The sequence below is a fragment of the Ctenopharyngodon idella genome, chromosome 5 (genome assembly GCF_019924925.1).
Source record: "Ctenopharyngodon idella isolate HZGC_01 chromosome 5, HZGC01, whole genome shotgun sequence".
Classification (NCBI taxonomy): Eukaryota; Metazoa; Chordata; class Actinopteri; order Cypriniformes; family Xenocyprididae; genus Ctenopharyngodon; species Ctenopharyngodon idella.
Window position 1 is genome coordinate 36915829 of NC_067224.1, and position 72089 is coordinate 36987917.

General features: G+C 36.5%; 1 protein-coding gene across 3 annotated transcripts; it reads right to left on the reverse strand.

The window, feature by feature from the left end:
- Positions 1 to 18470: 18470 nt before the first annotated feature.
- On the reverse strand, positions 18471 to 43732 carry ckap2l (cytoskeleton associated protein 2-like). 3 transcript variants are annotated; one of them, XM_051894807.1, is made up of 9 exons: positions 43505 to 43732; positions 42262 to 42328; positions 39660 to 39723; positions 38426 to 39570; positions 32926 to 33124; positions 29570 to 29725; positions 27906 to 27963; positions 21406 to 21568; positions 18471 to 19086 (listed from the first exon to the last, which is right to left on the reverse strand). In XM_051894807.1, the coding sequence occupies exons 1-9, from the start codon at positions 43548 to 43550 to the stop codon at positions 18789 to 18791; spliced, it is 2196 nt and encodes a 731-aa protein (XP_051750767.1). In that variant the 5' UTR covers positions 43551 to 43732; the 3' UTR covers positions 18471 to 18788. The 3 variants fall into 3 exon arrangements, with proteins under 3 accessions (XP_051750767.1, XP_051750766.1, XP_051750769.1); XM_051894806.1 differs by having other exon boundaries at positions 38426 to 39579; positions 43505 to 43729; XM_051894809.1 differs by lacking the exon at positions 43505 to 43732 and adding an exon at positions 41821 to 41938 and having other exon boundaries at positions 42262 to 42285.
- Positions 43733 to 72089: the final 28357 nt, after the last annotated feature.

A 72089-nucleotide genomic window follows, 5' to 3' on the forward strand; every position in this document is an offset into this window, starting at 1 on the left:
GTGTGTGTGTTGTAATTAGCAGAGCTATGCAACTCTGCTGATTACATGGCTCCGCCCCACAATGTGCACAACGCGAATGACAACAGCCAATGGTGAGTTTCCCCAATATAAGCTGAATTTAACTAACATATTTTTAAACTCTGTTACATACACCCCCCTTAAATTCTGCTAAATTGGGCTAGAACCAGCATATGCAACAAATAGAATACACAGTAAAGACTGCAGGAAAAAAAATAAAACATGTGAGTTCAAGAGCTTTACAATACAGTATGTCAGAAAATCATTCTCTTCCTAGGAAGTGCGTAAGAATGGAATGGTACCAGATCCCATACTTAACACAGACTATAGGAGGTGCAGTCTACACACTCCAAGAGGCTACAATTGTATCTCTGCTCTTCGATTTTCAGTGCAACAAAGCAAGAAACTTTTCAGGAAAACTCACTTCAAAGTCAAACTCTTAACATTACAATTGACTCTTAGATATGAATCATCATTCACAGACATATTAAACAAAAATGTTCCTTATCAACTCAACAACAAAGCTAGTTCCTTGAAAAATAACTTGTGCATCACTGTGTGAATCACTTCTGACAATTTGTTGATTATCAATTTCACAAATAAGTCTATTAGGGGGCCTAACTGATCTCCCTAATCGTGTAGTGATGTGGCTTGTTATTGTGCTTGTGGGCTGTTCGCAAATGACAGAAACAGGTCTGTTATCAGGTTCAGGCACACAGCTGGAGGACTCATTTGGCTTAGCTACAGGTAAACTCTCTGTACTTCCAACAGGTTCAGGAATGTGCTCAGGTTCTAGACTGTGTTAATCATAGTTCAAACACTCTGAAGGAGTCAGAGCGTCAAACCCTGAGGTAGACAATTGTACTCATGGAGACTGAAAGGAGAGGAAAAAGTGGTGTACTTCTTATGCTCTTCAAACAAGGGAACATTATAAAAGCCAGAAGTTAAGTCCATGGTTGAAAAGAAAACGTTGCCTCCCAGGGCTGCGAGTGCATCTGCTTGGTGTGGGATTGGGTGGGTGTCCTTTACTGTCTGCGCATTCAGCCATCTAAAATCTGTACAAATACGAAGGTCACCATTCTTTTTCCACACCAAAACTAATGGAGATGCATATTCACTCGGAGATTTCCTTATAATGCCTTTCATTTCCATCTCATTCAAGACAGTGCGCAGCTTATCATAGTGACGGGGGCTACACGTCAATAAGGGAGTCGAAATGAAATGAGTCGGCGGCTTCCCCACAGTCCGTTTTTCCACGAGAAAAGGTTGACTCATACTTCTCAATGAGATTCAGAAGTCTATCCTTCCATTCATCTGACACTTCACAAGCATTCAAATCCAGATCCTGCAGTCCTAACTTATCCAGCACATTTGCCCTCTCATTACTGGTCCGCACATGACTCGCTGGACTCACAGCACACTGAACATTGTTTTTCAGGGACTCAGGTGTAGACAACTCTTCAATAGCTATAACAGTGAAAACATCCACGATTTTTGTGTTCTTCTTAAGAACGATTACTTTGTCTGTAGGGTTCATTATTTTGAAAGGCACCCATCTACTGCCCCACATAGATGTGATGACTCTCCCTATAATCACATTTCTTGGACGGCATTTACACAGGGTCGGCTCAACAATGACTGTGCTCCCCACAGAAACAGCTGTTGACTCAGGAAGCTGAGCCCAAGCAAGATGCTCATGGTGTTGTTCTAGAGTTATATTTTCTCCTTAGATTTAACTTAGCTGTGCCCACCTTGTCAGGCATGTCTTCTCCCTTCCATCGTTCCACATTTGAAAGAAGAGACAGGAATTGGTGACATTCAATATCATCAGAGTTAGCTGGGCTTGACACAAGTCTCCAGTTTCCGTCGCTTTCCTTCATTTTTGAATCAGCCACTTGATAGCGTTGCTACCCAGAATCAAATCATCGGTCTGACCTGGAACGACTAAAACTGGAACAACCATCTTACAGGCATAAACTGAGAGTTCAAGTTCATACATCACTTTTGGGGTAACACGTTGTCCACCACAGCCAATTATGACAACATCGTTGGCAGGGAGCTTTTGTAAATCGGGCTTGTGCTGCAATAAGCGACGTTCAGCAGCTTAACTTAACGTGTGCATGTTCTGAAAAGACAGTTTTTCCTGCAGGCTCAACAGAATTAGAAAGACTATAAACTGAGGTAGGATCATTCATACAACACTGGTTGGGAGGAATATTCTCATGATCTACACTGTCCTCCCTTGAGTATAGATCTTCTAGTTTCCCAGCCCTTGAGAAGACGGAGATTTCACTCTCTCAGGACAAACAAAACGTGAGTGGTCAGGAGAGTGACACTGGAAGCACAACTTTTTGTCACGACAATGCGTGAGGCCAGAATGAACAGGGCTTGAACAGAACAGTGCATGGCAGGTCATTGGCTCCTTTTATTTGAGGTAGACTTACATTGGGCTTTGAGCGTCGACTTGGCTCCTTGCTGGTGGACTCCTTTAATTGGACTTTTTCCAACAGACTCATGACTCGCTCTAATGCAGAAGTTTCCAAAGACTTTGACTGCTGGACATCAGAAGCAGACGAAAGTGCTGCTGTCGATAGTTCCACTTCAGTTCTGTTCACAGGAATTTTTGTGGGCGCTGCATGTCTCACTACAGATACAAGACTGGTCTCTGAGTGATATTCATTCAAAATATCTTGAACTTCCCGCACAGACCATGCATCAATTGTTTTAGATCGAAAAGTGATGGCAAGCTCTTTACAAGGGCAGTGTCTGATGAACATGCGGGTTACCTCTGTACCTGGACAATCCAACACTTTACCCTGTTCTTTCAAGCGCTCTGCAGCGACGTCAACTGCACGGTTTAGCCTGAGCCAGTACTCGTAGGCATCCTCATCTGGTCTGGGTAAGGTGGTATAGAAGTCAGCCAGCAGGAGAGGAGAGCAGGGAGCAGCCTCAAAGTGTTTCCTGAGAATACTAAAGATAGCATCCGGGTCACGGCACCAATGTGACTGTGTGTGTGTGTTGGATGGAATAATTCAGGCTGAGATTAGGTGGATGATCACTCAAAGTTGCTTTACTGGGCCTGAGACAAGACTGGGACAAACAGCACCAAAAGGCTGATCAGAATACAGTGCATTGATGTTGCATGAGAAGTCAGCAGGACGAGCTATGTGACTCTGCTGATTACATTCTCAAAGTGATCGTGAACATATAGTGGACAAAATTCTAAAAGCATACATTAAAGAATAATAATAAAACACTAATACAGAGAAACTATAAACTTAAGTAACCATTTTGTATAAATGAAATGTAGAAAGAGAAGAACGCAGTCCTAAAATGGCGCAGTTACACAGGACAGCACGTGCGAGCATACAGCATGTGTGCTAATAGCTAACACTTAAATTTGGTTAATATCATTTTAACACAGAACATGACAATACCGAATAAAACACATACCTGGGACAAACAGCACCAAAAGGCTGATCAGCATACAGTGCATCGATGTTGCATGAGAAGTCTTAAATGAAATAAACAGAAGTTCGGAGTTCACAAGCAGGCCAATTAACACACTCACCTTATCGTCACAAATAACACATATTTGACTCGACTAACACAACTAGGAGCTGACAGACAAAATAAGTAAACTTTTGTGTAGTTTACAGTTCAGACTTGGGCTTGAAAACAATCCAAGTGTAGTTATTAAGACAGAGCAATCATTGATGCGACTTACCAGCAGGACGAGCTATGCAAATCTGCTGATTACATAATATTTATCCTCCCGCAATATGTGCACAACGCGAGTGACACAACAGCCAATGGTGAGTTTCCCCAATTTAAGCTGAATTTAACTAACATCTTTTTAAACTCCGTTACACATAGATATTATAGTCAATGCAAAGATACTGTAAAGCAACGAAACGAACATAAAACACACACACCTGGCCCAGAATAATACTTCAGTGGCTAATGCTAATTAGCGCATTTCTAGCGGCAAATTACGACGATCAAATTTTTAGAACTCACCAAAGTAAACAATAAGCATCACCAATATATACCAGATGAATATAGACACATATGTGGACTTACATCGATACATAAACGCATTCTGTCTTCCTGTGTACAACGCTGAAATGAGAACGTATGGAAAACAACTTTGGTTCCTATGACAGTCTTTCCGACAACAGAGAATAACTTACCTGTATAATGAACTGTTTAAATGTGCATTCCCCCTAACAATATTCAGTATTTAGGTGGTATAAACAATCCTTGTTTTTGTAAAGCACTTGAAGCATGTATTCATTTATCATTTTAACCGATGTAAAAGAAGAGAATGCACATGAAAGATTTATCCTGTGGCCCCCTCTATTGGACATCATTAGTATTACAGCCAATGTCAGTCTATGGGATTTATAAACATTGACAACATATAATTTGAAATGTTATTTTAATGATTTTGCATTGCCTACATATGAATTTAAAAGCAAAACTATTGCCCAGTGTCACGTAATATGTCACATGTGCTTACTTGAAGGTCTGAGTATTTCTTGAGTAGTTATTAGCTATACACAAACACACACACACACACACGTGTTTTACATCTAAATATTTTAAATAAATTATTGGTAACAATTTTTATTTCTAGTCTCCTAGTCATTTTCACACACATTTTGTTGTGTGTATATATATATATATTATATATATATATATATATATGATGGGTGACAAAATGTTTACTGCATAATATTCATCCTTCAGGTTTCACATTCCCCAATGTCATAATGTGACACAATTGTCAATACTAATACTTCAATAGATATTAAGTGATGAATTTTGACAAAATGAGCTTGTAAATGTTATAATAGTGATTTTATAATGTCTAAATATGAATTACAGAACAATATTAGTGAGTAGTACAACAAAATGACTATTTTGACGAGTAATTTTTGTGAAAATATCTCATTTTATTTTGAAGTTATAGACAAATATATATGAGAGCATAAAAAATGACTCATGAGAGACTTTGATTGTATTTTTTTTGCCACTTCCTATCAAAATTTTGACATTTGGGCTTTAACATTTAGTAAACCAGCTTAGGTTCCGTGTTTCCTACGCTGGTTTCATTGCGATCGGATTAACGGTTTCGAAGATATTCGCAAAAGTTTTTTAAGCGCTAAATCACAACGTAGCACAACCATAAGCCGAAACCTGGCATGTCTGGTATTGTTGGACTCAGCAAGGTTTCAGGAGTCTAAGGACATTACTCCCGTGAAAATAAGTCAATCACACCCAAAGTTATACACATTTTCATCCAAAACCATTAAAAACATGTTTTTTAAAGGTTTTTAACAGTTATAGCGCCACCTATGGTCTGATCTCCATAAAAATTGGCATGCTTCTTTAGAGTCATATGCTGCATGTGCTCACCTTTTTTTGTGAAGTTCTGAGTTTTCATTTAGGCTTTATAGGCTTTTGGGTATATTTAGCCATGCCCATTTTCTAAATAACCTCTGTTATAGCGACCCAAAGGGTAAGGAGGAGATCTATCAAATGATATGCATATTGTGTGGATCTGTGAAACACCATGTGATTACTGAGGTGTAAAACTCGTTAGTGCCAAATAGTAGCCGATTTCTTTCAAAATTCACATTTCAATTCAATTCAATTCAATTCACATTTATTTGTACAGTGCTTTTCACAATACATATCGTTTCAAAGCAGCTTTACAGAGAATGCATGTCAACATTACAATTTGGAGAATGCAGTTAGCTAATAATGTAATAATTTAGGCAATTAATATACAATCACTGTTAGCAATTTAATTGAAGGTAGAAGCAAAGAGCTCCTGGAAAAATGAATTACATATTAACAATAATTAGGATATATAGAAATTTGCGAATGTGCGCGTTGATCCAGATGTTGCATCTTCTGAAGTCCTCGCAGGAGTTGGCGCCGTCTCTTCCAAAGTTTTAGTCATCTGAGGTCTTCTTAAGAGGCTGGATCCAAACTGAAACTGAAACTGAAACTGAAATTCTTACAGACCTCTAGGACCATGAGTTGAACATGCCCACCGAGTTTCGTTCCGATCGGCCTCCGTTAACCTTGTCTAATAGGTGCTCAAAATTCATTGGCCGATGGCGGCCATGTTTTTTGAGATACGCCAATGTCCTCATAGACTATCATGCCCCCTTGGACCAAGACACTGCATGCCAAATTTCAAGTCGATCCGACTAACGGTTGCGTAGTTACAGCTGTTTTTATGTGAACCAAAATTGTTTTGATAATTATTGATATACAGACTCCAGAGAACATTTCTGCACTGGTTTGGTTCCGATCGGGTCAAAAACCTAGGACTGGTTCGCAAAAGTAGGTTTTTCAAAAAACCCAAAAATTTTGCCAAGGTGACGAGCGAATCCCAGACATGCACCTTGTCTGCCTTGAGCCAAGGATTCCAACGGTATAAGACACTTGAGTCTGGGCCTAGTGGTTCAGGAGTTATGAGCCATTTCGTACTTTTGACTGCTGTAGCGCCCCCATCAGGCCGATTGGGGCAAACCTTGGTGACGTTGTAGGCAGTATGAGTACTACCAGCCCTCAAAGTTTCAAGTGAATGAATATGGCTTTTTATAACATTTGAATGCGATAGCTTTTTCTACCTGACAAGCACAAACACGTAAATCTTTCCTCACCAAAATAATATTTGATACCCGTGGACAGCAACACATGCATCAGTAATTTAGAATTACAGCTTTGTAATTCTGTCAACTATCGCCATAGGCAGTTTTCAACTGCATTGATGCAATTGTCAGAAACAGAAATGTGCTCTTCCAACAGTAAAATAGTTCAGTTTAACTGAATTATTAAATAATATTTTAGTGTATTTTAACACAAACCATGTGTGTTAGTTCAGCAAACAGCACAAATCACAAACATTCTGTTCATTACCCAAATTTCTCCCAACTCACCCACGGTCAACAAAAACAGTAATATTCAACTAACAAAATGTATTTTTTTTCTTGTTCCAAGTGAACATCAGTGGAAAATACTGTTTCCATCACTTCTTTTTAATTGGAAAAATTTTCTGGATTTTTAAAGTGAAGGATAGGCACAAAATGAAGAAAGACTGTTGTGCAATATACAACAGGGATTTGCATTTAGTTTTTCTCTCCTGTAATAAACAGATCTTTATCAGTGTAGGTGTATCTTTGCTACAAACAGAATGGTTGGTCTAAGATTGCAACAGTTTATCTAAGCACAATATTTAATCTAACTGCACATAATAATGTCACAAACCCTTATACTTGGTGTAATATTCTGGGTTCAATACAAGTTAAGCTTAACAAACAGGACTTGTTGTGGCATAATGTTAATTTTGACAAAAATTAAAGGTGCACTGTAAAAAAAAAAAAAAAAAAAATCCTAATTTTATGGAAAATATTTTTTTACAGCAGTTTTCTGTTATTTTAAATTAAAACTATGTAAAATTACAAACAATATCTGTAAATTAACAACTTGACTATCATTTTAAGGATTATATCATTAATGACAAATTACAGTGTAGGGGAATTTTACAGTTAAAAACCCAAAAGACCCGGAGTCAGAGTTAATAAAAAAAAAAAATTGAAGAATTTTACTAAAGAATAGTTTGCAGTTTCATCAGCAGAAGCCAACTTCAAGTCTCACAAGGAGTATGTAGGCTGCTCTGCGTACATTCACATTTTCATAGCAATTATACTCTAACACAGTGGTTCTTAAACTAGAGGTTAGCATACCCCTAAGGGTACGTGAGGTGACAAGAGGGGGTACGCAAACAAAATGCTGAGTTTTGCCATTCATTTAATTCTACCCCACCTTAAAATACCATTAAAACCGAGCACATATTTCTAACAGGCGAAATGTTGTAAATACATGACATCCAATCTTTTTTGCGGTCAAAACTGACTGCATCTATAGCAGCGTGCAAATATGTTGCGTGCAGAGTATGCTGTCTTAGCAAATTGCGCTACATTACTGCCATTATCGACAATGTACCTTTGTAAAAGTGGGGATTTAGCGCTTACTAGCATGAAGAACAAATAGCCTATAAACACAGGCTATGCATAGAGATCGATTTAAGACTCAAACTCTCTTCGATACAAAAACCCTGTGAGTTCTTGTTTTTAATGTTGATAATATATTATATGAGCAAGAATGCAATTTTTTTCCCCAAAATATCCACACGATTGCAAATGTGACATTGATTTTATATAACAGTTCAACAAAAATTGCGTAATAATGAATCTCTGAACGAATCGTAAGAGTAAATGATTCAGTGACCCATACATAGGCCCTGTCCCAAATGGCACACTTCTATGCACTTTCGGTCTTGAGGACTTACAATGGCTGCCGTGTGCGCGTGTCCGTTAAGTCCACCAGACCGTAGGGTGTCCCATTTGTCAATGTTAGGCTTCAGAAGGGTGCTTGCGAGCGCCCCCTTTGCGGCCAATATGCGCCCTCGATGCGCACTTTTGCTGAGCTCGCACTGGTGCAAGCTCCGCAGCAGACTTTTTCCCGACAGTCAAAGCAACGTTATGTCACGAAAGTGCGGACTCATAGGAAGGCCGTAAGTGTTTAGGGTGCCATTTAGGACAGGGCCAAATGCAGCCACTCGCTTCATTACTGAATGAATGAATGATTCGATGACTCACTCACTAAGACAGTGACTTACTGCCACCTACTGGTGGTTTTAGTTTAATATTTAAAAGTATCACTTCGTTTTTACCATCATTGCATATTTCTCTATTGAACCTTTTTTATTTAAAACTTTATTTTAAAAAGGTATTTATAAAGGTAAAAAAAAATACACTGGAAAATCAATTTAAGGGGGCAATGGAATAAGTGTGTCTAAGTGGAAGAGAGGGGGTACGCAGAAAGATGTTAAATGCTTCAGGGGGTACTCCACTTTAAAAAGTTTGAGAACCACTGCTCTAACAGAGTCCACTAACTAAGTCATTACTTAGGTTAAAAGAAATATAGACAAAATTAGTAATCTTACACACATGGACAAATAGTCAGACGTGTATCTCCATCCATCATGATGCTGAAGCTGAAACCCTGGATTGAGGTACAGGATGTCCTTCTAGATCATGACAAGGCATCTGCAGGTCTCAAGCAGAGTACCAGTTGTCCACCAGTACCCATAAAGGACCTGCATAGAACACTAGCGCACATACAAAGATACACATGATTCACAGCTTCTTCGAGGTTGAAGTTGGCCCAGGCTTTAACTATGAACAGGAAAGACTCCCAAAACATACTGATAAGTTGTTCTTTACAGACAAAATTCATCATTATTCTCTAGTGTTAGAAAGAAAAATAAATGCTTAACATAAGATGAATAAGTCATTCAAATAATTTAATATTTAGAAAGATAACTGTTGATTAATAACTTAATTATAAATCACTCAAAAGATTATATATATATATATATATATATATATATATATGTATATATATATATGTATATATATATATATATATAATATTGAAGCGCCAGTGGATTCCAGAATCCAACCCTTCAACAGTAATTCTAATTTTTTAATATTAATAGTATTAAATATTATTATATATTAGTATTTAATATTATTTATACAGTATTTTTTTATACAGCACATACAAATTCATGTAAAATTACAGACAATATCTGTAAATTAACAACTTGACTATTATTTTAAGTGTTATATCATTAATGACAAATTACAGTAATTCTTTTTTTTGTACTGGAAAATTACTGTATTATTTTCATAGTATTTTTTCTGTTTTCTTAAATTACATACAAATTCATGTAAAATTACATGAATAATCATAATCTTTAATTAAACATGTAGCTCATTATATTAAAGGGTGATATCTGTCACGAATGTGGCTCCTTCGGCCCTTCCTCCGGACCACCGGAGGGAGCCATCACCGGAATACTGATCAGTTCTCATTCGGACTACGTTTCCCATGGGCCCTCATTCCTGGGACTGATTGCACACACACCTGCACCGCATCACACTCACACTATATAAGACACACTCACACACACACATCGCGAAGTCTTGATTTGCCGTGGTGATCATTTCTGAGCGTTTTTCTGTGGACTGTTTACCTGTTACCGATTGGACTGTTTATTCCCTGCGACCCTTTGCTGCCTACCCTGATCTTTGCCTGTTTCCTGGACTGTGATTGTTTGCTGCCTGCCCTGATCCTTGCCTGTACCCTGTTTCTGTTCGTCTGCCGCCTGCCTCGATCATTGCCTGTTACTGTTTATGCCTCTGCCTTTGCCCTGTCTACTCTAAGTCCTTTTAATAAACTAGCTGCAAATGGATCCACATTCTGTCGACCCATCATTACAATATCCAAAGTAACAATTTAACATTCTTCTTTGTAATTTTAGAGTAAATCTTACTGGTTTTGTATTTAGCTGTATTAAGACTCTATAATTCTGGATACAAAGCAAACTATGTATATCAAACAATGCATAGTTTGCTTTTTAAAGTGTACAATGCTCTGCTCTCCAGGTTTAAACTTTCAGGCTTCTGCCCACACACCAGCTGATCCAAATTGTGAATAGAGATGAGAAAAGCATGCATATTCTTTACAAGATCAAACTCCCCAAAAACCAAACCATCAACTTTCACAAACACACTCATGGCATACTGCCATTTTAAAGTATTGGTTAATACGTTATCTGATCAGAATATGCATTTGTTATTTGGAGTGTGTGAGAGAGTGTGTGAAAGCAGAACATGGAGAAAATTATCTGAAAGTACTGGAATGCATCCCAACATGCAATGTGTGGAAAACACACATTCAATGGAAAATTTATAACCCTCAATTTGTCAGATGTGCTCGTCTGTATTGTGGAAACACCTTGCTGTGAGGTGACAGTATTAACCACTGACTCATCATGCTGCAAGCACTACAGTGTTGAAATGAATGACAAAACGTTCATTATTGAAGTTCTCAGTTATTGTGGAATTAGTTAGACAGCATTTCAACATTTTCAGTTCACATGGTCCCACAAATATCACAGTGGAATAACCCTATACCAACAGGTTGTGTAGCACTGTGCAATGTAAAGGGGCAAATACAGAAAATGTCACAGCTGTGCACAGCTGCATTTAGGCATAAGAGTGGTTCTAAAGCAAGTATAGACAAACATGTATACACACTCTTCCCCTAACCCTAACTTCATAGGAAAATGATAGGTGAATAGTGAAAAACACAGAAGCACCTAACCCTAATTGTGAGCATATGTGAAAACACCATTTGACCAATAAATTAAATGTAACAGCCTACAAATAAAAAATAAATATACACATTTGCAATCTTTTTTTCTTTTCTTTCTTCTATATTGCAGCACAGTTTGCTGTCTCTCCGTGTTGTTTTGAGAGTGATTGGTTAATCTGAACGTCATCAAGGAATCTGGCCAATGACAACTGTGTGCGCCTTCTACCGATCAAGTTTGAATATACATCTGTTCCGTTGGAGTGTTAGTTAGTTTTAAGATCAAACTATAAAAAGTAAAGGAACCACTCTGGTTCAAACGTACCTTCTTGAGTTTAAAGGGTTAGTTCACCCAAAAATGAAAATTCTGTCATTAATTACTCACCCTCATCTTGTTCCAAACCCGTAAGATTTTCATTCATCTTCAGAACACAAATGAAGATCTTATTGATGAAACGCGAGAGCTTTCTGTCCCTCCATAGACAGCAAAGCAACTGACACTTTGACGCTTCAAAAAGTTCATAAAGAGATTGTAAAACTAATCCATATAAATTAACGGTGGAACAGTTCAGATTACTCACGGTTCGTTTTTTTAGGGTCACGGTTTCGGTACGGATCGGAGATTTGGAGGAGGAGCTCTTTATGTGTCTGTCACTTCTGGTGCAGAATCATGGACCTCTTGTTGTATGTTTTTGATTTTACTTATTACACTTGTATAGCTATATAATTCTGAATTAAAAGACAATGTAATGTTTGACCACATGTATTATCAGAGCTAAATGGAGGCCACAGGGGTCAGTCAAATATTGAGGAAAACAATATAAGACTGATTTGGAAAACACTAGCTAAAATACAAAGCTAACAGTAAACAGCACAATTTGTTCCTTTCTCCATCTGTTTTAAAAGTAAAATCATTATCTCAACATGATAGTTACGCTAACTTATAAGACAGAAATGCAATTTTTATTTTTTCAATTCCTCCTGGGGGCTCTAAAGAACTGTTTGTGAAGAATTTGTTTCTTATCTGAATAATGAAACTGTGTATCAATAGTGGTGTGAAACACTGACAATCTTGTAGATGTATCAGTTTTGTATGTCTTCAGTTGGAAGTTGAGAATATTTAATTAAACTTTTGATTAAACTGTTCTACTGTTAACTGATACAGCATTTTAAATGTTAAATGTATTTCATTTAAAATTTGTATTTCTTCAAAAACTGAATTATAAAATTTTCTGTTTTATACAGTATTTGTACAGTTGTATTTTGTCTTCCAAAATAAAACTGTTCATTTAGAATCTTGAGCATGCTTTAACACTTTATTTCAGTTTTTTTATTGTAATAATCTGTAAAATAACGGTGTTTCTCTGCAGAACTTTTAGTATGGTCACTCTATTGAAGGTGTTTGATCGTAATAATCTAGGAAAAAAATCAGTGAAATAACAGTTTTACACTGTAAAAAAAATCATTAAAAAAAAACGGTCAAATGACTGGCAGCAGCGGCTGCCAAACAAAAACCATAAAATTAAAGTGAAATATCTTAAACAGGGAAAAATCTAAAATAACATTGTTTTTCTCTAAAACTTTTAATGAAAATTTCTGTAAAATTGTTTTTGCATTTTATTTGAATTAAGATATTTTACTTTAATTTTGTGGTTTTTGTTTGGCAGCTGTACCTGCCAGTCATTTGACTGTTTTTTTTTTTTTTTTTTTACAGTGAGCTCTTTATGTGTCTGTCACTTCTGGTGCAGAATCATGGACCTTTTGTTGTATGTTTTTGATTTTACTTATTACACTTGTATAGCTATAGAATTCTGAATTAAAAGACAATGTAATTGGCATGTTTCTGGGTACAAAAATTGGTTTACCTTGCTATGATACATCTAGAAAAATGTATCCATTGTTGTGAATAGCTGCTAATATAGCCACAATATCAATGTCAATATAACTTGTCCCTCTAGCGGTTAAATAACAAAACTGCATGCATTTTGCAGAAGAGCATTGTTTTGGTTGTGCTTTGGTTTTTGGCTCTGCATGACTGTGCGGATGAATACTGTTATCCTACTGCTCATAAAACATTCACTACTAGGCTTAAAAGATACAACCAGTTTAGATGGAAAGGATCTCAAACTGACTAGCTGAAGATGTTACTGTAGCTTTACCCATTAAAAGACACAGTCCTTCCTTGAAAATAAATTCCAGCACGGCGCTACAACAACCCATAATGAAATGACCCTTCACAATAGATGATGCTTTACAATGAACTCTGTTAGAGAGCTATATGAGTTTTCTGTTCAATCAAATGCCTAACTCAATGGGTGATTGCATCTTTTTAACTCTGCTGCTCTGAACTGCAAATGTTCTTTATGTCATTCTTTATGTCTAATACTTTTATTTAGCATGGACACAAATTGAACAAAAGTGACAGTAGAGACATTTATGTTACAGAAAAAAATCTATTTAAAACGAACACTGTTCCGTTGAAATTTCTATTCATCAAAGGATCATAAAAAAAAAAAGTCAGCTTCCACAAAAATATTAAGCAGCACAACTGTTCTACATTGACAATAATAAGAAATTGAGCAGCAAATCAGCATTTTATTAGAATAATTTCTGAAGGATCATGTGACACTAAAGACTGGAGTAATGATGCTGAAAATTCATCTTTGCCATCACAGGAACAAATTACATTTTAAATATATTAAATTAGGAGACAGTTTACTTAAATTGTAATAATATTGCTGTTTTTATTGTATTTTGATCAAATAAATGCAGCCCTGGCGATCCTAAAAGACTTCATTCAAAAACATAAAAGAAAATTGTGTCATGTTTTGCACTGTGGCACCTGAAAATACTGTATTTCATCTTCTTGCGACAAGACGTTAAAGCTGAAATTTCCATCACAACACAAAAGCTGATGTTTTAAAGAATGTGTTAGCTGCTTTTGTCCATACAACGAAAGTCAACGGAGTCCAAAACAACACAGGACAAAAAAATAAGACCGACATTTGAGCCATTTTCCAAAATTTTTGTAACTTTTGTGATCTACAGAATAAATTCAAATATAGATGGACATGTGTGTGTGGCAGGGGGTAGTAAATAATGACAGATTTCGTTTTTTGGTTGAAATATCCCTTTTTGGTTGAAATATACCTTACAATTCTGCTACCGTCATGCGATTTGATTGACTGACCAATCTTAATGAGAACACCTATGGCTTCTTACTAATTAAGCCCTAGTCTCAGTGTGTTTGGATGTAAAAAGCCACCTCTCCTTGATTCAGACATGATCTGTGTGGAATTGTTGAGTTGACAATGTAAGGTCAAATATCTGCATACACACGAAACCACTGAAACAGACTCGAAACGATGTAGTATACATGCCAGACCAGTATGTGGTGCTGTAATTCTGCCACAGAGATACACTAAAAACGGAGAAGACTTGGAGCATGCACATAAACCTTGCGCGCTGACGTAGCGGTGTCTGACAAGGGTCGAGACGTGGGGTGATGACATCATCATTTCACAAAATATACGGATTGGCTGTACACACGAAAACGCAAGGGTGTTGTTTTCAGATTTATCCACTCTGAAAAAAATAGTGGTTTCAGGCTCCAAAAACGCCGTCACAATACAAAATTTTTACGTATACAGCTAAACGTGTCTCCAAGTTTCTTTTGCTTTTTTTTTTTTGCTTTTTTGATTTTAAGTATGATGTGATTGATATTTTGCATACATTGAATTCTAGTTATGTTTAGTTTTTCTTTGATCCTAAATATTTATTGGATTTAATAAAGTTGATTTCAGATGTATGGTTTAAGTCATGCTAATGTGTTTGTATTACATTAATTGTTTCTATTTGTTTTTGGTTTTATAAGAAACTAACAATTACAAGCACTTCATCATTGGGAAATATCTGCTCCTACATGTTGAAATAAACTGAGAAAGAGATTACTGAATGAGATTTAATGGACCATACCACCCTGATAGCAACAGCCAAATCAGCCTAAAATTCCATTTACAATCCGATTACTGGACCTTATCATACGCAATACTCACTTTAATAGCGACTGAGACATTCTACTTCAAATAAAGCTAATACTTGTATCGACTGACCTTTAACTGAACCAAAAAAAAACAAATATACATCAGCACATGAACTTTAAAGGGGACCTATTATGCAAAATTCACTTTTATAAGGTGTTTATACACAGATGTTTGTCCACAGTGTGTGTAAACAACCAGCCTATTATGGTAAAATCCACCCACTCTTTTTTTTTTTTTATAATCTCCTTAAATCCTAAACAATTCATTTCTCCGCTAGCATGTGTACACGCAGCTCTGCAACAGCTGGCTTATCAGATCACAGCCACAGAGCAACAACAAAAGGGCTGTTGTAAGCATTCTCAGACTTAAAGCAAATCTCTCCTGTGAACTGCCAAAATATATGTTATCCCAGCAGAGTGTTTTTTCGAGTTCACTCAAGGCCATAACCGTCTCGAACATTAGGGGGGGACCATGATTTTTTTTTTTTTTTTTTTTTTTTTATCTATATGCAAATAATTTTTTTTTTTTTTTTTTTTTTATATTTTCACTCTTATCTGTATGTCTAATATGTCAAAAACGCAAAGCATTTCTTGTCTTGTCACATTCAGTTATGAATTAAATTAATCATATCATATTAATCAAATAATAGCATGTTTTCAATTGAAAGCGGCAAAATTTCATAAAAATGTTGAGCATAGTTTGCATCACTGGATATTACTGTCAGCCACTGAATAATTTCAATCATAAAACAGTCATAAAACAAATATTAAGGCCCGGTTTCACAGACAGGGCTTAGCCTAAACCAGGATTAGGCCTTAGTTCAATTAGGGCATTAAAGTAGCTTTTATAAATGTTCACTAGAACAAAACATTACTGGTGTTCACTTGAGACAAAACAATGGCACTGACATATTTTAAAATATGTCAGTGCAAGTTGCTTTTAGTTAAAACAGCTCAAACATACATTTTAGTCTAGGACTAGCTTAAGCCTTGTCTGTGAAACCGGGGGTAAATGTTTAGCTATTTACTCACCACGTACTCTTTCACTGCTAAAACGAAAGCATTGCATTGGAATTTGCACTCGTCTTCTTTAATTTGATTGGCCAGCTCACTCATTCTGACAGTAATGATCGCTGTTAGACCGCTGAAGCAGACCAGCCTAAAAAAAAATTCTAAAACTTTTTTTGGCAATCTTAACAACAAACAGAGCTGACTACAGCAGAGCAGCATTAATAATATCAAATATTGTTTGTGGGGGACAATTTGGCCATTTCTAATTATTTTGGGTTACTTGTCCCCCTCACTGTCTATGGTGGTTATGGCCCTGAGCTCACTGATACTGTAACAGCATATAACAGTTTCTGTGAGGATATGTGCAATCCTACCAGGACTCATTTAACCTATAACAAAGACAAACCATGGTTCATACCAGGCCAAAGAAGATGCTTACTAGGGGTGCAACGGTTCAGATTACTCACGGTTCGGTTTGTATCACGGTTTTAGGGTCACGGTTTCGGTACGGTTCGGTATGTGCTATGTTCAGGGAAAATAGGACAACTGTCGAATAAAAATAAAGATAATAAAAACAAGTAATCTAACTACAAGCAACAGTACAAATAAATACAACAGAGCAAATATTTAAATAAAATAAACAGTGCTTTTCAGGTCTCTAACAGTAGTTTTCAGCTACAATAAAAATGAATAAAATAAAATATAAAATAACACTGCATATTATCTTCACTGTATAAATTAAATAAAGATTAATCATTATTGAAGTTACAAAAGATATTCAGTCAAGAGAAGTGAGTGATTTCTTAGTCATTTGTTGTTTAACATTAAAAACACAGACAGTAGTAATAGGCTTCTTTCTCTTTAAGACATAATGCACGATCCAGTACATATAGCCTACTGTTATACATGCGTTGTCTTTCTCGACTATTATACATTCACTTAAGACATAACCAACTGTGTTTGCTAGGATACTCGCCAAGACAGGCATGTTGACATAATTTTTGTATGAATTTGTCCGTTTAAGTGCACTTGAAAGAGAACTTGGTATTTGCGTGCTGTCTGAGATAAGCGTGCGCGTGCTTCGGATGAACGCACACACAAATCATTCTCATAGCGCACACGAGTTTCTCTTTTGCGTCTTGCTCTTGAATGTTTAAATTAGCAAGGCTTAAATGAGTTTAGTTTAAACACATATAGCAACGTGTGCTGTCCAGGTCTCACCTGCACTCGCACGCTCTCAACACCCGGTTGATGACGGCTTTAGTGACTGGTCATAGAGCCTACGGCACTCGCATTGAACAAAGTTTACAAAGAGTGACTGTTTGTCCACGCTTTTTGATCATCGCTGTTGTAACGTATTGGGAATCAAGAATGCGCATCCATCGACTGAAACATACATTATCTAAACTCTGTCTGTCTGTTTTCCACGTTGCTATTTTCCACAAACCATATTAGCCTATAGATGTTTCGTCATTCGAGCTGAACCACGTAGCAAGTGCGTGCCGAACCGTAAGTGGAGAACGGTACGGTTCGATTTTTTACCGAGAACCGTTGCACCCCTAATGCTTACAGGAGTGGACACAGAGTCTTATATAATCAGGCTAAAAACACACTGACAATGGAGATCAAAGTGGCTAAGAAAAACATCTCTAAAAAGCTAAAAAACCCTACATCAGTGTGGAAAGGCTGAAAGACATTACCAATTACAAAACACCACCCCCCAGCACTGTGTCAAATCAACAACTGGCCGACAATTTGAATGAGTTTTATTCTAGGTTTGAAACAAATGAAGTGTTACATGACTGCAATAAAGATAATCAAAAGCAAACAGATGTTTTGTTAGTTTTTGGCGGAGCATTTAAAGATACATGCACATAAACAGCATGTTTGTCCTTCCACTCAAAAATGGGCATTTAAAATATAGTGTAATAAATGATCTCTGGGGTATTCTGAGCTGAAACTTCACAGACACATTCTGGGGACACCAGAGACTTATATTACATCTTGTAAAAAGAGGCATAATAGGTCCCCTTTAATGTCTTAAAACTTCCACTAACCTACAAACCTCACACATTGTTTGCCAATCAACAGCAAACATCTACATTTCAAGATTTAATAATGATCAGAATGTAATTATGCACAAATTATAGCATCAGTGACTCAAATATTATTTATTTATCATTCAAAATCCAACCTTTTGCAGAAAGAATATATACAATGTAATTTGTATATAGCAATGCTTAATGTTGAAATTCATCATAGCAACAAATTAGGTAGCATCTAACCAGTATAAAAAAGGCAAAGTTCTGGCTAGAGCCTAGCAAGAAATGTTTAGTAGTATATGAGCTTGGCTAAATGTGCACCATAGTACAATAGACATTTTACAAACATAGTAAAAACTAAATTAAAATGATAAAAACAATTCTTTGCTTCTAGGTGGGAAATGAAGGTCACTGAATGATAATAAACATTATCATGTTTCAGCCTCCTCTGGATAAACAAGTTTAACTTGAACATGGTCTCTCAGTGCTTCGTTCTCTCGGTACACATACACAGGAAAGCTCTGGGGTTGTGTGTAACCTTCAACCTCTTCCTTTCTCTCACCTGCAAGGTCACAAAGAGAGGTCACACAGGGGTCGTGTTCCTGCAAGGCTGATGGATAGCACAGAGCGGTTTTCTCAATCCGCACTGAACGCCGCACTGGGGTAAAGAAACGGATTTCGTGACCGTCTACTTGTCCTGATTCTGCTCCCTGCTGACTCCTTTTCCCCCTTAAAACATGCAAAAAAATACAAAGTTATCAGATATTACTCAATTTATTGCAGCAAAATAACAAGACAATCATGCTGGCATACTTGATGACGCTGGACTATTGGAAAATTTTCTGCGCAAGTTGTTACCTGTGAGATGAACCAAGAACTACCAGAGTCATGCTGTGTAAATGTTATTTCAGAGTTTTATCTTACTTACACATACATTTTGACTGCACGTACCATCACTAAATAACATTCGATCAGTGTTATATCATTGGCTACTCATTTCATAAATTTCTTGCTTCTATAACATTGAGAAAAGTAAAATATTATTCAATAGTTATATTAGTAGGGCTGGGTTGAAAATATAGATCTCTCGATTTTAATCAATTCTCATTTTGATGAACCGATATTGATTCTTTAGTCTATGCTGTTTTCGTTTGTCTACATGTGAACAAAACTTCACTAAACATTATTTGCAGCATGCCTCCCGTCCATTAAATCACAATAAGCTTTGTTATTTTTGATATGAAACAAAGTCTTTGCTTTCAATTTTTAAAGAAATCCAAAAACTAAATATGGTTTTGACGCTCTTTAATGTGACATGACCAATCGCTTTAACACCTCAGTTCAAGAGAAGCTTCTTTACTACTATAAACATAAATGAACATCAAAAGGAATGTTGAAAGACAGCACAGATTACTGAGATATTTCATGTCTTACGTAATTGTTCAATTAGTGTTTCAACCACAAGAAGACTTCAATAAAACAGCTTGTGAACAATGTCATAAAATGTTACATTCAAAGCCATTCAATGACCATGGCTTAGACAGAAAAATTAACACTAGAAAGGAGCATTTTGATGAATATATGCACTATATTATATATTTTTACTTAACTCGTTCTTCTATATTTAAAGCTGCAGTCTGTAATTTTTGCCTCTTTGTCACCATCTGTTTGAAATCTGCAATTGCAGTTATGTGTGAAATTATCATCTTTACGTGGGTTGTGCATCGGCGCAGTTCCTCGGCGCGGATGAATCTAATGTTTGCTGTCAGTCACCACATCGGTGTGGATACTTTTGACTACGGGTGAATCTCCAGTTGTCACCGATGATTGTCATTTGGACTTTTCTGGATTACAACCCACCATCAAAATGATAAGTTTAATTATTGCAGCTGCTGTGATAAAAGGCTATAAATGATCCGCCACCTTCAGCATCCTCACATGATATAGCTACTAGCTGGGAGTCCTTTATGTTTACAGACGTGATGTAATGACGCAAAGACGAATGGCTGCATGCTCGGTTTTCCCGCGGAAGCCCACCAGTACCGCTCTTATTAGAAAACATTATTACAAGCTTTGAACACTGGCTGGTTATGTACTTGCTCAAAAATTGATTTTGGGTCATTTTTAACCAAAAAACATCACGGACTGCAGCTTTAATCCATGTTTGAATAAATTTGTCATGAATACAAGTTTAAATGACAACCACTTTTTAAATGTTTCAAAAAACGAAATGGAGTAAAAACATAATAATGTCACTAAAAAGTTATTATAAAACTGCCTTGTGTAATTTAAATGTTTGTATACAAATCAGTTGTTAATTTTAACCTTTAATATAGTGATGTACTGACAGGATTGCCAGTATAGTTTACAGCATTAGCTGAGAGATTTTTTTTTCCTTTAGAAAAACTGACATGTACTGCATATACAGTATACAAATGAATTAATATTGAATTGGAATGAACTGAAATTGAAATGGAATCAAATCACAAGCTTTTGAATCAAAATCGAATCATGAAATCTGTGTCAGTGTCCAGCCCTATATATTAGAATTTAATTTTTTTTCTTCCATATCAAAACTGTTGATGTGGAGTTGTATTTTACAGGCAAACAACCAATATAAATATCACAGTCTAATCATCTTGAAGCTCATGTTTAAATGTTTTAAAGAAATAATATAAATAAGCTGTGACCTTGTAAAAATTTCTTAGAGTGAGTATAAATTTGTAGATATCAAAAGCTAAAATATCAAAGAGTTTTCATGGTTTGTACATACAATGTTATGTTGGTTACAATTATTTTAAATGTGGAAAATGGTAATAATAAAGAATGAGAAGTTGTATCCAAAGTTTTACTGGTACTAAAAAAAAAAAGTAAATAAACAATTTAAAATATTTCAATTTATTATTATTAAATTATATATTTTTTTAAATACATAAATTTTACATCTATAACAGTCCTAACATTATGCTACTTATTCCAAGGAAACAGTGCACATGAACATGAGATAAAGGTTATTCAAGTTCAAGTTGGATTGTATAAGTGTCATACCCTGGGGTGGCTGTAATTTTATATTTGACGACAGACGAGTCACCCCTCATTCCACATATGAGGGCTCCAACAGGTTTTGGCGTAGATATGATGTCACCGCCTTCCTGTTCGTCATGCATCCTAGTCTCTACCGCTTCAGGCTCTTTTGGCATCGGAGACACAACTGAATAATTTAAAACATGGGAAGTTATTTTTAATTTACATTTATGCATTTACAATAACTACAATATTCACTTAAGACTAAGAACAAGCTCAGAGTTTGTGAGAGAATTCATGTTTAATTAATAACACTCCAGGCCCTTGATGAATACACCACCACAGTTATGGATTATATCAATTTTTGTGTGGACAGAGTTACATCCTGGAAGCTGACCCATGTTTTTCCTAACCAGAAACCATGGATGACACATGAGGTTCGGATGCTAATTAAAGTCAGGAATGCAGCCTATAGGTCTGGAGACAGAGAGGCCTACAATACAGCCAGGAGTGCTTTTAGAAGGGGCATCAAGTCCGCCAAACTGGATTATAAAAGGCGGACTGAAGCCCACTTCAACATCTCAACGAACTCCCGGCAGGTGTGGGAAGGAATACGAGCGATATCGGACTACAAGGGTACAACATCTGCCTCTGTAAATGGTTCTTCCACTCTAGCAGAGGAATTAAACCTGTTCTATGCCTGTTTTGACAGGGAGAACAAGGACACACTGTGGTCCCACCTGCCCACCAACGACAACACTGCACCAGTCCTGAGCCTGGGCAACATCAACCCCAGGAAGGCACCTGGACCAGATGGAGTGCTGGGCCGAGTGCTAAGAGACTGTGCGGCCGAGCTCACAGAGGTCTTTACCACCATTTTTAACCTGTCGCTGTCTAAGTCATGGGTCCCAGCATGTTTCAAAGCAGCCACAATCATTCCTGTCCCCAAACAAGCCAAGGTCACATGCCAGAATGACTACAGGCCTGTGACACTTACACCTATCCCCGCCAAATGCTTGGAGCGGCTGGTTGTGAAACACTTAAAAAAAGGCCATACCAACTACTTTTGACCAGTACCAGTTTGCATACCGGGAGAACAGATCAACGGAGGATGCTATTGCCATTGTGCTTCACATACTGTTGTAACACCTGGAGCACAAAAACACCTATGCAAGGCTGCTTTTTATGGATTTTAGTTCAGCTTTCAATACAATCCGGCAAAAAAAAAAACTCCTGCTGAAACTGTGTAACCTTGGACTGAACAACTCATTATGTAATTGGATTCTGGATTTTTTAACCAACCGCTCTCAATGTGTGAAAATAGGCGAGCACGTTTTAAACACCATATACATCAGCACTGGTGCCCCTCAGGGTTGCGTGCTCAGCCCACTACTTTACACACTTTATACATATGACTGTTCTGCCTCTTCCCCCAGTAATCACATCATTAAATTTGCAGACGACACAACTGTGCTCGGCCTCATAACAAACAACGAGACGGCATATAGGGAGGAGATTGAACTATTGGCAGGGTGGTGTAAAAAATATGATTTGGCTCTTAACATCAAAAAGACAAAAGAAATCATAGTTGACTTTCATAAATCAAATCATCCTGGACATTCCCCTCTCTACATTAATGGAGAGGCAGTGGATAGAGTGAATAGCTTTAAATTCCTGGGTCTCACTGTGTCGGAGGATCTGTCCTGGGGCAGTAACATCACCTCAGCTGTAGGGAAGGCCCAGCAGAGACTCTTTTACTTGAGGAAGTTGAAGAGAGCCAAACTCCCCCAGAGGCTCATGATAAACTTTTATAACTATGCAATCCAAAGTGTGCTGACTTATGGGCTGTTAGTGTGGTTTTCTAGCTGTACTATAATTGAACTGCAGAGGATCCAGAGGGTGGTGAAAAATGCTGTGAAGATCATCGGGACTGTTCTCCCGGAGATTTCTACTGCGTACACCTCCCGCTGCCCTCTGGTAGGAGGTATAGATCCCTTCAGGCCAGAACCTCCAGAATGGCCAAAAGTTGCTATCCCCAGGCAGTCAGACTGCTGAACAAACACTGTCCCCCTCTCCCCCTCTCACTCACTTAAATTGTAGTTATGATGCACCATCTTCCAATAACTACAATAACTGAGATCTGGACTTTGCATTGCTGCAGTACACTTAACTATACACATTTTTTCTTTTTTCTTTTCTGGTTACTAGAGTTTATCTATCTTATGTATTACATTCCTTGTTTGTCACATGTTGTCCAGGTTATATACTGTGCTATTGTAGATCTTTTGCACTTCATGAAATCGATTGATGCTCTAATGTAATCTCATTGTATTCTTACAATAAATTATTAATATTATTATTTATTATTAACCTGCGTCCAATAAAAACAAAGTAACAAACAAACAAAACATAAAAAACAGCCAAGTTCTTCCACACCAGACTCTTTCACATGACGTCCTACCTGTATGGGAAAGTCCATCTGACGGGCAAAACAAGGATTTCCTTTGATGCCCGCTAGCTATATTTTCAGTGATATTAAAAAACAATTTAGTGTATACCTTATTGATGATGAGCCCAGAATATGAACGCCAACACGCTTACTTGCACGTTAAGCTTTCCATAGAAAACCATAATAAAGGAAAAGCTTAATATTGCTTTATGCATTAACACAAAGCATTCATCTTCAGGGCTCATCTGAACTTAAGTTGATCTTTTAAAATCCCTGTAAGCAGCATTAAATGTTTTTCAAATAGTGATTGCAAGTGGCCATAACTTGCCGTTTGTTCGCATATATTTGTTTTTCTTCTTTTGAGAGGTGGTTAGACGTGCCGGTATACGGTAATACGATATATCGCGATAATGAACATGCACGATATTGTTATTGTGGGCACTTCAAAATACCGTGAACAATTATTTATTATGAATTATTCAGAAACGCAGTGGTTACCCCAGTAACACTAGCTGCTCTACCTTTTAGTATTTAAATGTTTCAAACAGCCATTCAGATTTTTGTATTCGCAATGGTGTTCATCACAGCACCAAATACTTAAGGCTATTTATTTTCAAATTTCAAAAAATATTTTTATATTTTAATCTGGACTACTACAACAAGCCCTAGGGTTTGTTTGCATGTGTTCTGATTCTGTTCATTCATACTTTTGAATAAGGCTTCATTAGTTAATATTAGTTAATTCATTAGTTAACATAAACTGACAATGAAAAATACTTCTAAAGCATTTATTAATCTTAATTTCAATACTTAATAACATTATTAAAATCAAAAGTTGTAACTATTATTTAATGGAGCTAACTGAGCTAACATAAACTGTTTTTAAACCTTTTATAGTATGACAACACTTTTTTTTGAAAATTATTTCAATATCGTGATAATACCGTATGCCGTAATAAAAGCTTTAGCAATTATCGCAACATGACAATTTGATACCGTCACATGCCTAGAGGTGATCTAAATATTCATGGCTTAAAACAGATGGAAAATTGACAGGCCTGTGCTGCAGTTTTATGTACGTTTTGCCCTCTAGGTCTTCGAGTCAGTCATGCAATGGAAATCAATTGTCATACTGAGTTGAAGGAATTCTCTAGAACTTCATTGTATGGTGTATCATTAATATTTGTCCTCACAGTTATGACTGGCATAGCCAAATCCATTAATTAGGAAGGTCTTCTCCACATATTTATGTATAAATTTGAAAAATTTTACAAATTTTAGATAATAGATAATATAGATAAAACATCAAACTGAGTGGTATTTTAAAAAGATGGCACAGACACACCCTTCAAAGTTACTTTCAAATGATAAAACAATAGATATACTGTTCACGTTAAAAACTAAAAATTTGGACACTTTCTGTTTATGAGACGTCACTCAAACATGTCCATAGTTAATGTAAGTTAATAATAGGACACCTGTGTAACAGTAATATTATTTATTTCAGTGATGCAAAGCTGAATTTTCAGCATCATTACTCCAGTCTTCAGTGTCACATGATCCTTCATAAATCATTCTAATATGCTGATTTGCTGCTCAATTATTAATAATTGTTTTTCCAGGATTCTTTAATGAATAGATAGTTAAAAAGAAGAGAATTTATATTCAAAATAGAATACTTTTGTAACATTATAAATGTCTTTACTTTCACTTTGAATCAATTGAATGCATTCTTGCTGAATAAAAGCATTATTTTTTTAATTTAATTAATTTCCTTCTTTTTTAAAATCTTACCCCAAACTTTTGAATGCATCATGTTTTACACAAAAATACTCAGCAGCACAACTGTTTTCAACACTGATAATAAGAAGATATGTTTCTTGAGCAAAAAAATAAAATAAATAAAAATAGTGGTGTATTAGAGCTAAAAAATTATATACTGTTTGGTTTCTCACACAAACCGATCGTTTCGTGTCTTAGGACATCAATGTGTCGTCACGAGCCGCAGGGTTTAATTTGGATTTGTTTGTGCATGTTTTTATTTATTCTCATAGATGGTGTTACCGTTTCAATGCACTATATGACTGACAGACCACAATGGTTGGAGTTAAAAATCATCATTTGTGTTCTACTGAAGAAACAAAGTCACCTACATCTAGGATGCCCTGGGGGTAAGCAGATAAACATCAAATTTTCATTTTTGGGTGAACTATCCCTTTAAGAGAAATAAAACAGGTTATCGGTAAAAACAGTCTAGAACTGTTAGGTATTAAAACAGTACCAACTCTCCTCTTCAACTATAAAGGCCACCGTTTCAGTGCGCTCAAGCAATGCTACAATAACCTAGTTCAAATTCCCTTAAAAACCATGATCCATCCTCCAATCCCTTCCACTAGGGACGGCTGCCTTAAATACATTTTCCCGCTTAATTGCCTTCTTAAGATGAATTGCTGGTTGTATTCCTCAACTCTAAGTCGCTTTGGATAAATTAATAAATGTAAATGATTTCTGACGGGTCATGTGACACTGAAGACTGAAATAATGGCTGCTGAAGATTCAGCTTTGCCATCACAGGAATTAATTACAATTTAAAGGGTTAGTTCACCCAAAAATGAAAATTCTGTGATCATTTACTCACCCTCATGTTGTTCCAAAACTTTAAGACTTTCGTTCATCTTTGGAACACAAATGAAGATCTTTTTAATGAAATCTGACAGCATTCTGTCCCTCCATAGACTGCCTTCACAACTGGAACTTTGACGCTTCAAAAAGTCTATAAAGAGGTCATAAAACTAATCCATATGAATTAAGCGGGTTAGTCCAAATTTTCTGAAGAGACACGATCCCTTTATATGATGAACAGATGTCAGTCAAAGCCTAAATTAAATCTGTTGATCATATAAAATGATTGTGTCTCTTCAGAAAATTTGGACTAACCCGCTTAATTCATATGGATTAGTTTTATGATCTCTTTATAGACTTTTTGAAGCGTCAAAGTTCTAGTTGTGAAGGCAGTCTATGGAGGGACAGAATGCTGTCAGATTTCATTAAAAAGATCTTCATTTATGTTCTGAAGATGAACGAAATATCTTCTATATCACAATATATTATTTTTTAAAATAAATTGGTGAGCATGAGACTTCTTTAAAAAAAAAAAAAAAAAAAAAGAAACTATTTTTACCTGTAATTAATTATATGATTAATAATTTAATTATTTTAAACTTGTGACCAATTCATAGTTTTCAGTCACGTGACTGTCGCGGAGCCATGTAACTGCAGCGCAAGCCTGTCAAGCCTGTCAATTTTCCATCTAAAAACGAAAATATGTGAACAAGATGCACGTTTTGGGCACTTGTGATCCATATACAGCACCTGCAGTGATTTCAATCACTAAAAACAGCGGGACGATTTTTTAAAAAGCTAACGTGAAAAACACTAAGGTGGGTTGCACCAATAAGCATTAATTTAAGCAAAATTTAACACTAATCAAGGATTTGTTGATCTGGGTTTTATTGTAAATTGAGTTGTGTTGCACCACTTGATTTTAAACACAGATTACCTACGCAGAAAGACCATTAGAATTAAAGGGCTGATCAAGCAGCATAGGCGGAGGGTGAACCAACGCCAGGCTAAAGAATCCTTAGTGCAACCCACCCTTAATGTACTAAAACAGTGATATTAAAATTTCAAATTCAGTTTAACCCTTTTTGATGATGCATACTATATACAGGCGAGCAGATGACGCGTTTTCTTTATTATGGTTTTCCATGGGAAAAAAAAAGCTTACTCGTGTTACATTAATATTCTGTGTTCAGTTGTTTGCCTGTACAAAGTATGCATAATCAATAAGGTGTATATTGAATTTGGTCTTTTAATATCACTGTCTTACTACATTAGATTTTACTACAAACCTGGTAAAAATGACTGGCAGGCAATGGAGGAAAGCATTGTTTTGCCCGCCCCCTCAGGGCGTGACGTCACGTGAAAACTATCAATAGTATACATTAATAATGCATTCCTAATCTATATCCAAGTAATTATAAAACAGAAATATGGATTACTCATCTCACTTTACCTTGAATCTGTTTCTTTTTAAGGATCTCAAAAACCACAGATCGTAGTTCGTCCACTGGCTGTTGGGAAAAATCAACAACATTAAGTGAAAACAGGTGGGTTACTCATGCACATGCGTCTCTTTGATTTCCTGTTATTCCTGTTAAGTCCTTGCCTAAGAAGTAACTGGAATTTGCTCATTTCAAAATAATAACTAATTACAATGTTTTAATTAATTGTCTGTGATCCAGAAAAATCTGTTTCCCAGGGGTTTAGTTTTATATGTGCAAACAGCAGCACAGAGAATGAGAAGTCGATTAGTCACTTTTTGTCAGGCAGGAAATCTAAACGTTCGCCTATCATCCATCAACCTCCAATATGGCTTATCATTTGAAACATGTAAGTAGTACCAACTTTATATGGCAACTAGCTCTAACGTTAACCTAGATAAATGTGCACTATTATTAGGCCTTTGTAAAATAAAGAAAACAAACAGGATGCGCTTTCTGCCATCTCCGTCTTGAGCACGGACTAGGCTATATTACGCCTATCAAACGCTTATTATGGTTTAGTATTCTCCTCAGTATATAAGTAATTAAATTAATATAAATGTACAATTAGTGGACTAATCGCATAAATGAATGACTAAATAGTAGTAATAGTCGACTAAAACCATTTTAGTCAGGGCAGCGCTAATAAATACGCAAAATATATTTACTTAAATAATTAACAGATTAACCAAACGAAAGAAGAAACTGTGCAACAAGTTGTATATGCTAAGTTTTGGTTCATTTTTGTGACACCCTCCAAAAACAAGTTCATGGAAAGAAAACTGATCACAGATCACAGATCACTGGAAGCAGTATTGGCCGATACAATCACAGACACAGATCACCAAAATAAATAATACTATTCTAAACAACAATGTATTTTAAGTATAGAAAAATTAAGAGATGAGAAAGTATCATGAATTGACATCCCTTCATTTACTGGCAAGCAACATGTGCAAAATATTCCATTCCTTCACTTAGGTGATTATGCACAGCTTAGAGTAGGGATGTCAATTTACGATCATTCCCATGATCGATCGTTGTTTAAATTAACAATCAGTTAATCAATTAATCATTAACCTTAGATGCGTATACACACATATCAGTTCTAACTAAATTGAGCAGTTACACTGCTCAATTTAAATAGTCTTTGGTACAATCTGTGCCGTTCAGTGTGACCAGTGCCGGTTTCTGTTTTGCTTTAAATGAATTCGTTTTGACTTGACATTTATATAGCTACTTTTATTTTTCATTCTTGTTCTGTTCTGAATACCGTTAAATTAAAAGGATTTATTGTGGAGTGAGGGGACCTAAAATAGCCTACAGCTATGTTTGTAGTGTTTATAATGTTTGTAAACATTTTGCTTTATTTACCAGTATTTTACATTCATGTAATAATAAAATGTGACTTCTGTTTGATTTTTTTATTTCTCAAAAACCCGATTTTATATGTATATCATATTTTTTATCCATGCAGCAAGCTTTTTCAAAAAAATCGGTTAACCAGTCAATTATGAGCATCCCTATTATGTCTATTATTCTTTTTAACTCTTGCAAAAAAAGAAAAAACACAAGCAAAAGGAAATACCATCTATAAAAAAAAGGATGTATGTTTGACAGATAAAGAGAGACTGACCTCTCTTACTACACGGACGGCCTCCTGGAACATGGGCAGAACCTCCAGGTTTCCTTCTCTTTCCATTAGTCTGGCCTGGCAGATCCAGTATTTAGCGAACTTCTGTGCCATTGGCACCCGAGACAGCACATCTCTGACCTGTTCCGCCGGGAAACCCTGTCACAGAAAGACACAAACAGCATTGGATCAGTTCTCAACATGCTTGTGAGCACCCAGAGGAAAGCATCATCTAATCATATTCGTATTCATTAAAAATTTTCTATAATATACCAAGTTGTCCAGAATATTGTATCATGCAGGACATAAATACAGGAGTGCAACTTCTACTGCATAGCTCATAAAAAGCTTAAAGGGTTAGTTCACCCAAAAATGAAAATAATGTCATTTATTACTCACTCTCATGTCGTTCCACACCCGTAAGACCTTCGTTAATCTTCGGAACACAAATTAAGATATTTTTGTTGAAATCCGATGGCTCAATGAGGCCTCCATAGCCAGCAATGACATTTCCTCTCTCAAGATCCGTTAATGTACTAAAAACATATTTAAATCACTTAATGTGAGTACAGTGGTTAAATATTAATATTATAAATCGACGAGAGTATTTTTGGTGTGCCAAAAAAAAACAAAATAACGACTTACATAGTGATGCTGATTTCAAAACACTGCTTCAGGAAGATTCGGAGCGTTATGAATCAGCGTGTCGAATCAGTGGTTCGGAGCGCCAAAGTCACGTGATTACAGCAGTTTGGCGGTTTGACATGCGATCCGAATCATGATTCGACACGCTGATTCATAACGCTCCGAAGCTTCCTGAAGCAGTGTTTTGAAATCGGCCATCACTATATAAGTTTAGTTTTTTTTGGCGCACCAAAAATATTCTTGTCGCTTTATAATATTAATATTGAACCACTGTACTCACATGAACTGATTCAAATGTTTTTAGTACATTAATGGATCTTGAGAGAGGAAATGTCATTGCTGGCTACGCAGCTAATTAATGGCATAATTTTTGGGTGAACTAAACCTTCAAGAAGACCGTAAACTCAAGAGCCGTGAGACTGGTGGAAACGAATTTTAAACATGGACAATTTATGCCAGAAAGTGGCAGACACTTGATATCTGCTCAACTAAAACTGGACAAGTAAACATTGTGATAAGGGAAATTATGTTCAGTGTTGGTGTGCCAATGACTGTCTGAAAGAATTAAGGTTTAATGTTTCTTTCCCTGGTGCTCTGCTGTGCCAAGAGACATTTTGAAACATTTCACTGGGTTCTTTTGTCAATAGATTAATTTTTTTAATCGCAACTAATCACACACTTATCGTGAAATTAAGCATACACCATTTATCTTGTTTAACACGTCCATTTTTCCATCATTGCCTATATCCAGCAAAGTAAAGCATCAGATTGAAGTGTGATTTTCACAAAACTGTATTTTTCAGCTTTTTTCAAGGTACATTTAGATGTCTTTCCAAAAAAGGACACTTGCAGACTCCAAAAGGACACCAAATAACCAAATGATATGATTTCATATAATTCATGCATTTATTTAGGCTACACCAAAGCACCCATTAAAAAAAAAAAATCACAGCAAAAAAGAACGTTTCAGAATTCACAGTGTATAGTATGTGCAACAGCAAAGAGCTTGTTTACATTTTAGACAAGTCAAGTTGCGATACTGAACAGGACAACACGGAGATGCCAGAAAAACCTAAACCAACCACCTTGACCTGCATACATACTAAAGTACACAGCAACATACACAGGACAAATCCAAACATTATGCTGAATGTGTGTGAAAGCAACGTGAATGTACTGAAATATGAAATGTTCTGAAACGCTCTGTGTGCATAAATACAATGTGTGATCAGTGCGTCGAGAGCGCGCCCATACATGATTTGTTTGTGCATCAATATAACAGATTCACGTACTTCTGTACGTCACCGCAATCGTCTTTACTTTGATTGCAATCCTCATCCATCAAAGCTTTCATAGCAAGAAGCTGGTTTGCTTTATCCAGCCGAGAAACATAGTTTGCATATCATCTGGCCACACAGCGGTGGGATGAGACGTTCCGTATAGACAGGAACAGCGCAATGCAGGAGGGCTCGTGCTCTTCAGTTACAATGACAGAATATGACAGAGAGTTTGTGTTTTAAAATGAAACAGACACTGGAATGAATAATTCTCTCTGCCATCTCTGACATAATCAGCATGGACTTTAAGATCATCTAACTGCGTGACGTAAATCACATTATGACGCAATTTCACATGCTTCCGTATTTTTTTCACGTTAAATGCATCAAATTATTTTAACGCGTTAAGGATTTTGAATGAATCGCAACACATTAACGTTGACAGCCCTAATATATATTATATTATATGTATGTATGTATGTATATATATATATATATATATATATATATATATATATATATATATATATACATATATTAAAAACTGACAAGATGCTTTCTGTGCGTGTGCTCTAAACAAAACACAGACAAGCATAATAGCCTTTGTCTTTAGTTGCGCACCTAATCAAATACACACAGAAATATGTCAAAACGCCCACCTTGGTGAGTATTACACACGTAACAGTTGACGTAAGCACTGTGTAGCACTGTGCATTGTTCTTCACTCACTCACTCACTCACACACACTCACACACATACACAAGGATTTATGCTCTTCGGGTAGTTGTTAGTCAAATATGTTCCATGGAAAAAATTACTCTCCCCCTTCGGATACAGAAGGACAAAGGGGAAAAATGCTGGAGGAAATGGGATTGTTACATATATAAAAAACAAACAATGACTACATCTTCTAAATTGTACCACAATTTTTACTTGTATCACACATAGCTCTTGACTTCCTATAAGACCTCATGTAACAGTTGTTGTTAATGGTTGTGTTTTTGTCATTGTTTTTATTATTTTATTTACTTATTTTAATTATTATTATTTTATTTACTCTATTTTATTTATTTGTTTTTATTTTTCACATGTATTTTTTCCCACTCCTTGATGTGTACTAAAAAGGAAAAGCTGTTCAACCATGAACCAATTTTACACCATATCTCAACCAAGGTAGACGGCTGGCAATTTGTCTGTCCAAAAGCAAAAATCTGTGTAACGGCAAGACACAGTCAATTAGTCAGAACACTTTTTATGTGTATCAGCTATGTGAAGCGTGATTTTGTACCAGTCAGATTTCACTGCTCTCTGGCACAAACAAAAACTCCAATTTCCATGAAAGAACTTGCTTTGTTTGTTGCATCACCCCTTATAATGCATATTAATTTAATTACACATTAAAATAAGTATAAACTCATATAAAAATAATTATAATACCTGCTGTAATAATTTAATGCAGTCATCTAGTGACCGGTCCACAGCAAAGACAATGTTATGAACCTCATCTTCATTCTCCATAGAAGTCCAGTATGGCTGAGGAATAGCAGAGACCGTCTTCCTCCTCACCAGCCGGACAGGCATAGGAGGACGTTTATATGTGATGCCCCTTGATTCCCGCCACTCCTGGAGCTTACGCCTGCACAGACATCACTTCTGTTAGGGTTTGACTGATACACAAAAAAACAAACTATACTTTTTTTCCCTAAAGATTGGGATTATTCACCCAAAAATAAAAATTCTGTTATCATTTGCACATCCTTATGTCATTCTCTTTTGAGTGAACTAACCCTTGAAAGCAGTGGTTCTTAACTGGTGGGTCATGATGTGAGGGGTATGTTGGACAATGAGGGTGTACTCACACTAGGCACGGTTGCCTTGAACCGAGCCCGAGTGCGATTGTCCCCCTTCCCCACTCCCCCGATGGCCTGCACTCACATGTTCCAGGCCGGAGCACGCTTATGTCATATACAATGCAACTTTTTGAATGGAAGAAAACAGGAAGAAATGCACTTTTGCTAAGATACTGCCTAATATACTGTAAAAAAAAATCCTAATTTTACGGAAAATAACTGATTTTTTTACGGTCATTTTCTTTTATTTTAAATTATACTCAAAACTCTGGAAAATTACAATGTATGTAAATTAACAACTCGGCTGTTATTTTATGTATTATGACATTAATGAAAAATTACAGTAATTCACATATTTTTTACAGAAAATTTACTGTATTTTTTATACAGTATTTCTTCTGTTCTTAAATTACAAACAAATGTATGTAAAATTACAAAAATAATCAGTAATTAAACAGTAACAAAAATGATAAAATGGTCAAATGAATGGCAGCCAAAAAACCCTGTAGAATTAAACTATCCTAATTTAAATAAACCGAAAAACACTGTTATTTTACAGGTATTTCCTGAATTATTACCTTTACTTTAAAAAAAATCCTAAAAAAAAAAAAAAAAAAAAGGGTAAATAACTGGCAGCTACAGCTGCCAAACAAAAACCATAAAATTAAAGTAAAATATTCTAATTTAAATAAAGTGCAAAAAAAGTTTAACAAAAATTCTTTAAATGTTAAAAAATACTTTTATTTTACAGGTATTTCCTGATTTGATTCAAATGACTGACAACAACAGAAAATTAAACACTAACAGATCTCTCAAGATCTCAGCATCTTCACTTATTACAGTCTAGACTTTATTTCTTTTATACAAAGGTTCTTATTGAGAATTAACAAAGATTTAGATATTGATGTCTTATTGAGAAAAAAAAAGTTTGATGTCACCATTATGGAGGTAAGTGTTTGCTTTAGTTGGGCTCTTGACCCTTGACTTTTTCCATGTTAGTTTTTCTCTGACTGCTTTAACCGTGTGTTTCTAATGCATGTTTGTTATAGCAAAAAGTGCAGGAAAAACTCTGATCAGATGATTTTGGCTGCTTATTGATGATATAGTTATCATGAAGTGGCCTGATTCACTGATATCACATAGTATCAAATTTCTGAGTATATTAACTGTTAATTTCATATGATTTACTATAACCTTGTGATATTGTGAAATCATATTATGATAACCTGGTATTCTGATTTTTTTAGTCATTATGCAGAAAATGTTTTCAGCCATGTTTTTTTGTTTTTTTTGGAGCACAGAGGCATCAATAATCAACATATGAATCTCAACAATGGTGACAATCAACAAAGCTTTTTTTGGGACATTAGTAGCTTGTTTTGTGACGTTGTGAGTTGTTTTGTTTTTTTTCCACCATTGTGAGATTCATACGCTGATCCTTGATGTCTGTGTGAGTCTGCATGACCTTGACAAAACATTTTCTGCATAATGATTTAATAAAATTGTTTATAGTATCACTTCACAGCGTTTTCACATTGAACAATTTAGTCAGAGACCAGACTCTGGTATCAGTGAATCAGACCACTTTATAATACTTAACTATACCATCACTTAAAAAGTGACCAACATCATCTGATCTCAGTTTGTTTTTTGTTTTTTTGCTATAACAAACGTGTATTAGAAACACACAGTTAACGCAGTCAGAGGAACACTGACGTCAAAGAGTAAAGGGTCAAGAGCCCAACTAAAGCAAGCACTAACCACCAGAATGGTGGCTTCAAACTTTATTACTTTATTCAATAAAACATCAACATCTAAACCTCTGTTAATTCTCAATAAGAATCTGTTTTGTGGGTCACCATTGTGCTGGAGAGTAGAGCCTGTGCTTCAGTTCAGGATGAGCCAGAAAACATTGATGTTATGCTGCATGTTGCTTTATTTCAGAAGCAGTAACATATAGTTACATTAATTTAATCATGTGTCCTCTCTAAATACAAGAGATTCACATTTTACAGTGTAAATGTGTTTTGTTAGTAACAATTCAGGATATACCTGTAAATCAAGTGTTTTTTCTGTAAGAGTGTTTTGCACTTTATTTAAATTAGGATATTTTACATTTATTTTACAGACTTTGATTGGCAGTCTTTGCTGAAAGTCATTTGACCGTTTTTTGTTTTTTTTTTTTTTAAGATTATGTTTTGCAGTGAAGGTGTTTTATTGTAATAATTCAGGGAATACCTGTAAAATAACAGTGTTTTTCTGTAGAAAAATTTTAATGAAAATTTCTGTTAAAGTTTTTAAACTTTAATTAAATTATTGAATATTTTACTTTAATTTTAAGGTTTTTGTTTGGCAGCCGTAGCTGACAGTTATTGACCTTTTTTTTTTTTTACAATTTTTTTTTTTTTTTTACAGTGTAGGCTATTTATAATTTATGCCACGCAGCGATTTTCAATAACATGTATCAGAGGATTATTACGAAGGTAGCTGATGTTAATGGAGGAATTTGCAGCTTTACTCGCAAACTACAATTCCTGTTCATCAATAAGGTGAGAACGAGACCCGTTATAAACCCAAATACACTCGAATTAATTACATTAATTGATAAGTGTACTATCAAAGTAGTAATAAAGATGTTTGCCATCATAATGATAACAGTAGCGCACACAAAAGTAGTAACTGTTCTGTGCTCTGGCACAGTTAGCGCTCACACTGCATGCGAACCGCGCTCGAGCCCAACTGAACCGTGCTCTGGCCCACCTATTCCAAGTGGGCCAGGAGCGGCTAAACCAACCGCGCCCGGGCACGGAACGGAGCAATCACACTACTCAAACGAACCGGGCTTTGGGGGTCAAACGCGCTCAGGCACGGTTCAGAGCGCCTAGTGTGAGTACACCCTAAAATTCAATTAATCATGAATTGTTAGCAAACCATAGTAACACTTGGCACTGTGTTTCTATATGTTAGTTAATGCAATAGCTAACGTGAAATTACAATGAACAATATGTCACTACAAACATTTGTTAATCTTGGTTAATGTTATTTTTATAATACATGTTAATTTCTACTAATACATTTTTAACATTTCAAGTTATGAATTCGTCATATTTTAAATTACATTTGGTTTACATTAACACAAATTGATATGAAAAAAGAAACATAAGTGCCACACAAAAATAATTTTTAAAATGGAGGAGAAAAATCATATATATCTTTTACTGTTGATGTCAAACATTGTGCCAATCAAATTTCATTATTTTGTCTCAAATGTATCAGTCACTTGGTAAAAGCTATATCAAATTATCCATATGCCTACATGGACAGGATGAGTGACATGTTCTCAGTGTAAAGAACAAACTGAACAAAGGTTTTAAATATATGACCTAGTTTGTCCAATTCAAGAAACATTTAGAAAACAATCATAGGCGTAATTTGCAGGTGGAACTTTTTGCCAGGATCATTCTGGTCCCCAACACTTTTTTAAACATCTTGTGGCACAGATGTACCTAATACAAAGGAAACATCTCCAGCTCACTAGTAGAGTATTAATTTCATTCATTTGTGTTAAATAAAAAGGCGATTTGGTGCTGTTTTTTGAAATCACGCCGAGTGCTTGTTGCCACTGTTCTCATGTAGCTCGTGCACAGCCTTCACAAAGACGCACACTTCATTTTATCGCTGTTGCGGAGACTCTCTATTTGTTCCGGTGAAATCGCAAGAGAAAATGCATACAAACGTGTCCATGCTCTTGGTATACAATCGCTGATGAACATCTTAGGTTTTATTTAAAAATATAATAAAAACTATACGAAGGCAGATTAGAACCCAGAACCTCTGGCAGACTGAGCAAAAGTTCTACCACCCGTCCATTAGGAAATTCAAACATCAAATGCGGATCTATGTATTGTACTGACGTAAATGTGTCGTGTTGTGTTGAGACTAATGATTTGTTGTATTATAGTAGATGTAAGGATGAAACAATCACATTAAACATGAGATCTACGTCAATTAATTGAAATCAAAGTACTACTGAAATTGATTTCTGGACATCGTAATGTTATTTTTTTGTGCATTTGTTATTGTACATTTCTGATAGTCTTGTTTTAGCAGACCATGTCCCACCCACTTTTTTTAAAACAAAGTTACGCCACTGACAATAATAAACCAATAAATACATACTTTTGTCTACTTCAGTGTTGGGTAAGATCTGGGTCTTGAAACAAAACCACTTGAGAATCACTGCTTTAAAGGGTTAGTTCACCCAAAAATGAAAATTCTGTCATTAATTACTCACCCTCATGTCGTTCCACACCCGTAAGACCTTTGTTCATCTTCGGAACACAAATTAAGATATTTTTGATGAAATCCGAGAGGTATATGACTCCTCCATAGACAGCAAAATAAGCAACACTTTCAAGTTCCAGAAAGGTACTAAAGACATTGTTAAAACCGTCAAAGTGACTGCAGTGGCTCAACCTTAATTTTATGAAGCGACGAGAATACTTTTTGTGTGCAAAAACAAAACAAAAAAATAACAACTTTATTCAACAATCTCTTGTCTTCCCTGTCATTATCCTTACACAGGTGACGCAGTAAGCACAGTGAAGTCTTCTGTGTTTACGTCCGAATGCCGGCTCAGTATTGGCCAAAACTGCACACGTGAGCAGCATGAGGCATGCGTGTGATGCTGACGCAAGAGCCGGCTAATAATGAGTCGGCGTTCTGATGTAGAACCTGGAAGCGTTGGACGTAAACAATGTATGAGAATGACACAGAAGAGAAGATATTGTTGAATAAAGTCATTATTTTTGTTTTTGTGCACAAAAAGTATTCTCGTTAAGGTTGAACCACTGCAGTCACGTCGACCGTTTTAACAATGTCTTTAGTACCTTTCTGGACCTTGAAAGTGTTGATTTTATTGCTGTCTATGGACGAGTCATATACCTCTCGAATTTCATCAAATATATCACAACTGAACAAACCAATCAAGGTCTTCAGGAATACAGTTACATGAGGATGAGTTTGATCAGGGTTGGAGCTTGAGGGCCAGAGTTGAGAAACCCTGATTCAGACAGAAGTAAACTCACAGTCTCTCCTCCTGTGCTGCAGTTGGCTTCTTCCTTCCATCTACCGGGGCTGTTCGGACACCTTGAGTACTGGGACAGAAACTGGATGTAGGGGTCTGCAATTGCACCGCAGGCTTGGCCTGGCTGGATCTCTTGGCGGGCTGCTGAAGCTCTTGGGGCGCAGTGGCAGTCTGTGGCAATACACCACTCTTGGTGTTTCGACCAAGGAGTTTGGTAGAAGCAGTAGCATTAGTTGGTTTAACAGTAGTATGCTGTTTGTTTTTAATGATCGCTGATCCTTCACTATCTGCTGGTTTAGATAGAGTTGAAGAGACACTTGTTCTTGTTGCTCTGTTTGTGACAGAGCAATGCGATTTAGTTTTTGTGGCATCAACTTTTGTGATAATGCATGAAATATCCTTTCTGTGGTACACGTCAGATCTGTTTGTCGCCGAATTCGATTTTCTGCTCATGAGTTTATTGCTCTGAGAACTGCTGTTGTGAATCCCAAGCTTTGTTACAGCACTTTGACTTCTGGGTTGCTGTGTCAGTTTTGCCTGGGTTTTAAAAACATTGTTTGTCTGAATTTTTGTCCCAGTTGTGTTAATTGGTCTTTGACTCTTTAAATTGGTAGTTGAAGTTGTTTTGATGGTTGTTTCTACTAATTTTTTAGCCAAAGGCCTTGTTGACTGAAGGTCCGTCTTAGTGTGGTGCATTTGTTCTGTGCGTCTGTGGGCAGAGATGCCATATCCAGACTGTGAAGGGCCACAGACTGAAACAATACTTGATTTTCTTGATTTTTGAGTTTTATTTGAAGCATGGGAAGCCGGCTGTGTTTGATGGGCTTTTTGTTGGCCATTTTGAAGGCTTTGTGGATGATTCCTATTTGCGCCATGGATTGATGCGTCAGTTTTCTCAGATTTGTGTGGTTTCCTTGGATTTTGAAGAGAAGCCGTTCTATTGCTCTGTGTCTTCAAAACGTGAAAGGCTGCCTGGCAAGTATTACGGGAATTACTGGAAGACTGTGCTGGGGCTTTGGCTTGTGAATGGATGCTGAGTCCTTTTTTTGAGGATGTGCCTTTATTAACCTCTGCCAATGACTTCACTCTCTTCACTTCTTTTACATTTGTGCCATTGATGCCACAATTTTCCTTTTCATCACCTGTCTGAAAGAATTATAAAGACAATCAACTCAACAGTCTACACTTTTAACATGGAACAGTGCAAAATTTTAAGAAATGTAATTTTAACTTACAAGTTTGGGCTTCTGATTATTTTCAGCATGTTTCTTTGTAACAGGCTTCTCCTTGAGATATGGTCTTTGAGTAAAAAAAGAAAAAAAGAAGTTTATTCAGAACATAAATACAACATAATAAGGTGCTTGTAAATGCTTTTTCTCCAAAACACGTTGGCCACAATTATTGGCACCCCTAGAATTTTTTATGAGTAAAATATCTCTGAAGTATATTCCCATTCATATTTACATATTTAGCACACCAGGGTGATCATGAACATGAAATTGTCCAGCCATGACTTCCTGTTCCTCAGGAGTATAAACATGAGGAGCCACAAAGGCCAAATTCCCTTAATCATTCATCACAATGAGTAAAACCAAAGAATATAGTTCTGATGTTCAGCAAAAGATTGTTGAGCTTCACAAAATAGAAAGTGGCTGTAAGAAAATAGCTAAAGCATTGAAAATCCCCATTTCAACTATCAGGGCAATACACTCAAAAAAATAACTCTTTGAACGAACATAAAAAAATCATGGAAAGGATTTCCACATGATTAAGTTGCTTTATTTCAGCATTATGCAATTCTGTTATTCCAATTTAATGTACTTACGTTGGGTCAACTTCATTTATTAAGGTTGATTCAACTTATTTACTATGGTTGGGCACAGCTTAATTTAATAGTGTCACCCCAACTAATTTGCAATGTTTTGGAAAATAAATAAAAAGCAATAAATAAATAAATAATAAATTGTTTTCATATACATTGATTTTTACAATTAATTCTTCTTGTTTAATTTTGCGATTTATATAACTTTTGTGATGTTCTGTGTTAGAAATCTAGATGTGATACTGGATTCATCCTAAATTGCCTTAACCAAAAACATTGTAAAGCCTAAATTGATCATAAGTCCACTGGTGCCAATGGTTTTACAATCAACATAGGCTTACAATGCTTTTGGGAAATGCAACCCAGAGCACTACCACAGTGATTACTTTCTTATTAAAGTAATTTGAAAGTTTGCAGGTCCTCAACCCAAGCACAAGTGCAACAATTTACCACAATGGTAACCCTAAAACTATTAATTAACAGAAACTTTTAAATACCAACATAATAGAACAGTAAACATTAAAAAGTCTTTCCATTTTCTCATCTTCCTAAAAACTGCTTAAAATAACACTGTATTTCAACATTTACACTCCTAGTTCAGCCCCTTTGCAAAGCATGATGGGAAGTGAAAATCCTGTTTGATTGAGTCCTGGTTGGGTTTACTTGATTGAAACATGTTATTCCAATATGAAAACATCAAGTTAAGTCAAAGAGTAATCGTTTCAAGTCAATTTAACATGAATCAATCACATTTAAACCAGAAACCTGATACAATGGTGTTGAATCAAAATAAATTGTTTAAATAAACTGAACAGCATCAAAAAATCTTTTTTTTTGAGTGTAATTAAGAAGTTCCAATCAACTAAAGATGTTACAAATCTGCCTGGAAGAGGACGTGTTTCTAAATCGTCCTAAAGCGCGGTGAGGAGGAGAGTTTGAGTGGCCAAAGACTCTCCAAGGATCACAGCTGGAGGATTACAGGAATTTGTTTAGTCTTGAGTCTCAGAAAGCCTAAAAATAAATGATCAAACAGCACCTACATCCCCACAAGTTATTCGGGAGGATTTCAAGAAAAATCCTCTGCTCTCATCCAGAAACAATCTCCAGCATATTCAGTTGTCAGACAAGACTGGAACTTCAAATGGGACCGGCTTCTATGGTCAGATGAAACTAAAAAAAAAAAAAGGAGTTTTTTCGGCAGCAAATCCACCAGATGGCTTTGGTGCACACATGGATAAAAAGTTCCCCATGCCTACAGTTAAATATACTGCTGGATCTTTAAAGTTGTGGGCCTATTTTTCTGCTGGAGGTCCTGGACATCTTGTTCAGATACATGGTATCATGGATTCTATCAAATACCAACAGATAAAAAATCAAAACCTGACCGCTTCTGCTAGAAATCCAATAATGGGCCATGGTTGGATCTTCCATCAGGACAATGATCCAAAACAAACATCAAAACACAAGAATGTGTCACTGAGCACAAAATGAAGCTTCTGCCATGGTCGTCCCAGTCCCCTGATGTGAACCCTTAAGAAAATGAGTGGGTTGAACTGAAGAGAAGCAGCACTAACATGGAGCTGGGAATCTGAAGGATCTGGAGAGATTCTGTATGAAGGAATGGTCTCTGATCTCTTGTCAGGTATTCTCCAAACTCATCAGGCATTATAGGTGAAGACCCAGAGCTGTTATCTTGGCAAAAGGAGGTTGCAAAAAGTATTGAATAAAAGGGTGCCAATAATTGTGGCCAATGTGTTTTGGAGAGAAACATTTATTTCACAATGTGATTTTTCCCCCACTTTCAATTCTTTTCCTTCAATGAAAGGATAGATTTTTGCTAAATTTATGAACTAAAGATCAAAAGGATAAATGATGTAGATTTATTTTTACAGTCATATTTGATCATATTTATCAAGGGTAACAACAATTTTGTCCACGTCTGTTTACATTTTTTGTTTTTAAAATAATTAAATTACAAATTCAACAACTGTAGCAGACCCTTTAAGACCACCTACTTTGGATTAGGTGCTTTCAGTCTTCCTTTTGCCACAAGATATTCAGCCAATTTCTGTTTGCGTTGCTCTGTAAACAAAAGAGAAAACTATTTAAAAATCCAACATACGTGCATGTATTTAATAAACTATAGATGTGCTAGTTTGGTGTTATTCATATATTATGTGTCTTGTATATTTATAATCACATGATAATATAAATCAAATCAATATTACATGTCCATTTCATATCAAATACATTTATTTGATAAGGACAATGTTGTCAGCTGGTCGTTATTGCAAAAAAAAAAAAAAAATGCAAGACACATGGATAATAGAACTTCTGCCATTTGAATGAAGTGAATGAAGATACTAGTTTCTTCATGAACCATTTGGATAGTGTCCTGAAAGGAGGTTGTGTAGTTGACATCTGACAGTCATGCTGTACTCCATCTACAACTATTTAAAACAGAATTTTGCTAATCCTTTTATAATTATTATTCATGCAGCTTGTATGTGCTCATATTAAGAGAGAGTGTATATGTACTTTTCACATTTTTTTGCATGACGTTTATGTGCATGACTATTTTAACGAGCTAGCAAAGGCAAGGAGGACTACAAAAGATGGGAAATGATAACCATATACACCCTGATACAGATACATAACCCAGATACAGATATACATTTCGACCGAAAATATTGATACTGATAAAAGAAAATTACAGAATCTCTGGACATTATTTCAGGAGGTATTATTCACACTATTTTGTACTTTATTATGCCGTTTCCCTGAGGGAAAGATGAAGAGACGCCACAAGTAATTTCATTTAACTAATGCTGCGTTTACGTGCTATCGGAAATTTGATAATTCCCACTTCTGAAGTCGTGATTACGAGCTCGTCGCATTCAAGTTTCGAAATGGGAGGGCGTTCATGTGCAATTTTTACATAAGAAACTCGTATTTACGATAATCCCGAGAGCACGTGAAGGCTGCATTAGTCCCTTTATAAAGCAAAAACAAGTACCTCTTTCACTCACGCGCGCGCATGCACAATGCATCGCTATCAGTGTTTTGAACAACAGCTCGTTGGTTTTCACATCACTGTTAGCTGATTTTTCGAAATAAAATCTTAACACAACTTACATTTATAATATGCGGTATAAAAATAAACACACGTGAATCAATAGGAACAGTAAATATCTAACAGCGTACATGATGCATAGGACTAGCCTGTTGTAAGCTTATATGAGAGCTCTTTAACGTTACCTATCTTAGATAGTTTAGACACGTCTCCCTCCGTCACTGTTTCCATTGTTTTATCCGATCATCCACAAAAACAAAACAAAAAATATTTAATCAAAATAAATATAGTATTTGTTTTTAACAGTTTTGCTCTTTGCTAACACAACGTCCACCACATTCTCTTTCTCTACAAAACTGTCGCTTGAATTTTGCGGGGACACGCCCATCTCAATTCCCATTGGTTCGTTCAAAAATTTGGAAACAGACTATTGGTTCGTCAGTTTTGATGATTCATATGTTTTGATGAGTCGTTATAAATGTCACCTTGGTACTTAACTGTAACTCTTACCGTCACATCCTCCTGAGACCCAGAAAAAAAAAGTTTTTTTGAATTTAGTATTTTTTCACGTCATTACATTGTTTAGAGCATAAGAAACGAATGAAAAAAAAAAAAAAAACTTTTTTGAAAAATTATATTTTATTCATATGTTATGATATGTCCTCTGTTGTGGAAACCAGGACTAAGTTGTTTAAAAAATAAAAAAATATATATATTTTTAATTAATTTTTAGGCTTCAGGATTTTTTTTAACCACACATTGTTTAAAGATGATTCTCAACTATGTTATGAAAGATATAATGGAATTAACTGATATACCATTTTACTTTATGCAATATGTGGGTAAAATAGCCATGCATAGGTTTTCCCATTCAATACAATGCATCTATAAACTGTATCTAATTTGCATATTAATGTGTTCTTGGGGCAACATGTAATGAAAAAAAAAAGTGTAACAAATGGGAGTAATAATGCCAACATTTTCATAATAATATCTAATAATTAATAGTAATATTGATATATAATTTCTTTCGCTATTCACTTGTTGTGTCTCCCAAAATGCCTGATAAACATGATTTAAGTCCTAGTGTCCTCTACAGAGGTCATGTATGAATTAAATGCCCTGTTTTGTAAAAGAAAGTCATATTTTGATTAGAAACCCCATAATATTTTCCTGAGATGTTGATTTATAACAAACAATTTGAAAATTAATCCAATTTAAATGATAATTATTATCATAATTCCATTAGAGTGCTAATTTTGATCATTAAATTAATGTCAGTCATATTTAAAGACCAAGGAGAATTTGGTCTCTGCAAAGCCCTGAATGTGCCCTTTACAGGACTCCTGAGTTAAAACTGTGACATGTATGATGTCAGAGAAAATCACTAAAATATTATGTCCACTACAGAAGACAAAAGACTATTCCTGGGCCCCAGGAGGATATGGCTTTATCAGTTTGAGGCTATTCTGTATTATTATTACCAAAGAATAATATAAGAAGTTTACATTTAGACATCTACGTAGAGGTGATTAATTGTATTTAGTTATATATGACACAGACCACGTAAACTCCTTTATACAAAAGGTCAGATTTTCACACAAGGAGTTTGGAATATTTTCAAATCATACTGCATAACATCATTCATCAGGTTTTGCACATTGTAACAAGGTTCAAAAGTGTGGAAGGAAAAAGACAGGGTTGGCGTGACTGGAACTTATGGTTTATTCAGTTCTTATATGGTACAAACAAATAAAATTTGAGCGTAACCAACATAAAGCTGTCAACAAAGTAATCAAATTCCAGCCTCCAGTCTCCCAGTCTCCACAAATGTCCAGTCAGTCTCACTCTCAGCCACTTCCTTTTTCCTGGTGGCTTTATCTGGGCCCGTATTTATCAAGTTTCTCAAAGTGCCGTTTTAGTCTCAAGTGCTGAGAATTCATGAAATTTACTCCTACTTTCAAACTTAAATATAAAAGCAAGTTATCAAATTTCTTAGAGCTAAGAATCACTCTTACTCTTCCAGATATTTAAGATCATCTTTGTCAGCGCTGGACAATGTTGGGCTGAACTCGTTCAACTAATTCAGCAAGCAGTAGCGCTTCTTCCTCCCACCAGTTCGGTTTTCTTTTGGAATCCATGGTGGCTGATTATATCATAAAATCTAGGCTATATTTAGGCAGGTCAGTTAACAGCACACCGGTTTAAAATTTGCAATTAAGACATGGTGGAAAACGTGTTTATCTTTCATTTCCAATGTGTATATCATAATGTATTCTCTTGAAAATCCTTTATTGTCAAATGTGTGTTAAATGTAAACTCCTCTTAGGAATTTCACCATTCAAAGTGAATTTATCTGAGAATATTCCTAAATAAGGAAATCTATTCAGTGATTGGTCCATGCCTATGTTGTCATCCAAAATCTCGTTTGTGGCACAGCAAAGTGTCATGAATCATCTTTAAGACCGACACTTAAGATTTAGTCCTACGCTTCACTTAAATTATGACTGAGATGCTTGACAGTGTTCTTGAGTAATTCTCAGAGACTTTATAAATACGGGGCCCTGGTCTCCCCATGCCAATTACTGCAATGAGACACAGGTCTTTATCATTTGCACTTGCTCGTCTCCTGCCTCTCCCTTCCACTGCATTCCTCGCTGAACCACGCCTTTATATGTTTCCTAATTCCTCATATTACAGCAATAATATTATTATATCTCTACATATAATTATCAGTATTACAATATCTCTGCATCTACAAATCATATGATTTCAGTCAATTACTTGCACAAATTTGCATCAGAAATACTTTTATTTCAACACAATCAAGGAGACACAATCAAATTACACTCCACAAGAGTAATTTAAAATTACAACTGAACTTTGCGAAGACAAAACCCACACCCATCCACAAAACAACAACAACAAAATACCTCGTACACACTGTCATGGCTATCAATCATCAAAGAGCATTAAGGTTTTAGGATGTTTTTGTGTTTTCTTCCCTCTAATTTCATTAATTTTGGCAATGATGGCTGCACCAACGCTGGAGGGCACCACATGAGGACACTTTCTGCAATGTTGCTCCTGTGAGACAAACAAATAAAAGGCAAAACATTGCTGTTGTTAGGAAGCCAAGTGGCCCACAGTCCATGACTACATATCAAGTCAGACAAATCAACAGCAGCATGGGGGTGGCCTAGTGTTTGGGGATCTGGACTTCCAAAAGGAACCAGAAAGTTGTGAGTTTGACAGGAATTGTCACTATTGTGGTCCTGTGCAAGACACTTTGCAGGATTAGGATTAGTTCACTTTGAAATGAAAATTAGCCCAAGCTTTACTCACCCTCAAGCCATCCTAGGAGTATATGACTTTTTTTCTTTCCGATGAACATAATCTGAGAAATATTAATATCCTAACACATCCGAGCTTTATAATGGCAGTGAACGGGAACAATGAGTATGAGCTGAAGAAAATGCATCTATCCACATCCATCCATCATAAATATGTGCTCCACACAGCTCCGGGGGGTTAATAAAGGCCTTCTGAAGTGAAGCGATGCATTTCAACGTACGAAGAAAGTGTAAAACTCTTGCAGTTCTCAAAGCTTACGCTACGTCCTACGCCTTCCCTATTCAACTTAAGGAAAAAGTGAAACCAGGGTTCATACACATTTTTACCATTAAATTTCCATGACTTTTCCATGCCTTTAATGTAAATATTCATGACCTAACGTTCCCTAAAACATCAGTGTATACATGTGAAATAAGAATAAAAATAAAACTTCAAATTTACCACAGCATCACTTAAGCAAGCAATGCGGTTTAATACAAAATAAATATTTATTTAAATAATGCTGATACAGTAACACAAAAAAATTTAATAATGTCAAACCCTGAGAACTCCTTAGAAATGTATTAACATAAATCCATAGGAGGTAATTAACAAATTAATGGGAAACAACAATGTTAAACAACAACAAAAAAATAAAATAAATAAAAGTGTCCAGTGACATTGTCATTAACTTTAACTGACAGAAATTTAACCTCACTGGATAACCTTTTTTGACAACTTCCCCATTCCCCCCCGATAAAATCAACAGAGTTTATTTTTTCATTTCTGCAAGCTTCTCGCCAATCTGTTTTTCAATCTTCTGCAGAGATGCTTTCTTTTCTTTTGCAGTTCAGAGGAAACTGTTGGATTTGGTGATCAAGGTGAGATTGCTTGAAGATTCCGCCTTTTCAGCATATTCATCTGTTGATTTCTCAAGAGCACAAATGTCTGCCTCCATTCTAGCCTTCTTTTTCAAATCATCTAGATCATCTGTGAGGGCCTTCCTCTTAAAGTCAACAGCTTGCTGTCCTTTCTTTTTCCTTCTCCTCTTCCAAGTAGCCATGGTACTTCTGCCTGGCTCCTGCAGCTGAAAGAAGCAGCTCTTTTGTGATTTTTTACCTTATGCCCCCTACAGATCTGACATGGTCAACAATGAGCCTCTGAGCCACCAGAGACCTCTCCCTCTGATTCTCAACAATTAATTGTTTGTTGATGGAAAAGCCTCTTTCCACACTGGCCTGTCCATGTGACAAGACAAGTAGAATCTTCACAATGATGGTTTTGTCTCATACAACAGGGTGTCAACTTGAGCGTTTTTCGGGTCAAATTCCCTGAACTTAGCCTGAAGAGCAGCCAAATCACAAAACTCCCTAGATTCTCGAAGGATGTCATCACACATAGCCTCATTTACATGTTTAGCTCCTACAAGTATGTGCAGAATTCTTCTCATTTGACTTGCGCACAGTTCTTTACATTCTGCCATGCTTCTCACTAATGTGTGATGCACTGAAGCCTTTTTCAGCAACTTTAAGGAGTGCAATCAAGAGTTTCTTGCAGTCCATCTTAATCTCTAGTTTCTGCCTTTCTGAAATGTTTTTGGAAGACTTGAGCTGATTGAGAGTGACTTGTGCTGCAAATCCACTGTCAATCTGAGAACTGTCCTTGTGCAGACTGCTGTCCCGAAAAGGGACCTGGAGGAGCTTTAGTGTAGATGTGGCCTCTTGTTACGCCTGCCTGTTTCCCCCTGCTGGCTCCGCTAAACAGTGCAGACATTAGTTGGGTAACAGGTGCATTTCATTAGTAATCAATCCTCTGATATGGCGTTATGCTGCGTTCACGCCACCTCGTGTTTACCAGAATCTTGAGATGACAACATATTCAACATGACGTTATATTCGGAGCTGTTCACGTCCTTGGACTGGGAATTATGCGTTTCTATGGCACCACTATCAACGCCTAAATGAATCTACAGAGGTCAGGTGGTACAGCGGCCACGTGGTACATCTGGGAGCTTTCAGAAAACTCCCAGCTTACAAGCTGTAATTACGAGCTCTATGAGGACATGAACGCTTTTTACAAGCTAGAATCTCGTAACTACAGGAATTATGAGTCCGCGTGAACGCACCTTTAGTATAAAAGATCTGTGCACCTTAGAGTAAGCTCTCTCAATTTTTCTCTTTTTTATATATATTTTTCTTAATATTTCTTTGCCTTTATTGATTGTTTGTGTCAGAGTATGTGCATATTTAGTTAACACACACGCGTTTTTTCCCTAGACGTTGATTTTCTTTTGATTGTTTAATAATTGTTTTCTTGTTCTGTAAATAAATTGGTTTGTTTGAATAATTTGTTGTTTGCTTCTTTTATGTTGCGGTATATGAGCCAACCATAACACTCTTGCAAGTGTTTTTTCTTCAGAAATTGTCCCATGAGGCCTGCAAAAATAAATAAATAAGGGGTTTTATTATTCAGTTTGATCACTTCATTTGCAAATTTACAATCAAATAAAATTTTCTAAATTATCTTTTGAGCTAAACACTTATTTTGTAAACATTTAAATATCAATTAATTTATTGGACTTCATGTAGGAAAATTAAAGGGTTAGTTCACCCAAAAATGAAAATTCTGTCGTTTATTACTCACGCTCATGCCGTTCCACACCCGTAAGACCTTTGTTAATCTTCGGAACGCAAATGGAGATATTTTTGTTTAAATCCGATGGCTCAGTGAGGCCTACATAGGGAGCAATGACATTTCCTCTCTCAAGATCCATAAAGGTACTAAAAACATATTTAAATCAGTTCATGTGAGTACAGTGGTTCAATATTAATATTATAAAGCGACGAGAATATTTTTGGTGCGCCAAAAAAAAAAAAAAAAAAAAATTATTTAGTGATGGCTGATTTCAAAACACTGCTTCAGGAAGCTTCGGAGCATTATGAATCAGCGTGTCAACAATGACTCAACAATGTTATCAAAAAAAGTGTGTTTTTGGTTGTGAAGGAAAGATAACCTTGCTTCCTAAAGAACCAAGTGTTCAGTAGCGCTGAGAGATTCGTGCTCACGCATTACATTGATGCTGTGGGGGAAATTTTGAGTTTCTGTATAATTTCCATATGATTTTACTTATATGCTTGTAACGATTGGCCCTATCGGTCGATTTTACATTGATTAAAATTGGGGTCAGATTATACTGTGTGAGATGTTATGACTATTTAAAAAGATGAGACAGACAACAGAAATGAATAAATAAGGTGTATTTACAATATTCACATGGAACTTAAAACAACACAATAAAACTAGAATAACTTAGGCTGTTTAAAAGCGTGGAGTCCATTTGCACCATACCCTAAAACAGTCCTTAAGAGTCCTAGTAGTGTGCTGAAAGTCCTAATGTGAAAGTATCCACCGGTGTATATACAAAGTCCTGAAAGTGATAATCCAATGGAAAAGTGATATGGTTTGCTGGAAAGGTAAGTCCGTAAAAATGAAACTCCTCAATCCAGCTTGTGGTCTTTGCTTGGTGACCCCGTTTGTTTGCCATGCTGCCTCCTTTATGCTGGCTTACTTCCTTATTCCTGTCATGTGATCAGTCACATGACAAGCAGACCCAGACTCATTTAAAGACATACACACATTAAAATAAGTAAGAGGAATAAAATGGCTAAGACAACATGTAACCCAATTAAAACTCAAATATACATAAAACCATCATGTTATATATATTGAGCGGATAAAACACGTGTCTTATGTGACAGTGTCACATGCTTAATGGTTAAATGATTTTGTTATTCTCAGAAGTGCTTAAATATGCATTCTTTGGGTGACAAGTGTAAAAACACTGAAGTGGTAAACATGTTCCTAATATGGTAAAAGGACAGAGGCTTCAGCCTTGGAGGTCAGAGATATAAAAGTGAAGGGAAGCTTTCATTCTTGGTCTTACACTCTGCAGCTAGCTACTTGTGTTTCTGTATGACTGTCTGATCTTTCTTGCAAGAAATAAAACTTTGAAGGACAATTAGACGTGTTTATCTCTTATGCAGTAAGAGTGTGTTGATTTTTGTTACAACAATGAACTCTCGATATTTGTTATTAAAATAACCATAGAAACTGATAGTTGCAATCACTTTTTTATTGGTTAAAATGAATGGAGAATATCTCGTGTTTTTCCGTGGTTGCTCGAGCCCTCAGGATCGGCGCTTATGGTTTTATAAACAAGGCCCAGTTCTACGGATTTAGATCGTTTAAAACTGAAAGATCACAGCAGTAATGACATATAACATATAATGTAAACAATACGAACGTAGTGAATTCATAAATTCATTATTCATCATTTACTATACACTATATTCATTATAGTGATTCAAAAGTTATCCAAGGATAATGTGATGGTATATTGCTTGTTTAAATATATTTGCTTAGCTGACCATTATAGCTTGCAGCCGATCTCTACACAAAAGCTGCGCATGCTCGTGACAGCTCGTCACTCTATCTCCGCTCACACGACACACCTCCAGGCGCTCGGCTGTTTTCGGAAAGACTCGGTACAGCGTATGTATTTTTTATAAATATGATGAAACTAAAGACTTTTCGCCGATATGAAGGATGCTATACTACTCTATAGGTACTTAAGATTAACATGAGATTGGCAGAAACTGTGTGTGATTTCCCGTCTCCCCCACAGTTTACAAAAACTGATTTAACAGTGAATCATGTGGTGAATTATCATTTTATTGATTCATTTGATGTTATTATTGAATAATATTATATATGCTATATAATGTTTAGTGATTTTGATATCGCAGACTAAAATCCCGGCAGGAATAAATATTTAGGCTAATTTACAAACGTGAAGGCAAAAGTGCCGCTGCTCCGATTTTAGTTATTTTAGAAATAGCAGGAGGATCCTTCACAGCAATAATTCACAAACATCCGTTATAGCCCCCGAGGTACATATTGTATTTAACAACAGTAATCTCAATAAAGTAAATGTAATGGCCAACATGTCTCAGTTTAAACACTATAAGCATCGCTAATTATAGAAAAGAAATTATACAAGAAAAATTCATGCCTTCAGTAAAAAAATTAATAGTAAAAGAACTAGGAGAAAAACATACTTTAAAGGAACAACTCTATCAGTTATAGGCCTATGTTATGCTCTATTCTACAGGTGCTGGTCATATAATTAGAATATCATCAAAAAGTTAATTTATTTCACCAATTCCATTCAAAAAGTGAAACTTGTATATTATATTCATTCATTACACACAGACTGATATATTTCAAATGTTTATTTCTTTTAATTTTGATGATTATAACTGACAACTAAGGAAAATCCCAAATTCAGTATCTCAGAAAATTAGAATATTGTGAAAAGGTTCAATATTGAAGACACCTGGTGCCACACTGTAATCAGCTAGTTAACTCAAAACACCTGCAAAGGCCTTTAAATGGTCTCTCAGTCTAGTTCTGTAGGCTACACAATCATGGGGAAGACTGCTGACTTGACAGTTGTCCAAAAGACGACCATTGACACCTTGCACAAGGAGGGCAAGACACAAAAGTTCATTGCAAAAGAGGCTGGCTGTTCACAGAGCTCTGTGTCCAAGCACATTAATAGAGAGGCGAAGGGAAGGAAAAGATGTGGTAGAAAAAAGTGTACAAGCAATAGGGATAACCGCACCCTGGAAAGGATTGTGAAACAAAACCCATTCAAAAATGTGGGGGAGATTCACAAAGAGTGGACTGCAGCTGGAGTCAGTGCTTCAAGAACCACTACGCACAGACGTATGCAAGACATGGGTTTCAGCTGTCGCATTCCTTGTGTCAAGCCACTCTTGAACAACAGACAAGCGTCTCGCCCGGGCTAAAGACAAAAAGGACTGGACTGCTGCTGAGTGGTCCAAAGTTATGTTCTCTGATGAAAGTAAATTTTGCATTTCCTTTGGAAATCAGGGTCCCAGAGTCTGGAGGAAGAGAGGAGAGGCACACAATCCACGTTGCTTGAGGTCCAGTGTAAAGTTTCCACAGTCAGTGATGGTTTGGGATGCCATGTCATCTGCTGGTGTTGGTCCACTGTGTTTTCTGAGGTCCAAGGTCAACGCAGTCGTATACCAGGAAGTTTTAGAGCACTTCATGCTTCCTGCTGCTGACCAACTTTATGGAGATGCAGATTTCATTTTCCAACAGGACTTGGCACCTGCACACAGTGCCAAAGCTACCAGTACCTGGTTTAAGGACCATGGTATCCCTGTTCTTAATTGGCCAGCAAACTTGCCTGACCTTAACCCCATAGAAAATCTATGGGGTATTGTGAAGAGGAAGATGCGATATGCCAGACCCAACAATGCAGAACAGCTGAAGGCCACTATCAGAGCAACCTGGGCTCTTATAACACCTGAGCAGTGCCACAGACTGATCGACTCCATGCCACGCAGCATTGCTGCAGTAATTCAGGCAAAAGGAGCCCCAACTAAGTATTGAGTGCTGTACATGCTCATACTTTTCATGTTCATACTTTTTAGTTGGCCAAGATTTCTAAAAATCCTTTCTTTGTATTGGTCTTAAGTAATATTCTAATTTTCTGAGATACTAAATTTGGGATTTTCCTAGTTGTCAGTTATAATCATCAAAATTAAAAGAAATAAACATTTGAAATATATCAGTCTGTGTGTAATGAATGAATATAATATACAAGTTTCACTTTTTGAATAGAATTAGTGAAATAAATCAACTTTTTGATGATATTCTAATTATATGACCAGCACCTGTATATATCAGCTATATGCTGTATTTTGAGAAAAACTATACTAAAACTATATCTTAATATACCAACTTTTGAGGATTAACTTGTTTATTCTTTTTATCAACTGACTACCACACACAAAAAAGCAAACACTCTACCGAATCCTTTGCGCTCTGAGCGTTTTGATGCGCAAAGTCTTTCAATGCAGCTTTAATGTCGACGTTACGAGCATGGGCATTCTCAATACTCAGAAGAGTTAAACTGCAAAGTCTTTCTTGTGACATTGTGCTCCGGAGAAATGTCTTGATCACTTTCAATTTCGAGAATGATCTTTCAGCAGTTGCAACCGTTACAGGCAAAGTTAGAAACAACTTGAGAGCTGTTGCAACATCGGGGACACTGGGCAGGATGGAGTGGTGTCTAATAAATAACAGCTGCGCAAGATCTGCAATAAAGCCACGCTCAATCTCCTGTATTGCGTGCTTCGGAGCATTTCTGAACGATAGCAACTGCATGGCAAATTCTGATGATAAGTCGTCAGTGTACTGAACCACTAAAGCGTTTGCCATTTGAAAAAGATCGTTGTCAGAGAAGCGCAGAAGTGGACCAGGGCACAAAAACCCAAAGTGCTTTGCCACTTCGTTCATCCCACAGAACCTGTGTTTTAGTTGCCCTGTACATGTGTCGATTGTTGCACAAAAAACTGACACCCTAAAGTACTCTTTGGCGTTTTGCAGACGCTGGTCTTCGCACGATTCATCAAAGTGCGTTTTAATGCGCCTCGCGCGCTTGTGAGTAAATGAAGACCCAATGCCCCATGATTCCGCCAGTGCTTCTGCTCTGGCATGTACCCTCTTAGTTTGGTGAGTGTGTCTAATACATTCCCAAGGAGTTTGCTGGCCAGCATGATGTCCATGTTTTTATCTTGGAGGGCACATGAGGCAACGTTTACAGTCTCCAAAATTTTGCCCTGAATTACTGTCATGAGGACAAACTTGAACTTCTCCATTGCTTTTTTCAAACCCATAGCTTCTGCACACTCATCGGGATTCTTAGAGAGAAGAATAATTTTACTGAGCGCTTGTAAAACATCCACATAGCGAAATCGCAAAGATTCAATTGCATAATTTCTGGATGCCCAGCGCATAGGGCATAGACGCTTCAAAGTGCGCTGACCGGATGAATTGGAGAGATGTCCCTCTAACAGTTCCCACCTCTTTATGCTCCCACTAAAGAAGACAAAGTTTTTGTACGGTGTCATAATATCCACGCACCTCTGTCACATTCTGGCAGGCGTCGTTGAGAACAAGATTCAGGTTATGGGAAGCACAGTGGATGTAAATTGCACTCGGCTCCCTTGCTAGAATGCGTTTCTGAACACCAGAATATGCTCCACTCATTGCGCTTGCACCGTCATATCCCTGACCTCGGCACTTGTGTATAGATATGCTTTTAGACTCTAAAAGCTTCACTATTTCATTTTCTATCGCCAAAGCACCGTGGTCATGTACTGCAAGGAAGCCCAAAAATCTCTCATTAATTTTGACCTCTGTTGGTGTTTCATTATGATCCTTAAGGATGGTGACGTATCTGAGCACTTGGCTCAGCTGATCTACTTTGGAGATGTTTTGTGTTGTGTCAATTATAAAAGAGTAAAATTCAGCATCTTTTATCTCTTTTACAATTGGGCCTTTTACTTTTTGAGCAAGCATATTAATGATTTCGTTTTGAATGCGAGGACTCAAATAGTTTATCCTTACTTTCTAGCAGCCTTTGTAATATCGGGTCATATCTCGCAAAAAAAATCCATTGTTTGGTTCACCAATTTTCTCCCGATGACCACGAAACGCTGCGTTGCAAGATGCAAGTTCAGGCAAGTGCATTCTACAGGCTCGCGCAACAGCACTTCAGACTGCTTCAAAGTGATTCTCAATCAATGAATAGCGCAGATTTATGCCAAGCAATTGCTAATGAACTCAAGTTGATGAATTATTAATGTCTACTTTATGGCCTTTATATAAAATGTTTTAGACGGTTGTAAGAATCTGAAGGATCAGCCCGCAATTGTGTAGACATTTCAAAATAAGAGTCCCGGTGTACTTCGGGCTTGTTTATAATTAAAAGTCACACGCGAAGTTTTTTTTTTTTTTTTTTTTTTTTTTTTTTCTGGGCATTATTGGTATTTTGGTTGCACAATAAATTGTATTTAATTTGATTCCCATTTAATTCAAAGTACAGGTGCTGGTCATATAATTAGAATATCATCAAAAAGTTGATTTATTTCACTAATTCCATTCAAAAAGTGAAACTTAACTCTATATATATATATATATATATATATATATATATATATATATATATATATATATATTATATTATATTCATTCATTACACACAGATTGATATATTTCAAATGTTTATTTCTTTTAATTTTGATGATTATAACTGACAACTAAGGAAAATCCCAAATTCAGTATCTCAGAAAATTAGAATATTGTGAAAAGGTTCAATATTGAAGACACCTGGTGCCACACTCTAATCAGCTAATTAACATAAAACACCTGCAAAGGAAGATATATTTACACAAGGAAGATTAACATTACTCACACTGCTTCAACACTCTGAGATCCGCTCCGTCTCTCCGATTTCAACTTCACTCTTCTCACTCTTCTTTAAATGGTCTCTCAGTCTAGTTCTGTAGGCTACACAATCATGGGGAAGACTGCTGACTTGACATTTGTCCAAAAGACGACCATTGACACCTTGCACAAGGAGGGCAAGACACAAAAGATCATTGCAAAAGAGGCTGGCTGTTCACAGAGCTCTGTGTCCAAGCACATTAATAGAGAGGCGAACGGAAGGAAAAGATGTGGTAGAAAAAAGTGTACAAGCAATAGGGATAACTGCACCCTGGAGAGGATTGTGAAACAAAACCCATTCAAAAATGTGGGGGAGATTCACAAAGAGTGGACTGCAGCTGGAGTCAGTGCTTCAAGTACCACTACGCACAGACGTATGCAAGACATGGGTTTCGGCTGTCGCATTCCTTGTGTCAAGCCACTCTTGAACAACAGACAGTGTCAGAAGCGTCTCGCCTGGGCTAAAGACAAAAAGGACTGGACTGCTGCTGAGTGGTCCAAAGTTATGTTCTCTGATGAAAGTAAATTTTGCATTTCCTTTGGAAATCAGGGTCCCAGAGTCTGGAGGAAGAGAGGAGAGGCACACAATCCACGTTGCTTGAGGTCCAGTGTAAAGTTTCCACAGTCAGTGATGGTTTGGGGTGCCATGTTATCTGCTGGTGTTGGTCCACTGTGTTTTCTGAGGTCCAAGGTCAACGTAGCCGTATACCAGGAAGTTTTAGAGCACTTCATGCTTCCTGCTGCTGACCAACTTTATGGAGATGCAGATTTCATTTTCCAACAGGACTTGGCACCTGCACACAGTGCCAAAGCTACCAATACCTGGTTTAAGGACCATGGTATCCCTGTTCTTAATTGGCCAGCAAACTCACCTGACCTTAACCCCATAGAAAATCTATGGGGTATTGTGAAGAGGAAGATGCGATATGCCAGACCCAACAATGCAGAACAGCTGAAGGCCACTATCAGAGCAACCTGGGCTCTTATAACACCTGAGCAGTGCCACAGACTGATCGACTCCATGCCACGCCGCATTGCTGCAGTAATTCAGGCAAAAGGAGCCCCAACTAAGTATTGAGTGCTGTACATGCTCATACTTTTCATGTTCATACTTTTCAGTTGGCCAAGATTTCTAAAAATCCTTTCTTTGTATTGGTCTTAAGTAATATTCTAATTTTCTGAGATACTGAATTTGGGATTTTCCTTAGTTGTCAGTTATAATCATCAAAATTAAAAGAAATAAACAATTGAAATATATCAGTCTGTGTGTAATGAATGAATATAATATACAAGTTTCACTTTTTGAATGGAATTAATGAAATAAATCAACTTTTTGATGATATTCTAATTATATGACCAGCACCCATAAATTATTGTAGTCTCCCCCACAGGAAGAAAAGACTAAGAACATTATTTGACACATATATTATTCATTATATAAATTTTACTAGTAAAATCTGTGTCCCATTCACTGAGAGAGACACTATATGACAGCAAGGAGAACATAGGAAAAGGAGAACCATTTAAATGCTGTAATTTTGCATAATTGCATAATAATGCATAATATTAATATGTAATTAAATGTAATAATTTGAAATTAATTTCAATAAATAAAAATACTGTTAAAAATCACACATTATTTGTTTGTCACATGTAGTAGACCATTTTTGTGCCATGGGTAATAGGAGGATTTTTCACCCGGCTACCACCGCAAGTATACTTCAAACCTGTGGGAAGCACTGTAAATATATAAATATTAAAATATATATTAATAATACAATATAATTTGTGCCAAGATTGTAATGTACTTTAATGGTCTATTTTTTTTTTTTTCTCTCATTAAAACCAAAGGTGTTCAGTGATTGTACATCAAGAGCTCATGTGCACGAGCGCCAAAAGAACTGATAACAGCAGCAACGAGCACTGGCCATAATTTCACAATTTTATTTTAATCTTTAGTCAATTGAGTTCAGTTCTAAAAAAAAAAAGCAAAGGCTATGTAGTAAATAGGTGAATCTGCGACGGGGCCCATCATAGGGTGGGGGCCCCCACGCACCGCGGGGGCTGCGGGGGTGTCCCGTACGCCCATGACACTGACACTCATTTATCACTCTTTGTCTCATTTCATGACACAATTAGCATTTTTACACGTGGTAGCTTTAGCCCATGTGCTAATCAGTTCAACTCGCCCTGTATGCATGCGGCCTACTCAACTCGACTCAGAATTAATCATTTTAGAAATATTTAGGATTAATATCTTGAAGTTCACTCACTAAGTAGAAATAGAATCATATATTTACACAAGGAAAATTAACATTACTCACACTGCTTCAACACTCTGAGATCCGCTCAGTCTCTCCGATTTCCACTTCAATCTTCTCTCTCTCCGACGACAACAAGTCAAGTCAAGTCACCTTTATTTATATAGCGCTTTTTACAATGTAGATTGTGTCAAAGCAGCTTTACATTGATAACTGGTACATTATTTGGCTGCACAGCAGCTCTTAAAGAATAGTGTCAATGCAGGCAGATTAAAGCACTGTTGAATATCAAATGTCAAGTGTCCCCAACTAAGCAAGCCAAAGGTGACAGCGGCAAGGAACCCAAACTCCAACAGGTGACATCAGGTGGCAGACAAGTGGCAAATAGGTATTAAAATGGAGAAAAAAAACCTTGGGAGAAACCAGGCTTAGTCGGGGGGCCATCAGTCAGGCATAGTCAGGCTGATGCATCGATTTCAAGATTTCCACTTTCCAAGTGTGCTCAATCTCATTTCTAGTTAGATCAATGCTTAACACATGGATTTTCTGTAGAAACGGTCTGTGTTGATATGCTCTGAGTCTGACTCTCTTTCTCATCTGCTCTGAAAGAAGCGCCGGCGCGACCAGTGGGCGGGACTTATGAATGCGCCGCTACTATTGGCTCTTAGGGGTGTCTCTCACTGCAGCACGATGAGTGATTGGATGAATCTCTTTTTCTTCTAGATTTTTTTTCCTTTTCTTAACTTTTTTCACTTTACTGGTAGCCTGGGTTACCCGGGTTACATCAATCAATCTGGGTCAGATATGATTTCAAACTCTCATTAGAGTCTTTTGGCTTAATGTTACCATATTGTTACATCCACACCAGTTCATTTGTGTGTGTGTGTGTGTGTGTGTGTGTGTGTGTGTGAACCTCTTACTTGCTGTTTTTTTTTTTTTGCATTGTGGCTGAATTATTGATTTTATTTCACACATTTGCAAAAAACTTGTGTTATAGTCACACTAGTGTGCAGGTGGGGGGTGGATGTGTCTATTTTGCACTCTTGACATTTTAGTGTCACCCCTTACTATTACATTTATTTTGTATAGTGCCTTTAAAGGAACACTCCACTTTTTTTGAAAATAGGCTCATTTTCCAACTCCCCTAGAGTTAAACAGTTGAGTTTTACCATTTTTGAATCCATTCAGCCGATCTCCGGGTCTGGCGGTACCACTTTTAACATAGCTTAGCATAGTTCATTGAATCTGATTAGACCGTTAGCATCTCTTTAAAAACTGACCAAAGGGTTTCAATATTTTTCCTATTTAAAATTTGACTCTTCTGTAGGTACATCGTGTACTAAGACCGACAGAAAATTAAAAGTTGCGATTTTCTAGGCCGATATGACTAGGAACTATACTCTCATTCCGGCGTAATAATCAAGGAACTTTGCTGCCGTACCATGGCTGCAGCAGGCGCAATGATATTACGCAGCGTCTCTCACAAATGTCTCCATGGTTGCAAGGCACGCTCCCTGTGCAAGCAGTACGGCAGCAAAGTTCCTTGATTATTATGCCGGAATGAGAGTATAGTTCCTAGTCATATCGGCCTAGAAAATCGCAACTTTTAATTTTCCGTCGGTCTTAGTACACGATGTAACTACAGAAGAGTCAAGTTTTAAATAGGAAAAATATTGAAACTCTTTGGTCATTTTTTAACGAGATGCTAACGGTCTAATCAGATTCAATGAACTATGCTAAGCTATGCTAAAAGTGGTACCACCAAACCCGGAGATTGGCTGAATGGATTCGAAAACGGTAAAACTCAACTGTTTAACTCTAGGGGAGTTGGAAAATGAGCCTATTTTCAAAAAAAGTGGAGCGTTCCTTTAAAAGTTGCTTTCTCAAGGCACTTTCCATGAAAGCTTACATAAAAGAAAAACACAACAATATAAGACAATATATTATACAATTCAACAAGAAATAAATCACAAAACAATGCAATAAAAAGCTAATTAAATAAAAGCTTTCTTGAAAAAGAAAGTTTTGAGCAAAGAAATAAATCACAAAACAATGCAATAAAAAGCTAATTAAATAAAAGCTTTCTTGAAAAAGAAAGTTTTGAGCAAAGTTTTAAAAACAGCTAAAGAATTAGCATCCCTAATGTCAGTTGGGAGAGAGTTCCACAGTTTTGGAGCATACGCTGAAAAGGCCCTGTCACCCGTGGATTGTTTTGGGAACAGCTAAGAGACCGTGCTGAAAAGATCGTAAATTGTGAGTTGGCACGTCATTGCTGTGGACTTTTTTCTGTACAGTGGTTGATATGTAGTTTGTACCATTAAAACATTCTCAGAGTTTTTGTATTTTTTTGTATTTCCCATTAATTTCCTATGGCAGTCATTTTTAACCACGAAGGAGCCAAGTTTTTCCTGATCACTTAACATATCTGAATCATGTCCATGATTTTTTTTGTTCACATAGCTAATGTGACTAAAGTCACCAAGTGTCATCCCACATTAACATGTTAATCTAATTAATTAGTTTTGTAATTAAAATGTTAATTTTGTAATTAAAATATGTGCTTGTGTGTGTAGTTTATATGTGTTTTATCTAAGATTGAAAGTCTAGTATTATACATTATATGACTCTGATTGATAGGCGTAGGGCTCCACTTAGGACAAAATAAGAGCAAGGGCATGAGTGAAGTACAGCCTTACACTGATGCACTATGTGTTATACACATCTTATGGTGGACATTCATAGGCCTATTTGCATTATTTTCCTATGTTTTTACATCATGAAAATCTATAAGACTTTAGTTGTATGTGGGACATATATGACATATAGGATTGAAAATACATAAATGTTATGCAATTTGTATATGCGGTTTTTGCAGCATATATGTCCCTTATGATATTCTGTTTGAACATATAAGAATCACAGATGTTTTTAACAAAACTTTTCCATATGGGCTTGGAAGGGTAAAATGCATTGCAAAAATTCCACGTATGGGACACCATACTTGGCTACATGTCACATCACTGTATTCCAAGGCAGGAGGGGGCACATCTGAAACCAATGTTAGCTTCACTTCCCACACTTGGTCTCCTGAGATACCTATTTTGAAGGCAGCACAGATGTATCCTTCGCTGTCTTTGATATCCACAATCTTGTGCATTCCATTCTCTGAAAGTTGAGCTAAAAAAATAAAGATTGCATCTGACAGTATTGTAATTGTAATTGTTCACTTTTGACCAACATTTTCCATGTTTTATGTAATTTCTACTTGTGAGAGACCTTCTATGACCTATACGAGATCTGGTGAACACCATTTGATCAAATCTTGTTTTAAGGGAGATTAAAAGTCTGTTTGTGGTTTCAGGATGAAGAGAAATGACTATAGTAGTAATTAAATGTTTGCATAGTTTCACTGCCTCAGAAGTCTGTCCAAATCTGTAGAGGTACCTTAGAGGTACCTTAATGTGCAAATGCTGCATGCAAAGTTATTGCCTGATAGGGAGCTATAGATACGCAGCTTTAATAGATTAAAGATGGGCATATGTGATTCAAGCTCAGGCCTTAGTTCTTCATTCAAAGCTGACTTATCTGACTTAGAGTTATGTAGTCAGATTACCTATTCAAATAATGAGTAAAGTAACGCATTACTTTTACCCTCAGTTTCACAGACAAGGCTTAAGCTAGTGCCAGACTAAAATGCATGTTTGAGCTGTTTTAACTGAAAGCAACTTGCACTGACAAATATGTCAGTGCCATTGTTTTGTCTCAAGATGCACATGTAACAAACGTAGGCTGGTAAGTGCTGTGTGTGTAAACCTCACTCCCCTGAACTCAAGAGGTGCTCTAGCGACTGATGCTAGAGACTGTGGTCTTTAGCCTCCTTGTTAGAGCACCCGACTCCCATGCGGACGGGCCCAGGTTCACGTCCCGCTGGGAGCGGGCAGGTGTGAACTGGAGGGGCTACACACCAGTAATGTTTTTATTCTAGTGTACGTTTATAAAAGCTACTTAAATATCCTAATTGAACTAAGGCCTAATCCTGGCTTAGGCTAAGCCCTGTCTGTGACATCATGCCATTAATTTACTTTTTCAAACTAGTAATGCAAGTTACTTTTTTTCCCCATGCATGGCTGACACCTCTCTTGTTCCCATGTTGAGAGAAATCTGGAGTATAAGTGCAGAGGCTTTGTGTGGACTGTGTGAACACAGTTATTGTAGTTCTAGACTAAATGTGAGCATTTACTCATTCGATGATCCAATTTACAACTTTTGAGTTGTATTTGAAGCATGGAAAGCTGGCTGTGTTTGAATGGCTTTGTGGATGATTCCTATTTGCTGCATGGATTAATGCAGCAGTTTTCTCAGCTTTGTGTGGTTTCCTTGGATTTTGAAGAGAAGACTATTACTCTGTGTCTTCAAAACGTGAAAGCCTTCCTGGCAAGTATTACGGGAATTACTGGAAGACTGTTCTGGGGCTTTGGCTAGTGAATGGATGCAGAGTCCTTTTTTGAGGATGTGCCTTTATTAACCTCTGCCAATGACTTCATTCTCTTCACTTTTACATTTGTGCCATTGATGCCACAATTCTCCTTTTCATCACCTGTCTGAGAGAAATTTAGAGACATTAATTCAACAATCTACACTTTCAACATAGAATTGTGCAAAATTCCAAGAAATGTAATTTTAACTTACAAGTTTGGCCTTCTGATTATTTTTAGCATGTTTCTTTGTAACAGGCTTCTCCTTGAGATATGGTCTTTGAGTAAAAAAAACAAAACAAAAAAAAATAGTTGATTCAGAACATGCCTGGTTTTAAATGCTGAAAATATATAATTTTATTTTTAAAACAAAATTACAAATTCAACAATTGTTACGGACAGAAAGACCCTTTAAGACCACCTACTTTGGATTAGGTGCTTTCAGTTACAGTCAACTCAGGAGACCAGGGTGGATCCAACAGTTCGGGGGGCCTAGGAGGATGGGCCTTCATGGCTTCAGGGGCTGGGGCTGGACTCAGGGGCTGGAGCCGGCACTAGACTCTGGTCAGAGGCTGGAGCCTTTTCTGGGCTGTACTCTGGGACTATAGCCATCTCTGGGCTTCAAGACTCCCCCTCATACACCACCAGTATTCCTAGGGGCACAGCCATGTCGGCCATGACGGGACTTGACTCTGGAATAGCGGGCATGACGGGTGTCTTCTGTCTTCAGATGTCTACCTGTCTTCTCCATATCCCATTTTTGTTGCCAAGATTTAATAACAGCTTGCTTTATAATTATCTTTGCTTCTGCTTTACTGATTTTTACATCAATTTCTACATTATTTTTATTCAATGATCTTTTAGCATGTTTATCTGCCATTTCGTTTCCATCTATTCCAACATGTGCTGGGATCCATAAAAATGACACAACCCTGTCATGAGCATGTATTCTATACAGCAGTTGCATTATTTCTATAATAATATCTTGTCTGCAATTTGATTGACCCGATTGAATACTTCTTAACGCCGCCATTGAATCTGAACATACCACTGCTTTCTTAGTCTCTTCCAACCATTGTAAAGCTATGACAATAGCAATCAATTCTGTAGTAAATACAGATAAGTAATATGGTGTTCTTTTTGTAATAATTACTTCTTGTTGTGGTATGACTATTGCTATTCCTGTCTTATTGGATTCTGGATCTTTTGAACCATCTGTATAAATCTGTACATTATCATAGTACATCCATTCCATATACTGATTTACTTCATTTATTACACCACTATTGGATTTTTCTACTTTTAGTAAATACAGATCTATTGCAGGCATTTTAAATAACCACGGAGGGAGTACAGCTATAGGCACTGCTTCACTGTATTTCCTATTTATTAAATCCATTGTTTGTGCCATTTCTTCTGCTATCCACCCAATGCTTTTTATATTTGTTCTCTCATGCTCCCAACATTCTTCAAATATCGCCTTAGTTGGATGCTTACTGCTGTGGCCTTTTAAACATACCCAATAAGTCATTTTTAATTGCATGCGTCTTTCTTCTAAGGGCATTTCACCCGTTTCTACCTGCAGAGCAGCTCTGGGTGATGTTCTAAACGCTCCGCAGCATATTCTCAAAGCTTGTGTCTGCACCTTGTCAGTTTTTTCCAGTACATGCTGGCTTGCTGATCCGTATGCAATACATCCATAATCAATAACAGACCTAATAACTGCTAGATATATGTTTCTGAGAGAACTACGGCTAGCCCCCCATTCACTACCCGCTAAACATCTCATAACAGTCAGTGCTTTCTTACATTTAGTCAATAACTTTTCTACATGTATATTAAAGTTCAGTTTCTCATCTAACTAAACACCAAGAAACCTTACTACTGATACCTGCTCCAATTGCTTTCCATAAAGAAACAACTTAATTTGAACATTTTTCTTCTTTGTGAAACATATTACCTGTGTTTTCTCTACTGATACTCGAAATCCCCACTTCTGCGCCCACTCTTCAACTTTATTTACTGCTTGCTGAACTTTCTTAACTGTGTAAGTTATATTTCTGCCTCTTCTCCAAAGTGCACCATCGTCTGCATATATTGACCTCCCCATCCCTTTTTCCACCTCATTAAATATGTCATTGATCATTATATTAAATAGAAGGGGGCTACATACACTCCCTTGAGGGGTCCCATTTTCAACTGTATAAACCCTAGAGTATGATGTTCCCGCTCTAACCTGAATTGTCCTGTCAAATAAAAAGTCCAATACCCAGTTGTACATTCTTCCTAAAATACTCATGTTTTTCATTTTTATTAGTAGTCCTTCTTTCCAAAGCATATCATATGCTTTTTCTACATCTATAAAAACTCCTATAACAGCCTCTTTATTTGTCTGAGCTTTTCTTATCTCTGATTCTAAACACAGTATTGAGTCCATTGTTGTTCTACCCTTTCTAAACCCACTCTGGTACGGTGTAAAAAGGCCTTTACTCTCTATCTCATACGTAAGTCTATTTACAATCAATCTTTCCATTATCTTACACATGTTTGAGGTCAGTGCTATTGGTCTGTAGCTTGTTGCCTCAGATCTGTCTTTCCCTGGTTTTACTATAGGAACAATTATGGAATGTTTCCATGATTTAGGCAGTTTACCTTCTTCCCATATTTTATTATACAATTTTAATATACTTGCAAGTGCTATATCCGATAATTTTCCTATCATGCTATAGCAAATTTCATCCTTTCCAGGAGAGGTTTCTTTTACACTCATATTTGCTCTTTTGAGCTCACACAGAGAGAAAGCTTTACTTAAACAATTGTTAGTAACTTCACATTTTTTAGTTATTTCAGGATTATCTCCTTTAACTTTTTCCCTAATATTTCTTGCTTCTTCTGACAAATTATTACTGCTATGCATATTATAAAACACTTTAGCTAACATTTCTGCTTTTTCTTCATTTGAGATCGCAACTTCTTCTCCACTTCTTAATGCCGGCATACTTAAATTTTTACGCTGCCCACCCATTTTCCTAATCATGCCCCAAATATCTGAAATTTGTACATCCCATCCAATATTATTACAATAATCCCTCCAATATTTCCTTTTTGTAGCTTTAATTATTTTTCTTACCAGCGCCTGTGCTCTTTTATATTTCACAAGATCTTCATATAAAAATGATGATTTTACCTTCCTAAAAGCTCTATTTCTTTCTCGAATAGCTACTCCACACTCTTCATTCCACCACGGAACTGCTTTCCTTGTCCTTATTGTTGTTTTCTTACCTATAATTTCTGTTGCAGTTGCATGAATAATATTACAGACTTTTGTATTATATTCTTCCTCATCATCTTCTAGATTACCCATATTAATTAATCTACAGACTACAGATATAACTGAATCTTTCCCAATCTGCATTTTTTAACTTCCATCTATCTATACTCCCCTGCTCCGTTTTTGAAACTATAATTCCTATTCTACATCTTACTGGGTAATGATCACTCCCTATCATTGATTCCTTTAATGCCTTCCATAAACTTACATTAGCTTATATTCTCTGATACAAATGTGAGATCTAGCATTGACTCATGCCCATTCGCAATATTTATTCTTGTACCAGATCCATCATTTATACACACCAACCTATTTTCATCCAATAGCTCTTCAATTATTTTACCATTATAATCTGTGACCGCACAGTGTACTGTGGCTATTGAAGTCTCCACACCACTTAACTCTATTATCTCTTCTAATTTAACTTTTTGTAATTTCTTACATGGGTTATAAAAATGTATCACTCCGATACCTCTTCCCTCTGTCCAGGTTTCTATAATAACTGCTTGAATTTCATTAACATTTATAACACTATAGCTTATACCTTGTTCAATAAATATTGCTACTCCTCCTCCTGTTCCTTCATCTCTGTCCTTACGAATTACTTCATAACCTTGTATTTTAAAATCAAGATGTGGTTTTAACCATGTCTCTTGTATACAAATTATATTTGGCTTTTGTTCCAACTCATCTATATATTTTTTGAATTCTTGTCCATTTGCTAGAAGACTTCTTGCATTCCATTGTAGAATTTCAAGTCTCATTACATTATTTATCCATTACTTTTCTGTGTTCCTTGGAAATCTCCTACAAGAGTATCTTGTATTTTCTCTACTGTTACTTCTCTTACATCTAAGCATTTCTCTGCTGCCCTGATTATGATTTTAATCCTTTCCGTTCAACTTGATGTCTGAGCTGAACAGTTAACCACCTCTGCCATAAATCTTAAAAACTTGACTTTATCTATTATCAATGACTCTTTGCTGACATTGCATTGATTGTTTCCTGTTTGGCTAGCCATACTATGTGGTTTTTCATTTAGATCCGAAATTTTACTATTTTTCACTCTTTTAATGGCTTCAGCATATGTTATCCCCTCAGTTATCTTGATATTCTGTGCCTTCACTGCTCTTTTCCTTATTTTACAGCCCCCATACGCCGCACTATGTTCTTCCCCACAATTGCAACACTTCAATTTCGCATTTTCTCCACACTCTCCATACTGGTGTTCTCCTCCACATTATGCCACATCTTTGTTTACTTTTGCATACAGCAGCCACATGCCCAAATCTATGGCATTTATAGCACCTCAACGGAGGTGGAACATATTCCCTTACATTGTAGCTCATATATCCCACCATCACCCTTACTGGCAGTGCTTCTTCTTCAAACTGTATCATTATAGATAAACTGTCTCTTTTCAATCCATCCCTTGTGAATTGCAGCTGCTTCACCTTGCTAACCTTAGCATTAGATACATTTCTTTTAATTTCTTCTTCAGTCACTTCCGTAGGAATACCCCTCTAACTGCTTATCTTTCTTTCAGCTCAGACATTTTACTGTGTATCCTGCCAGTGATTTTATTTGCAATGCCTTTACTTTCCGTGCTTCATCTTTGCATATAACCATTATGCTTCCATCTTGCAATGTTTTGGCATACACAATGTTCCCTAGTTTGCTCTTTAATGGGGTTCCTTGATCCTGGTGATTCAAACGTAACGATGACCTTGTGTCCCTCATTCCTTTTTATATCTTTCCGTGTGCCTACCTCTTTATCACTATCCGCGTTTTGTTGATGTGTTTTTTTCCTTTTCCTATTTACTAGGCTCCATTTCATTCTACCACCCTCACCTCCTTCTTCCATCCAGTCTACTTCCTGCTCACTTCCTGATTCATCATCACTTCCTACCATCGTCACTCCAGTCACAGTTCAGTGTTGCCCACCAACCAGCCAGTGCAGCAGCTTCTTTATTTAAACAAACTCAAATAGCTATACAAAACACTTGGAGGAGACTTGGAGACAGGAACAGAACAACCAACTACCTATAACTGAGAACTGACAAGGAACAGAAGGAAACACAGGGCTTAAATGAATGGGCAAACAAGATAATAGACGAGACACACCTGAACTGAAACTCATAATCAGGGTGTCCATGGCAACTAAGGATTGACGGGAAAAGAACAAAGGAAGATAGGACTTAATGAAAATCAAACCAAACTGAAAGTCCAAACAAACAGAAAATGTGACAGTGCTAGCTTTATGTCTTCTTCATCTGATTGATTTTTGAAGGCAGCATCGATGTATCCTTTACTCCTTTGATATCCCACAATCCTGTGTGTTATATTCTGTGACAGTTGAGCTAAAAAATAAAGACAGCACCTGAAACTTGTGGTTGGTGGTCATTTTTTGTGTAAATGTATGTTTTTGACAAACGTTTTCCATTTTTGATGTCATTTCTAGTGAGAAATTAAGTGTAGTAATTAAATGTTTTCATAGCCTTGCGTACTCGGGCAGGAGGGTGGTTATCCTCAAGTCATCACGAATACAGACTCGCTCTGCCTCTGCCAATGCTTGATGATAAACAATACATACTTATCTATATGTAGTATATAATGTACAGACATGTCAAACTATATTTTCACTAGATGGAGAGAAAATAAATAAAGAAGGTACATCATTTGCTATTTATTAAAACAGGCAAAAATAAAGGCATTGACAAATTGTCTGAAACTGACGCAAACTAAATCTCAGCATAAATACCAACATATGTTAAGAACAAGAAAAATAGCACTTGCTCTAACCAACACAAATCCTTAGAAAAATTAAAAAATGTTCAAAACTTAAATCCTCATTATGCATTTACCCATATGCATCCCAGATGTGCACAACTACTCTTCTTTAGCAGAACACAAAATAAATTTGAGATCTGTTACATACATGAATAAAAAAACATAATTAAAAAAAATAAATAAATAAATAAATAAAAACAAAAAAACAGCCAACACGTCACACCAACTTTAGATAGATCTGGCAAGAGCTCTGATGAATCTCAACATGCACAGGTCTGGGAGGAAAACATTAAGTAAATCTTAGTAACTAACATGGTAAAAGATAATTATCATTAACACTACACACCTTTTTAAAATGAAAGAGAAAATTAACTGTTTAGTAGATTAATGTAATTAGAAACTTATAAAGTAAAAATGTGTTTGTTACAGTAGACAAAACAAAATATCATCTTAACAGAAGCAAGGGCCAAGACATGACAAGATAGTTTATCCGTGTGTAAGAGGAAGTGATTGTGTGTTTTCCAGTTAGCCAGAGAGGAGTGAATAATTAAGTGATTGTGTATGTGTCCGTAATTTATGGGTGTATGCTGTATGCTACTGGAAACTGCATGTGAATTTGGATTTGCCTCGCAAATAGTAGTGCATGTGTGTGTGCGAATTTTGCAAGAATACATGACTCTGATCTTACTAAATCGGAAATGTATGTAAGCCAATTTAAGGGTTCTTATTAAAGAAAACCAAACCACTTTTGCAATATCACCTCTTTATACGACAGATGTTCCAGGTCGAAATAGTTTCAGGCATCTTGAGGATCTGACCACATTCCAGTTCCATATCATTTCGCCAAATGATTTCAGTTATTTCAAAGGTCCTTAGAGCCTAAAACTGCAGAAGAAATTAATCAAGTAAATAAATATAACAAACAACAGTATAAAAATGACAAACTATTTTTATGTTTTATTATCTATTCTCCCATACATACGCACACACATATATAGTGTATACACACAATTGCACATAGATGTGTAATGTAAGTGTAATGTCTGAAGAACGACAGACAAAGGAGGCTTAGTTTCTGAGGTTTTAATCAAGACGCAGAACAACTGTAACACAAGCGCGCCAGCCTAACTCACTCTCTAGTTTCTCTTCCGACCTATTGAACTCCCTGCATTAACCCTATAACTGCCGGTGCAAAATTTCACAATTATTATTAAAGCTGCAAGCAGCGATGAAAGGGCCCTCGCACCCAGGCTCACCGCCACCTGTTGGCCTTAGGAAAACAGAGAACAGTGGGCGACATGCATGTAAGCGAGTAAATACAGGAGAATTGTGGCAAAGTAATTTTGACGTGCCACACTTCCTGCTGCCAACAGGTGGCGCTTTGACCGTAACTGAATATTGCCATGTAGATGTTTTCAGGCCAAGACTATTATCAAACATGTGAAGTTTGGAGCAGATTGGACATTGTATGCCTGAGTTACAACAACTTCCTGTTTCATGGCATTAATCGCATACATTAGCACTTAGACAAGTTGCCAGCAGGTAGCGTTATGACTAACTGAATATTGGCATGTAGATGTCTTCAGGCCAGGACTTCTTTTTTTTCCCCCTCATTTTTTATTTACACAACAATCAACGTACATATTCACATATCAACACAAACAACAACACTGCCTGCATACAGATATTGTGCTTTTACAACATGTGTACAAAAAAAAGAAAAAAAAGAAGAAGAGAGAATCACATCAGTAAATCAGCAAAACCTGACATCAGCATCAGTTCGTCCACTTACAGTTACAATTGGTTTTTGGAGATAATTTATGAAAGGACGCCACATGACAGTGAACTTAGACCCGGAGCCCCTTAAATTAAGTCTTATTTTTTCCAAACTGAAGAACGGTAACACATCTCTGGCCCACTGTTTAAAAGAAGGAGTGAGGGACTGTTTCCAATTAATCAAAATCAAGCGCCTTGCCAACAGAGAAGTAAAAGCTATACAGTCCAATTCACTTTTTGACAAAGTGTTTTTTTCACACACAATACCAAAGATGGTGGTTAAAGGATTTGCACAAACATCTTTGCTAAATATTCAAGAGTAAGATACAAAAATCTGTGACCGAAAAATAATAATGATATAAGTTTTATATATAAACTAGAGATGGTGCCTCTTTGCTCTGGGTCATCAGGAAAAAGTTGATCAATAGGATTTGGATCGGGGAGGGAAGGAAAAGAGGTAAAATTCTTATGTGTGAAATCGCATACCTGTAGATATCTGAAAAAGTGGGCTTTAGATATTTTAAATGTATTTATTTATTTATTTATTAAATTGATTCAATTTATTTTAAATCTGCATAGAGTAATTGTTTGTGCTCTCTGTCGCCCCTAGATAGACCTTGGATAACTGTGGTTGACCTCAGCAAAATGGCTAGAGGTTCAATCGCCATCGCAAATAATAAAGGGGACAGAGGACAACCCTGTCTAGTTCCCCTATACAATGGAAAATATTGTGAGCTAGTGTTATTTGTAATAACGGAAGAAAAGGGAGATGCATATAAGAGTTTTACCCAAGTCAAGAAATTTGGACCCACACCAAATCTCTCTAGACAGCTGAAAAGATAGCTCCACTCCACTCTATCGAAAGCTTTTTCAGCGTCTAGAGATATTAAAATTTCAGGTATACGCTTATTTGAGTCAGGAGAATAAATAATATTGAATACTCTACGTATATTGAAGGAAGAAAAGCATTTTTTAACGAAGCCAGTCTGATCTGGAGCTATGATAGTAGGAAGAATGCTCTCCAGTCTAGAACCTTAGCCAATATTTTACAGTCCACATTGAGCAGGGATATGGGCCGAAACGAGCTGCAGTTTAGAAGGTCTTTCCCTTTTTTAGGTAAAACCGAAATTGTCGCTTGATAGAACGTGTGCGGGAGGCGGCCTATAGAGAATGATTCTTCAAGTACAGCAAGTAATAGAGGCATTAGTTTCCCTTTAAACATTTTTAAAAAAATTTTACCGTGAAGCCATCTGGCCCTGGAGCTTTTGAGTTTTGTATGTTTGAGAGGGCTAAATTAAGTTCTTCTAGATTTAGAATTTTCTCCAATTCTGCATTATCGTCAAAGGGAATTTGGGGTATTGTAACGGAATTTAAAAAAAAGAATTAAGTTCGGAAGGATTAAAGTCAATTTCTGATGAAT

What these genes read in the sequence shown, in the direction of transcription:
- ckap2l (XM_051894806.1), bottom strand. Translation starts at nt 43,550, where the DNA reads ATGGAAACAGTGACGGAGGGAGACGTGTCTAAACTATCTAAGATAG. An exon ending in GCAGCACAGGAGGAGAGACT is followed by an intron (nt 33,125 to 38,425) that starts GTGAGTTTACTT and finishes ATGTCTGTGCAG; the next exon opens with GCGTAAGCTCCAGGAGTGGC. An exon ending in GCATTAAATTATTACAGCAG is followed by an intron (nt 29,726 to 32,925) that starts GTATTATAATTA and finishes TTTCTGTGACAG; the next exon opens with GGTTTCCCGGCGGAACAGGT.